At 42.2% G+C, this 69568-nt stretch overlaps 6 protein-coding genes across 10 annotated transcripts in view; 5 read left to right on the top strand and 1 right to left on the bottom strand.

The window, feature by feature from the left end:
* The window catches only part of gne (glucosamine (UDP-N-acetyl)-2-epimerase/N-acetylmannosamine kinase), an 18770-nt gene extending 9833 nt beyond the window's left edge, over positions 1 to 8937 (top strand). For 2 of the 4 annotated variants that reach the window (XM_086211056.1, XM_086211057.1), the window contains exons 2-14: positions 273 to 344; positions 567 to 715; positions 837 to 1083; positions 1915 to 2122; positions 2226 to 2378; positions 2626 to 2838; positions 3122 to 3209; positions 3822 to 4032; positions 4366 to 4495; positions 4594 to 4815; positions 4949 to 5131; positions 6686 to 6802; positions 6922 to 8936. In XM_086211056.1, coding sequence (XP_086067182.1) covers positions 291 to 344; positions 567 to 715; positions 837 to 1083; positions 1915 to 2122; positions 2226 to 2378; positions 2626 to 2838; positions 3122 to 3209; positions 3822 to 4032; positions 4366 to 4495; positions 4594 to 4815; positions 4949 to 5131; positions 6686 to 6802; positions 6922 to 7157 — 2211 coding nt within the window. In that variant the 5' untranslated portion in view covers positions 273 to 290 and the 3' untranslated portion in view covers positions 7158 to 8936. Of the gene's footprint in view, positions 1 to 146; positions 167 to 272; positions 345 to 566; positions 716 to 836; positions 1084 to 1914; positions 2123 to 2225; positions 2379 to 2625; positions 2839 to 3121; positions 3210 to 3821; positions 4033 to 4365; positions 4496 to 4593; positions 4816 to 4948; positions 5132 to 6685; positions 6803 to 6921 lie in introns of those variants that run through there. The other 2 variants (XM_086211055.1, XM_086211054.1) reach the window with 2 other exon arrangements.
* Positions 8938 to 9632: 695 nt separating this feature from the next.
* Positions 9633 to 19946, top strand: clta (clathrin, light chain A). Of its 2 annotated transcripts, XM_086211058.1 has the most exons (7): positions 9633 to 9919; positions 10535 to 10563; positions 12005 to 12122; positions 12334 to 12445; positions 14199 to 14252; positions 17296 to 17331; positions 18682 to 19946. In XM_086211058.1, the coding sequence occupies exons 1-7, from the start codon at positions 9742 to 9744 to the stop codon at positions 18851 to 18853; spliced, it is 699 nt and encodes a 232-aa protein (XP_086067184.1). In that variant the 5' UTR covers positions 9633 to 9741; the 3' UTR covers positions 18854 to 19946. The 2 variants fall into 2 exon arrangements, with proteins under 2 accessions (XP_086067184.1, XP_086067185.1); XM_086211059.1 differs by lacking the exons at positions 14199 to 14252; positions 17296 to 17331 and having other exon boundaries at positions 9637 to 9919; positions 18682 to 19931.
* A 2202-nt stretch (positions 19947 to 22148) lies between these two features.
* On the top strand, positions 22149 to 25939 carry nansa (N-acetylneuraminic acid synthase a). The gene is made up of 6 exons (XM_086210145.1): positions 22149 to 22400; positions 23772 to 23987; positions 24069 to 24168; positions 24418 to 24572; positions 24839 to 25105; positions 25195 to 25939. The coding sequence occupies exons 1-6, from the start codon at positions 22269 to 22271 to the stop codon at positions 25402 to 25404; spliced, it is 1080 nt and encodes a 359-aa protein (XP_086066271.1). The 5' UTR covers positions 22149 to 22268; the 3' UTR covers positions 25405 to 25939.
* Positions 25940 to 31265: 5326 nt separating this feature from the next.
* On the top strand, positions 31266 to 49449 carry slc24a2b (solute carrier family 24 member 2b). Its single transcript, XM_086211052.1, has 11 exons — positions 31266 to 31501; positions 33229 to 34364; positions 42197 to 42232; positions 42396 to 42507; positions 42902 to 42985; positions 43559 to 43597; positions 43711 to 43790; positions 43897 to 44034; positions 44204 to 44293; positions 45875 to 46041; positions 46120 to 49449. The coding sequence occupies exons 2-11, from the start codon at positions 33441 to 33443 to the stop codon at positions 46367 to 46369; spliced, it is 1920 nt and encodes a 639-aa protein (XP_086067178.1). The 5' UTR covers positions 31266 to 31501; positions 33229 to 33440; the 3' UTR covers positions 46370 to 49449.
* Positions 49450 to 51769: 2320 nt separating this feature from the next.
* Positions 51770 to 54362, top strand: xpa (xeroderma pigmentosum, complementation group A). The gene is made up of 5 exons (XM_086211053.1): positions 51770 to 52171; positions 52267 to 52372; positions 52758 to 52923; positions 53112 to 53229; positions 53316 to 54362. Exons 1-5 carry the CDS (start codon positions 51889 to 51891, stop codon positions 53468 to 53470), a joined length of 828 nt encoding a protein of 275 aa, XP_086067179.1. The 5' UTR covers positions 51770 to 51888; the 3' UTR covers positions 53471 to 54362.
* Positions 54363 to 55114: 752 nt separating this feature from the next.
* On the bottom strand, positions 55115 to 58103 carry kpna7 (karyopherin alpha 7 (importin alpha 8)). The gene is made up of 12 exons (XM_086210144.1): positions 57941 to 58103; positions 57687 to 57830; positions 57530 to 57615; positions 57146 to 57314; positions 56966 to 57065; positions 56649 to 56731; positions 56418 to 56504; positions 56131 to 56307; positions 55823 to 56056; positions 55564 to 55746; positions 55346 to 55492; positions 55115 to 55250 (listed from the first exon to the last, which is right to left on the bottom strand). Exons 1-12 carry the CDS (start codon positions 58004 to 58006, stop codon positions 55164 to 55166), a joined length of 1563 nt encoding a protein of 520 aa, XP_086066270.1. The 5' UTR covers positions 58007 to 58103; the 3' UTR covers positions 55115 to 55163.
* Positions 58104 to 69568: the final 11465 nt, after the last annotated feature.

The raw sequence follows: 69568 nt of genomic DNA, 5'->3' as shown, positions 1-69568 counted from the left end.
GCACGTGTGTGTGTGTGACCTTTGCCTTCTCCAAGCAAAGCATGCCTCCCATCTTTGAAATGAAAAAAAAGTGTCAGCATGTGTTCTTTAATTGACATACAAAGTATTTTTAGTGTAGTTTTACTTTGTTTTCATGCTTCAGTATCTGAGTATTTGGAAGGCCCAAGTGAGTATGAACTGTGAGCGGGTTTGTAAAACAATGGATAATATTATGCACGTCAAAATGTGATGTGGATTCCACCTGCTCATGCCTTTTCCTTTTTTTCTTCCAGGAGCAATACTACGTGAGAATGCAAAGGTCCAGAGAAAGACTGAAGAGGGAAAAGATGGATGAGCAGAATCAGGTACGACTTGTCTTGTCTGCAAAATAAACCTGTCACAAGCATTCAGTAGTGTTCTGTAAGTACATTGTTGCCCCCTGTAGTGCAGTAGCCTCTTTTATTTAGCAGTTGGGTTTGGTGTGTTTTCTACTCTAAAGTGTGTGTGTGTGTGTGTGTGTGTGTGTGTGTGTGTGTGTGTGTGTGTGTGTGTGTGTATATATGTTGGGTGCATCTCTATTTGTGCAGTGCAAGAGGAGATTGAGGGTGTGTGTGGCGACGTGCAACAGAGCGGACTACTCCAAGCTGGCCCCCATCATGTTTGGGATCAAATCCCACCCTGATGACTTTGACCTGGACGTTGTGGTGCTTGGTTCACATCTGATTGACGACTACGGGTAAGACCAACAGCAACCTTTCCTCAAAGCTGGGTCATCATTTTCACACCCATCAAACCTTTCAGTGGAAGCCTCTGAATTTATTACAAATTGTCTTTTTTTTTTTTTTGCCACACCACAGGAACACATTTCGTATGATCGAGCAGGACGACTTTGACATCAGCTCCAAACTCCACACCATCGTGAGAGGAGAGGATGAGGCAGCCATGGTGGAGAGTGTGGGGCTGGCTCTGGTGAAACTCCCCGACGTCCTACAGAGACTAAGTCCTGACATCCTTGTTGTCCACGGTGATCGCTTTGACGCTCTGGCTCTAGCAACTGCTGCGGCACTGATGAACATTAGAATACTTCATCTGGAGGGAGGCGAGGTGAGGAGACACAGCTGCAGAATTATTGAGTCAACTGGTCTGTTGAGCAGAGTTTGTTCGATGACAGGAAAGTTTTGTTGGGATTATTTGATAATTCTTGTGTGCTTTTTTACTATATTCAGTGTGTATTTTTGACAGATTTCTTCTCATAGAATTAAGGACCTCTATTACTTAGCTAAGGAGACTGATTCAGTTTTTGTCTTACTGTCTTCTGCACTGTGCAAAAACTGCGGACAGCTTTTCACATAAAAGTTCTCTTGGGATGCGTCTGAGCACAAGAAAGAACATTTTTGGGGGATTCAGACTCCAACCAACCCTCTTTAACATTTGGAAATGTGTAGCACCTTCGTTAATGGGTGATTAATGTCATAGGAATGGAAAAATTGGATTGGAATGAATAATTTCCAGAAAAAACAGACATATTTCTTACGTTTCATGACCTATACTGTGGTTTATAATACTCAGAGTGGGTGTTAGAATCCTCTACACTTTACAGCACATTTCTAGATTTCAGCTAAGATTTCAGTTAAGAGGAATAACGTATTCATTACTTTTGAAATTGTTAAATTAAAATTGCTATAATTAGCAATCCTGGCTTTTATTTGAGGAAATGCAGTGGTGTGAAAAATAGAAGTATATCCTTAATTCACCATTAAAAAAACAAGAAACAAATAACAAATTCATTTAAACCACATGAAAGGTTGTGGAGCAATATTAAGTGAGTCTCAATAAGATTTTTTTTTTGATCCCGTGCACCTGAACTTTGCAGTAACTATTATTTACCACATTAAAAAAGACAACTTTCCTCTCCACCCTCATTTTTTCCCCCAGGTGAGTGGTACAATCGATGACTCAATCCGCCACGCCATCAGCAAACTGGCCCATTACCACGCCTGCTGCACACGCAGGGCTGAGCAGCACCTCATTGCCATGTGTGAGGACCACACGCGCATCCTGCTGGCCGGCTGCCCCTCCTATGACAAGCTGCTGTCAACTCATCACAAAGAAGACTACAGGGACATTATTAAGAGCTGGCTGGGTATGGTGGACTGAAGCCTTAGAGTGAAAAGGGATGTGTGCTGTATAAATAGATATAGATTAAGCTCTGTCCGTGTGCGGGGGTGGGGTTTCTACAATTGTAGGTGATAATGTGCAGGATCATGACTACATAGTGGCTCTGCAGCACCCGGTCACCACCGACATCCAGCACTCCATTAAGATCTACGGACTGATGTTGGATGCCCTGCTGTCCTTCAACAAGAGGACCCTCATCCTCTTCCCTAACATTGATGCAGGTCAGTCATAAGAGCTGCTCTGAGCTTTATTTTAATTCCACATTCATCTGCTGATTAATATCCAGTTTGGTCAGTTGTTGTGTTTTCCTGATCAAATGTTTTGCTTATAGGGTGATTCACTACACGTTGCTCTCCCATGAATTCCTTCTCATTTTCCCAGTCTTTGTTTTATTTAGTACATGTGAAGTAGACCCAGGATTGATAAATCCATGTGCGTCCCTTTACCTGGTCCTTCCCATGTAAACAGGAAGTAAGGAGATGGTGCGTGTAATGAGAAAGAAGGGCATTGAGCAGCACCCCAACTTCAGGGCGGTGAAGCACATTCCCTTTGAGCAGTTCATTCAGCTGGTCTGCCACGCCGGCTGCATGATCGGAAACAGCAGCTGTGGAGTACGCGAGGCCGGAGCCTTTGGAACGCCGGTCATTAACCTGGGAACAAGGCAGACGGGCAGAGAGACAGGTGAGGATGACGCAACATTGTCACTGTTACCTGCTTCCCCTGAGAAAATTATGCTATTTCCAAAAAAAAGAAAAAAAAAACATCCTATGTGTTCGAGTAAAAATCAGCTGTGTAAAAGTAGATTTTACCATCGGTTACAAAGTTTTATGTGAAAAACTTGCCCTTGATTTCTATTCAATTACAGGTTTACTTGCAAACATAAGTAAGCAAACTTGACCAGTGCCCTTTCTTCCACTCAGGTTGTTGGTTAACTGCTGTGTTGTGGCTTCTTCCTCTCTGCCAGGTGAAAATGTTCTTCATGTGAGAGATGCAGACTCTCAGAATAAGATCTACCATGCTCTGCAGCTGCAGTTTGGAAAGAGATACCCTTGGTGAGCCCAGTGTCCTGCTCATCTCACAGAAACTCTCCATTTCAGTGTCACCCAGAGCATTCGATTCTAGACCTTTTTGGGCAGATGCTAATGGTCCCCAAAGGAATTGAATTATCTGCTGGTATTCTTACAAATGATGTAATGACCTGACTGAGTTAATGTTTGATAAAAATGAATATAGTGTTTCAATATACAGATCACTTTAAAAGGTACATTTCTTTGTCTCCTAAAAAGTATTCAAGTGTTTGGTTCAGTTATTTTAGATGTAAGAAGAAGTGATGCTGACATTTCTAAAGAGATGGTACAATGGAGCTTTTCCATTAATGAAACAATGCCACCTACTATGAAAAAAAGAAAATATAAAAGATTATAAAGATATGAAAAATGTCTACCCTTCAAAAGCAGCCACTGCCATAATAAACAAATGTTTGGGGCTTTTGCAAAGCGCTTTAGTAGGAGGAAGAAATATCATGTCCCACCATAAATGATATAGGCATCTCTGGGATCGTATCACTCCAAGAGGATGATTCAGAGCATCATTCAAAATACAGAATTGAAAATCGAAACTGTTGCAGCGATGCAAGAGTTGAATAATATTCTGTCTCTCATCAGTTCTAAGATTTACGGTGACGGCAACGCAGTACCTCGTATTCTAAAGTTTCTACATACCATCGACCTGGATGAGCCCCTCCAGAAATCGTTCTGTTTTCCCCCGGTGAAAGACTGCATCTCTCAGGACATCGACCACATCCTGGAGACCCAGAGTGCTCTGGCCGTTGACCTGGGAGGGACCAACCTCAGAGTGGCTATAGTCTGCTTGAGGGTAGGCTGACACACACACACACACACACACACACACACACACACACACACACACACACACACACACACACACACACACACACACACACAATAGAACAGTATCACTATGTAGTACTATGCAGTACTTATGGATTAACCATTAAAGAACCAGTCTGTAGAATTTAGGGGATCTTGTGGCAGAGGTGGAGAACACTGTTCTGTATCTGAAACTATCATATTGTTACTTTTTTCTCTGTGTTTACTATTTGGTATGTGACAATGAAATTCACTACATGCTCCTCTTCTCCTGCTCCTCCACGACTCCTCCCTTCCTCACCTCTCTCGCTCTTTCCAGGGTAATATAGTGAAGAAGTACACTCAGCCTAACCCAAAGACCTTTGAGGCCAGAATGCAGCTCATATTGAAGATGTGTGAAGATGCCATGCAGGATGCAGTCCGTCTCAACTGTAGAATACTGGGCGTTGGTAAGAAAATACACACACACAGAGCCCTATAGAACCTTTCAATTGGGATGTTTCACCAAAAACGATGCTTGAAAAATATCTTGTAATCTACATCAAAGGAGTGTCCACGGGCGGGCGGGTCAACGCACAAGAAGGCGTGGTACTTCACTCCACGAAGCTAATCCAGGAGTGGTCTTCTGTGGACCTGAGAACCCCGATCTCTGATGCCTTGCACCTCCCCGTCTGGGTGGACAATGATGGCAACTGTGCTGCGTTGGCTGAGAGGAAGTTTGGTCACGGCAAGGGAGTGGAGAATTTTGTCACCGTCATCACAGGAACAGGTGTCTCCTTCATTCCAGCGTTCATTGCTCATCAAATGTAACCGTGAATGTTCTGAAGCTGAAAAACAGAGATGACATGGCTGTGCTGTAAACTTTGAATGGAACCGACAAACAGGTCTATGTTCCTGCGTAGGTATCGGAGGAGGGATCGTCCATCACAATGAGCTGGTCCACGGCAGTACCTTCTGTGCTGCAGAGCTGGGTCACATCATGGTTTCATTAGAAGGCCCTGAGTGTTCGTGTGGCAGCAGAGGATGCATCGAGGCCTACGCTTCTGGCATGGCCCTGCAGAAAGAGGCCAAAAGACTCAACGATGGTCAGTGGTCTGCTCGTGTGTGTGTGTGTGTGTGTGTGTGTGTGTGTGCGTGCGTGTGCGTGCGTGCATGTGCCCGCATGTATGAATTGAAAGTATGCTGTGTCCTCTTAACTTCTTTTTATATTCACTGTCTGGCATTTCTAGGTTCATAGAAGAATAGTTCACCCCAAAATGTTATATCTCCAGGGTTCATACGGCTTTGAAAAACAATCTGTAAAAGTCATGAGATTTGAAAATGGCCATTTCCAGGTCTGGGAATGTTTTGAAAGTTTAATGACACCTTAAAATTGTAGAAAAGTAAAGGAAATTTGCTTAAAAGTCTTTGACATTAATGTAATTCATATTTATCCTCTTTCAAATTACATCGCTTGTTATAACATTTCGTGAGATATTTACTGGCAAATTGTGATGTGTCTTGGATGTGTAGTCAAGTATGTCAGAAGATAATTTAAATGGAAAAGATATGGAAATGTATTGGTTAAAATGTCTCTGAACAGAAAGAAGGCCGCATCAGCTGAAACACTGTGTCTTATGAGAGCAACTTAACAGTGTGCAGTCTCCTTCTCTCTTGTCATCCATGCATTTTTGGTCAGTTGTGTGTGTGTGTGTGTGTTCGTGAATGTATTTGCTGCCAGAAATGTTCAGGAGCCCCGTATCTCGCCTACTAGTGCCTGTTCAGAAAAGACGGGTGCTGATGAAACAGTCTGATAAAACGATGTAATCACTGCCACAGACAGCTGTTTTTACTGGATAGACTATAGCATCCAAAGCATATTCAGGTAATAATTTAGTGTACAATGTGATTTAAGTGAACTAAGATTTTATCCTTTGTAATGACAATGCAGGTGTTATTGTTGTTTTTCCACTTCTTAAAAAAAAAAAAAAACAACCTACTGCCACTGTATGAGGGCGGTTCATCCAAACAACTTCACACTCAAACTGCACCTCCTTGGGTCTCTATCAACACACTCGCCTAGTGTGGAGAAGATAATTGAAAAAAGCAAAGAGTTTATAATTGTGGTGCACTTGGAACGAGGCGACTGCTGCTTGTAGGTGACACAAGAGAAACTCACCTGCTGCTAGCTAGTGGTAGTGGGATGAAGATGATTGCTTGCATCTCTGATTGGTGGAGAAACCAACCCTCGATTTACCAGTTCAACACTTTTGATGTGATGCTGCAGCTGTAGGAAAGGTATGGTTTGTATGATCAGGATTGTCATAGAACTTTGCCACAGCTAAGGGAGAGCTTATCTTAACAAAATAACAGGAACACTGGTCAGATGCCATTTATCAGATCATTTTTCCTGTTAAATCCTCGTCCATCTCAAAGTCCTGTACGGAATGGTGGACTCTCAAATACTCTCAAATCCAAGGTGTCATTTGATGACACTGTTAAAGACATATCTCCAACTGAATTAATTTCGTTGGTTTGATTTTCTTGAATTCCGGCAGAATAAAAGGAACCAAGCCGCGGTATTGAATTGATACATGTCTTTATTTACCACATGAAATCCCAAAGAAGCACGCCTCTGATTGTGCTGATGCGTATTTCAGAGGACCTGCTGAACGTGGAGGGGATGGATATGAAGCTGACGGAGCCCATCACTGCTGCTCACCTCATCAATGCAGCCCGACTGGGCAACTTCAAAGCTGAAGCTGTTCTCAACAAGGGTCAGAGCACACACGTTATTCTTTTCTGAATACAATTCCCTGCTTTGTTAGTTTATCACAATAATAGAGTGGAGATGCTTTATATGTTTGTAAAATCTCAACTCTTGTTTCCTCACCAGCTTCAACAGCGCTAGGTGTGGGCATCATCAACATCCTCCATATAGTCAACCCGTCACTGGTGGTCCTGTCTGGTGTGCTGGCCTCATACTATCAGGTCCCGGTGCAGCGCATCATCTCTGAGAGAGCCCTCTACTCGGCCCAGAACATCAAGGTCCTCACATCAGACTTGGAAGAACCCGCTTTACTGGGAGCTGCTAGCATGGTGTTAGACTATGCAACTAGAAGGATTTATTAAAGGATGCGGTCTTTGCTGTTTGATTTGCGAAGGACTCCTACCAGTAAGATGACTTCAGAGCTTGACTGAGTACCTGCTCTGCCCAGATGGATCAGTAAATACTTCTACGTTTTGAGGGGTGGAGTGGAAAAACGGCGTGTTCAAATGGTCACCTTTGTTTAAAAGATGCCTTTTATGTTGACATAAATTCTCCAGCCTGAACTACATCTTCACCAGATTCCATCGTGGATGCGTCACCCGTGAAATGGGTTCCTTACACAGGCCACACCCCACCACCCATCTTTTCTTTTAAAATTATCAAGGTTTAACACCGTCTCCAAACTGGAATTGCCCATAATGGGTGGCAGTTACAATTTCTGTTAGCAATATATGGCAGCATTTAAACAAATCATGAGTGAGAAGAAAGCTTGTTTCACATGTGACCAATACGATGCCCTTCATTCTTCTTCTCAGTTTGGTTTGTGGAGGGTTTCCCCTGTCTATGACTCTTCAATGTAATTATCATTTTTTTAATCGTTTTATTATGTTAAATTTACATGTTGCTTATAAATTATCAGTATATTATTATTTAAGTTGTTGCGGAAAAATCTGAGTGCTGTAGGATTGTATAGTTGCTGATCACGAAGGCCTTGGCGGTAATGAATAGTCAAATTAAGCTACTATGACCAACGGTTAAATCCTTTAACTGTTTGAGCCTTCTGGCTGCCATGATGAAGGTCCGAGGGTGAAGCTTTAACCTGCATGAAGTTGTTTCCGCAAAGAATTATTGATTTAACTGGTTTTGATTGAAGTATTCTTTATGCCTTCTGATGATATATTTTATCAGAAAAATAATTTCCTGACTGTAATGATCATTGCTTTATTGTAATGTTTTTGCTTTTATTTCATTTCATTGGTTGGTTGGTCCAAATTGTTCCCATTGCTAGGAGACAGAGCTTGTTTGGATTATATCGTTATGTTTTGTTTTTTTTTCACTCTCATGCATCACATTAATTTAAACAAGGACATACGAGTGATGTGTTCCGTTGAGTATAAAGCTGGCATCGGTCTTTCCCTGTTAAGTATGTGATATGGGAATGTGACGCCCATCAGCCTCACCAGCTGGAAGCTCGCCAGCACATTTGTCTTCCAGTCTTCACAGGCAAAAAGAGAGATTTATATGGCAAATCTCCTGAGAATGAATGAATGTATCTCTAGGTCATTTCATTGGTTTGTGGGGGCCAAAATAAATACACTGTCATGTGAAAGATAGACACTAATGATAAACTTGATTTGCAGTTGCGATGAGGTCCACTCTCTGGAACTGTCATGGCTAGCTTGAAAGACGAGAAGTCAAAGAAGGCTGAAGTGGGCTAGTTTCAAATGAAATTAGCTGGTAATGTGAAATAGACAAAACAATTTCAACATGTTCACTTTATTAAGTATGAATGACAATTGGAAGTATGAACAAAACATTCATTGAACAAAATTGCATTCATAATTTCAAAGACATGGTAACACATTATAAATCTATTCAATTCTTTTATTCATTTGTCTTGTATCAGCAACAGATTGTTGCTTTATCTGATGGGCATCTTTTTACTTCAGTGTCTTAAATTAAGTTGTCAGTCCAGTACATTCAAACCTTCGCTGTATTCACCTTTGTATCCTGAGTTGATCTCTGCATCTGTGTGTTTGTTACATGTTCTTATCTCTGGTGCAGTTGTGCAGTTGTGCAGTTGTTTTGATGATCTGAATGAATGACGCCTTAATTACAATCATCATAAAACTGTACTGTTTTGTCTCCTTTTTTAATATCCAGAATAACAAGGAAATTAATATCCGTTGTAGCCAACCCTGTAAACATTACATTAACAGGGAGGCGGGGTGTAAGTTGAATTGAAAATGTTCAAAGGGTTTGAATATTTTCAGTTTACTACCTTGAGTCAGGTGTTTTCCTGCTGCCACCTGAAACTTTTGAGACTGCTTGAGCTGTTAATATTTAACCACCATGTCTTTATGCTGGGGCTGGACAACGATATAGAAGTGTTGCAGGGTGCTTCAATAACTAAATGGCTTAGTTGCAAAAGACCAAATCAAAACAGGGAAGATGGTTTTCTAGTGAGAGACCAAAATGAATATTTAGCATCGTCATAATAGAGGGGGCATCATTTTTCAGAATAATCTACAACAGTGTAAAAGAGTTGAGTAGTTAGTATAGTGACAGACGACAAAATATCTTTGTATTGTAAATAATACAAATGTCACATTGAATGTGCTGCAGTTTAATCTCGCCTACCTAGACTGCAGGGTTTTTTTTTTTGTCTCAAAGCTCTAGCAGCACGTAGCAGATCATGGGACCCGTATGCAGGAGGGTTTAGCGATTTGATTGGTCATTGTTTGAGCCAAATTTTGTCTGATTGGTTACTTATGCTATCGATCACCAACAATGGATTCTCATTGGCTGATCATTGGTTTCCTCTTCTGATTTTTTCCTTTCTTTTTTTTTTAATTCGTCCTTCTTTCCGTTGAGCTAATCGGTCTCGGTCAGTCGATACACCTGCTCAGAATTTCCTTTATTTATCTTCCGACAAATATACACAACATGGATGATTTTGACATGCTTAACGCGCCCGCTGCTGGAAACGGTGTAGGCTCAGACGAGGACCCCGCCGCGGCGTTTTTGGCCCAACAGGAGAGCGAAATAGCGGGGATTGAAAACGATGAAGGCTTCAGCATCCTGGACAGCGGAGATGTTCCTTCGTCGCTGGGGGACTCTAATGGTGGGTGAATTAGTTTCTTCCCTTCGCCTTTGCTTCGTTATCTGCTGTAAAGGCAGGGCCATCATAAACACCTAATTCTGGTCTTGAATGGAAGCTAAATTATGCTCTTCCTCCCAGCCTGCTAACCTCAGCTAGCAAATTAGCCAAGGGGGCTCGGTTAGCCACAACATTTGACATCATCTAAAATGAATTAATAAAGCGTGACAAGCACACGCAAAGTGTAAACTCTGAATGGTTAATTCATGCTTTTTAAGTGTGGCTCATACTTTCACAGGGGTCTCTGGAATGAATGAGCTCTGACGTTACGGTTGGGCGCCGTTGGTCCCAGCCGCCTGTCATGTCTGACTCGTTATCAGTTAGCATAGCTGATAGCGCTACAAAGCTGTACTTCTGTTTGTCAGCCAACCTTTAACTCAAATGTAAAAGAGGGAGGTGAAGGAGATAAACGACCTTTGGCAACCATGACTGTGTCATTTCCTTGAAGCGTCGCCTGGGTTTAGGAATGGTGGCTGAGCGGAGGTGCTGACATATCATACTGTGACAGTGTTGAACGTTAGCCAAAGTCGTTATTGTTTCAGCGTCTCTCTTAACACTCATTGTTCTTATTCCTTGTAGATGGTGCTATCAACGGGGAGTTCCATGGGGTAATTCTTTTTTTTCCCCATTATTTCGTTGTAAATGTTTGCCTTCATACTGTCTTCTTGTTTTTTTGCCCTTTCCTCTGAATTTTATGAATGAATTGGTGACTATTAGCTGCCGTTTTGTGCTCCCAACATTGTCCAACTACTCAGCTATGATGGTCTGATTCTCACAGAAAAGAACATAAATTCTCAGTGTCTTTAGCTGTAGTTAACCAGAGGTCTCACTGAAATTAATTGTCATGCATTCTGTATCATAGTAACCATTCTTGTGTTCTCTCATTCTCTGCTTATTGGGTGACTGCTATCAAGGCCATGTTAATATTCAGGAAAGGCTCGAAACAAATGGCGAAAGTATCATGGTGTTCTGTGGAAGAAGAGCCTTCCTCTAGGACTGTCAACCTTAAAATACTTATTCATGTTCTGTTGTATTTAAATCTGTATTCATAGTTGAGCCAACATTTCTGCCTTAAGTTGCTGAAATCCCTGGAGCATAACCATTGAGTTTCTGCTTCATTGTGACAAGAAACATGTGGCGTCAGACATGTAGTGAATCAATTGTTCAACTAAGTTAAAGTATGTTATTCGGAGGTAAAACTGAAAATGATACTCGGTGAAAAATCAGTTGTAATCCCTCGTTACACGAAAGAACTGTAACTCTTACAGTGAGTACAGCAGGTCAAGTTGCACCCCGAAGTCTGTAAATTGTCTCGGACGGCAGTTGGAGTTACAAATCTAATGTTTACTTCAGCTGTCTCCTTCCTAAAGCTCAGGAAACTTGGTGTGAATAGTGTTGTTCTGGTGGTCAGCATTTTAGATGTCCTGTACCTACATCTCATCAAGGGACAATATCATAACAGCAAAGAGGCGTGATAGCTGAAATTACAAAAACAAAACCCAGAAACCAAAGCTATGTTAACTTGATGTTTATTCAATAGATTTACTGATGGCCTTTATCCATTTGTTTCCAATCATGTAGTATTCTCCTAGTATAAAATATACCTCCATAATATATCTAATATTCAAGGGGAAGTGCTGAATCTTCACTTTACTATTGATCTCAGTGGTTTTAACTATCTGGCTGCTAGAACTGCACCAACTTCCCTTTTCCTGTGCTGTCATTGCAACATTGCTGCCTTATGCATCGTCAGGACTTCCTTGTGAGATTAGAAGGTCCTTAGCTGTTAGAACCCAAGGTATCACACTTTTGTTTTTGAAGAGCTTCTCAAAGAGCAAACAGCCAGATTTAATAAGCAGTGTCATCAGTGGAGAAGAGTGTATAAGATGATTCTCAAGGTTCTTGATATGTTAGGGTGATAATTTAAAGATGGATAATTCAGGAAGAATGACTGACTGAATGTTTCATCATCATCTGTCAGTAAATGTCATTCATAAAATGACCTGACAGCAGTAATTTTTTTTTAAAAAATAATCACTTGTTTCTTAGGAAAGCAACGGTCCATCAGATGCCTATGCAGCTATTTCCAATGCAGACCGTCTGCAGGCAGAACCAGAAAGCCTACGCAAGTGGAGGGAGGAGCAAAAGGAGAGACTAGAGCTGCTAGGTAAGCCCCGAAACCAGAGGGTCTTTCATAAAAGAACGGGAAAGACCTTGTTGCTCCCTGAGTCACGATCAGTAAAGCTTTATCTGACTTACATCTATGACAAGACGCCCTTTGCTTTAACATTGTGTGTAAAATGTCAAATTCACTGCCAAGCCAGTCATCTAAAACTCCCCAATTCTTTATTTTCCTCCTGTCTCATCTCCTTCCCCAGATGATAACTCTCGTAAGCAGGAGTCTGAGTGGAAGGAGAAGGCTAAGGTGGAGCTGGAGGAGTGGCACGCCAGGCAGAACGAGCAGCTGGAGAAGACCAAAGCCAATAACAGGTACTGCCTTCATATACAAGTAGAAACAGGACGCAAGAATCAGTGAAAATCATGGTATTAACAGAGCATACACACACTTCTGACAGCACACACCCCAGCTGCTCTTGAGCGTAGACTTATTCCCTAAAGGCTCAGTGTGAAGGTTTTCAACATTAAGGCTTAGGTTAATGGCCACCCTTTGGCTTTAGGTTCCAGAAAGAATGACGTTAATGCCATGCTGTGACACACTTAAACACCCACGCCAGCAAAATCCATGACCTTCCCATACAATTGTCCTGTATCACACATGAAGGGAGTTTGCCTCCTCACACACACACACACACACACACACACACAGCTTCATCGATTAACCAGCTGTTCATTTTAAATACTCACTGTCTCAATTTAAGATAAATGATACTGTTGGTAAGTTTGCGGTGGAAGAGGATGAACATGTGTTTCCCTGAGTGGATGTTGTCAGATGTGGAAAATACCCATTTGCATAAGTGACATACATTCTGCTATCTGCAGAATGTGGGGGACGATCCACAAAAGTCCTTGGCTCTGCTTTTTTTGGCTTCCTGTTAGTTCCAGTATTGCGGAGTGGCAAGAGAGATATGAAAGAATCGCTTTGGCCCAAACCAGTAAGTGGAAGGGCACAAAAGAACTCAAAACAAAGGAAAAATATATTTACTGCCCTTTTTAAAAAAGTCCTGAAAACAATATAGTACATGCACTTTGACACCTTTCGAATCCTTTGTCATGCTCCTCTGGGTGTTTTGAAGTGTGATTTCGGATAATTAACACTCAGCCACAAGGTATCATTGGATACTGGATGATTGGATTGGATTGCCTGAGTTTCTCCACCACTGTAATGTGTCCCTGCCGCCTAATGAATAATAAAACACCAGCAGCCATGATCCTACTCCTTCGCTCACAAGCTACTCTTCTACAATTATTTTGTCACTAATGAAATCACACTTCTCTATAACAGTTTAAGCTGATTTGAAGCATTTGATGATAACATTTCATCACGTATTTACATAGACAAGTTGTCTATACCGCACAATGTGAACATAACGCTAAAAAATTGAGAGCTGTCGCGAGTCTGTGAGGAGCAACTCGTCCAAGCTAAGGCTTCTCCAAAACCTGGAGGAAAACTAAGATTTGGGATCAGGACAAAGTCCGTCTATGACTGTGGAGGTTTTCTGTTTTCCTGAAATAAACGTGCCAGTCAAATCTTGCCCAGCTCTTTTCATCATCTGATGTTCAGTTGGTTATTCAGCCACAGCCTTATTTCTGGTAATATAAGTGGTCTGTGTCTATCAACAACTAATGCATTATTTCATATCGACTGACTGATCATCTCAAAAGGAGGAAATAATAGTTGGTCGCTGTTTGAATTACTTCTCTGACTTGGACTGACTTGATTTGGTGCTACACGGTGACATCTGCAGATGTTGATTGCTGGTCATTACATTGGCCCAGCCTTGCTAAGTTCTCCTCCCTCAAATCGTCTGATATCCTGCGTCCTAGCTCGAAATCTGAACATTCGACGGATTTTTCTTCAGATCATGTCTGCTGAAAATCGGGCGAGAGCCTCCACGATCCTCTCACATTTAACATCCCCGAATCGATGATGATATGCCTGAGCGTATTACTGTATGGTTAACCTGTAACGCTTGTGTTTCCATCCTCTTCTCCTCTCTTTTACCGCTCTCTCTCTTCTCTCCTGCCCTCTCGCTGCTCTGTCGTTGGGCGGATGTTTGTCCAGGGTGCTGGATGAAGACTTCTACAAGCAGCCCTTCTCTGAGCTCATTGGTTATGTGTATGTTGCTCCAACTAACATCCTCCTTCATTTTTTCCCCTCCGTTTTTGTTTTCTTCATTGTCATCAAACCCCAGAATCTAACTTGACGCCATATTCATCTCCTGAGTTAGGCTGTTAGATTCCTGTCTCCATGCTTTAGTTCCATTAGGTTTTCCATATTAACTATGTGCATTTTTGCCGCCACCATCTAGATTCTAGTGTTGAATCATTTTTATTCTAGGTTATCACTTTCACCCCATATGTCCGCATGTCATTTGTGAGTGGATGCCTGTCAGTAACATGAATGACTGCATGCCACCTTACACGCACTGCCAGTCGCATCCATGGAAATCAGTTTATTTCGAATTGTCTTGTGTTAATGTCTCACCGTCATGCTGTGTTCCTTCAATTCACCTCAGCAAAACATTTTGCAAATACATTTTATTCATTTCCAGTAGTTAACATTTGTATGAACTCTGACATAATGTGTTTTCTTTTTACAACGAACCTTTTTACACGTGATTTCGCCCCAAACTAATGTACTAATAAGGTTGAAGGTGCAGGATGCTAATAGATTAATTTGAAGCAATTGTGTTTTCCGTTGATTACCTGAGTTGCGTATTAGCTAGCATGTGCAGCTTCTTTAAACACATCAGCGCACAGGCAGATGGAACTTAGTAAATAAACAAAAAAGAATACTGTTAAAGTAAGATTTTTTTATTTTTAGTTATAGAATGTGTTATATTAATGATGTTAGATGTCAAATGGAGTGTGGAAAGTTGTTTTTTTTAAGTTTTAGAAGATAAGTCCCCCCTTTAAGAATATTTTTCTTTTTTTTTGTGATTGGGGGGGGGGGGGTCCTAAATTGTTTCTTTTAATGTATAAGTAGCATTAAAGATAGTTTTTTTTGTTAGTTTTCTTAGATGACCTATCACTCTCCATCATTCTGCTGTTTCTAACAGTGCGAAAATGAAATGTTTGGCCAAGATTTTCCATAAGGTCGCGGATACACAACTGCTTCAAAGTGAAATGTGTTCATGCTTTGAGAATGTTAGCTGCTACGTAGCGACTGCCGTCTTACAGGATGACGTGCTAATTTGCTGAGCTAGCTATCTAGTAGCCTGAGCTGTGCAGCCTTTGGATTTGTTGTCAGCTGACTTGCGAACGCCCCCCAGCCTGCATTGTGGTGTGCACCAGTTTTATTGCTTTAGTTAACTCATTGTCACGAGGAAAAGTTTAACACAATACAACCAAAGACTTTTGCCTGAAGTATGTTTAGCATGTTAGGATACAGTCCTTTTTTTTTTTTTTTTGCTTTTTCGCTGGTTTGGTCAACTGACTGTTCTCATTTTGAGAATTTTTGTCGCATTTTTTGTATTTGTACTAATCAAAACATTTTCTTGTTGCTGTTCCCATGGGTATATGTTTTTATATACATGGACTACCAGTCAAAAGTTTGGACACACCTTCTCATTTAATGGTTTTTCTTTATTCTCATGACTATTTACAATGTTTCTCACCGAAGGCATCAAAACTATAAATGTACACAAATAGAATTATGAAGTAAACATAGTGTGAAATAACTCAAAACATGTTTTATATTTTAGATCCTTCAAAATAACCACCCTTTGCTTTGATTACTGCTTTGCTCACTCTTGGCGTTCTCTCGATGAGCTTCATGAGGTCGTCACCTGAAATGGTTTTCCAACAGTCTTGAAGGAATTCCCAGAGATGCTGAGCTCTTGTTGGCCTTTTTGTCTTCACTCTGCGGTCCATCTCATCCCAAACCATCTGGATGGCTTTAGGTCAGGTGACTGTGGAGGCCAGGTCATCTGGTGCAGCACTCCATCACTCTCCTTCTTGGTCAAAGAGCCCTCACACAGCCTGTTGGTGTGTTTGGAGTCGTCGTCCTGTTGAAAAATAAATGATGGTCCAACTAAATGTAAACCAGATGGTATGGCGTGTCGCTGCAGGATGCTGTGGTAGCCATGTTGGTTCAGTGTGCCTTCAGTTTGTAGTAAATCCCCAACAGTGTCACAGCAAAGCCCCCCCACACCATCACTCCTTCTCCTCCTTCAGTTCTCAAAGTATTGATGGACTCTTGTTTCTCTTTACTTTGCTGATTGGTTCTTTCTTAATATGAATTCTAAAAGTTGTCAAATAGAGCTGTCAGCTGTGTACCAACCTGACTGCTGCACAACACAACTGATGGTCCCAACCCCGTTAAGAGGGCAAGAATTTCCACAAATGAACCCTGAAAAGGCGAACCTGTGACGTGAAAACCATTTCAGGCGATGACATCATGAAGCTCACTGAGAGAGGGCCAAGGGTTTGCAGTGCTGTCAACAAAGCAAAGGGTGGCAACTTTGAGGAATGTCAAGAAAGTAGAAAAGTAAAGAAATCATTGAATAAGAAGGTGTGCCCAAACTTTTGACTGGTAATAGATATAGATGTATATATAATATCCAGTACTGGGGTAAAGAGGTATTTCATTGTGTTAGTAATAAATGAGGTTTTCTTTTCCATGTGTGCCCCTCAATGCAGCCTCCGCAGGCTATTGTTAGATAAAATGTGGACTTTCCCGTCCATAAACAAATGGCTCTTCAGTCTCGACTGTGTTGGTGTTGACAACTAAGTCACACAACCTCCTCTTCCTCCTTCGCACTTCCCACACAATCTAGAAGTACTTCTCAGTACGCAGTGTCTCTGGAAGCTTTTTTTTTTTTTTAGGCAGCTGGCTTGTGTTTGTAATAAACCTAATAAGAGAATCATGGGTTTGATGAATGTGACCCCAGGCCATCGCGCTCGCCTCGTGAGCGTAGCTGACTAATATGTCAGTTACTACGAGGAACCCAGTCCACGAAGCAAACTAAAGGCTGCACATGTATCCTTTTCTAGAGGGCAAAGAAGACATTAAACTGTGTTGCTTGTGCATGCTGGCTTTCAACATCTGCATTGAGCTCATTTTGGTTGTCTTTCATTTCACCCCCCCCCCTTCTCTTTTCTAAATTCTGACTTGTGAAACTGTTTCTCCCTGTTTTCTTTTCCTATGCACCTTAAAGCACACACATTAACCATCCTTGCTACCGCCTAGACCAGTTAAGTAAAACAATAAAACCCCTGACCCCCCCCCCCCCCAAAAAAAAAAATTGGACCTCTTCCCCAGGGGCTAGATGCAGTTCTTTGTGTGTTAGCTAGCAGCTTCCCTGTTTACTAGCAGTCAGCTATTTTGCTGTAATGTCCTTTCTGTGATGCTGTGGTCGTTCTAGTGTTTTTGTAGTCAGTTGTGACTGTGAATGTTCATTGGCTTCTCATCCCCATTTTGCTTTGTGTACTTTGTTGTAGTTCCTAGCTTAGTCGTGGGGGGTCTCTGTGGGTGGAACAACATGGTGGGTTTTTATCTTTGTCTGAGGGTGGGTTGGATTGTAGTGTTTGTATTTGTTTCTCCATAATCTGCGTCTCAATATGTCCTGTGATAGCAGCTCTTATCCTTTCTTTTTTTTGTGTTTAATTTGTTTTGGGTTGTTTGTTTTGAACTTTGTGTTTTAAGTTGAAATCTTCGGTGGTAAGCAATGATAGATGGTTCCAAATCACTTCAACCCCCACTAAGAAGACACAAATCGATCTGTTCCACTAGTATGACACTTGTTTCCCGCCAGCCTGCTTCTCAGCTGCTGCCAAATGCATGGCTAAGGCCCAGTAGTGCTGCCACTTATTTTGGGCTTGGTTAAAATGAAAGCTTACCGCTGGGGTTGTTTTTAATCACGTATACAGATGTCTTTACCGTCCCTATACTTGGGTATAGGAAAGGGAACATTGTAAATACGCAACCACAGGGTAAGTATGGGAGGGCACCAACTCCCCTCCCTCCCCCAGTTCTGTCCAGAACTGTATTTTTAACCAACCAAAATGCTTACCAGACCTTTGAAATTGATTTAATTATTTGCTTCATTTTGTTTCTTTTCTTTTCATCTTTGGGATTTCTGATCAGTATTTTATATGTACTCCGTTTTTGTTTTGTTTTGTTTTGTTTTTTTACCGTTGCGGAGAGTTAAAACCTCAGGTGACTCGTGTTAGCAGAGTTGGGGGCATGCCACCAGTGATCAGACTGTTGTAGCTTGTTTCTCTTTGTGGACGCAAGTTGTGTCTGTGTGCTGTTTGGACTGTTCTGCGCTGAGATAGACTCTGCTGAACCAAATGCCTTCTAGCCTAAAGAAAGAGAGATTGCAGATGTTAAATACTGATTTAGAAAAGAAAATGTTGCTTAATCTTAAAGGAATCCAATTCGTAGACTCAGCCTCCAGTTGAGTTGACCACCAGAACTTGTGTGTGTTGGTCATCAGCAGAGGACTTTCTCAGAGTTCTACTATACATGTTTTTAGCAGCCTCGTTGCTTCTTCCTCCACTGACAACGCTCGATGTTTTATCCTCTGTCCTGTTGCGTGTAGGGCGGCTGAGGAGGCCATGATTTCTGATATGGATGAGAACAACCCCGGCACGGAGTGGGAGCGAGTGGCTCGGCTGTGCGACTTCAACCCCAAGTCTAGCAAGCAGGCCAAAGACGTGTCCCGCATGCGCTCCGTCCTCATCTCCCTGAAGCAGTCCCCGCTGGTGCGCTAAGCTGTGAAGAGCATCATTCCATATCATCCATCACCACACACCAAGAAACCAAACAACTGATGTCCCACATCATCTGTATTCTGAAGAAAAGGGGCTCACCTACGCCTCCTCTGTCCACATCTGTTTGCTGTGCACAGCCCTGTTTTTGCCTGGTGGAAGGAAATAGCCAGCGGCCCCACCCCTAACTGTTTACCCCCGCAGGGACGTACAGATTAGCCTTGAAGCACCAGCTTTCCGTTATCTGCCCCCATAGGGCTTGTACTCATGTGGACCTGATCCATAGACCAATCAAGACCTTGTAGAACCTCCTCCTCTTCCTCAGTTCACATACTGAGATCAGTTAGATCCACACAGGATCCACACAGGATCTAAAAGGGAAAGGTTGACGTTTTGTTTGTTTGGGCCAACAGCTACACTACAGTCTTTTTCATGCCCCCCCCCCCCCCCCCCATATCATTCCCCTCTTGCTGGGCTCACTCTCTCACTCTTGGCCTGTCAGCCTCATGAATCTTCGTCTGACCTGTAAGGCTCTTCAACACAACTCTTGGTTTCCATCTTTACAAACATGTATCTTCAGAATTGTTCAGTTTTTTTTGTTTGTTTGTTTTTTTAAGGACCAAACTCTAAAAGACAAACTCAGTATGTGTTTTTTGATCTGTGTGTGTGCGAGTGTGAGTGTGTGTGTGTGAGTAGTGCCAGCTTGTGGCATATTGTGTTCAGTTTTTTCAATCTATGCATTTCCTTTTGAAAAGCACCTCCCCTCTCCAGTCAGGAACTGAACAAAGTCCAGTCATTACAATAAATATTTGTATGTGTGTTCTAAACCTCATTGGTGTGTGTATGTACTCAATGTGTGTACCTATGTACATATACAGAATATATACAGGCAATATATATACAGAGTATTAAAAGATGTCATTGAAATGAGACACTTGTGGTTTTAAAGAGAACTAGACATTAGCCAGCTGTTGCTCAACCGTGCATGTTCATTGTCCATTTGATTTCAATATCAGTAAAAAGTGACGTAAAGTTGTTGTCCTGTTGTTCTTGAACCAAAATATTAAAAATGATATTCTGATGTTCAACTAACTTCTCATTTAAATATACAATTTTAACAGTCAATTCATAAGAAGGCAGAGTAGTTCATCCAGCTGACAAGCAACTTGGTGGTGGTTTGGATGGAGTCTTGCTGGTGAGACACATAAAGCCATGGAGAGAGAACAAGTTATTTTGAGACGACAGGATTCCCACAATTTACTTGTTTTGTATTTGTAATAAATCTGTGGCCACAAAATAAGAGGACTAAGACACATCTTAATGGCTCGAATTTTATTTTCTTTCTACGGCCATTTTGTTCAGAAAGATGTGGAAAAGGTGAATCAAGTTTTTGATGGCAACATAGCAGAAATGTTCCTGCGGTCTATTGTGACGTTTGACCAACCAGTTCCCAAAAACCTGAATGTAAAACCTTTATGAAGTTAAAACAAGAGGAGGTAACAACACCAAAATGACGGCGGAGAGGAAAAGGACAAGGACAAACACAACTTCCATCTGTAGGAACTCATGGCAAACTGGCAGCTAGTCCTCCATTAACAGCAACAAACCTGAATGCAGCAGTGCAGCAGAGGTATCCACTGGCGTGCACCTCGGGAAACACGACAACTACTTCACGTGCAAAGATCAACTACTTCACGTGCAAAGATCAACTACTTCACGTGCAAAGATCAACTACTTCACGTGCAAAGATCAACTACTTCAGGTGCAAAGATCAACTACTTCACGTGCAAAGATCAACTACTTCACGTGCAAAGATCAACTACTTCACGTGCAAAGATCGACTCCTCAACAGGCCACGTGTGTTTGATGTGACTTGGTGGAGAAAATAAAGCAAGACAGCTCCTGTTTTCACTAATTTCACTGAACCAACTGGAACTACTTTTGATATTTCAAGCATTCGATTTCGCTTCAAAGAATGTTGACATGATTTCTGTAGTTCCCCGGGTGACGCTTAACATTAAAATATCAAGTTCATGTGCTTAAGTCTCGGAGGGATCGTTTACCTGATGCTCCAGATGTGTACGGGGTTGATGGTTTGGCTTGGCTGGCTGGAGGGGTATTTAAGTAAGTAAGCAAGAAATATCAAATTCCTTTGATGACCAACATGTTCTCCTGGTCTCCTATGATTAAAAGAGAATTTAAAATAAGATAGGAATATCCTCCGAATGGCTAACCTTAATGTATTCAAGTGGCTTTGTTCAGCTATACGTCTGCTATACAAATAAAGCTAACTGGCCTTGCTAATATCGTGGCACATCTGCTTGTTTTATTCCACTTCAGCGCAGAGTTCATAAAGGCCAAACCAACCGGAACCTTGGTCCTGCCTCTACTCTTTAATAGACAAAGCTTTACAAACTATGAAAGACGCCATGAGACTTGAAATAATATTTGCTCCTCAGGGAGTGTATCCCTCTGCATGTTTGGCTTAGATTCCTCTACAAGCCTGGCAAAATGAAGTTTACTTGACGGGCATTTATGACTGAGGGAGGTTGTCACTAAAGACACGACCATCAGTTGCATCATGGGAAATGTTGGCTTGAAAGTACTAGATTATTCAATTACTTTTGACCAATATTTTTGAACATGGATCCTAAATTTATAGAGATGCAGATTCTATGTATGTTTTGACTTCACTATGACACAAATAAAATCTTAGCGGAATTTCCCATCCATCCATTTTCTGCCTCTTATTTTATTGAGGGTCGCGGGGGGGCTGGAGCCTATCGCAAGAGGATGTAAGGAACGAGGCCAAGTGAAGCCTGAACAGACAGACAACCATTCACACTCACAGTCACACCTACAGTCAATTTAGAGTATCAATCAGCCTCGTCCTCTCTTGATGTCTTTGGACTGTGGGAGGAAGCTGGAGTTCCAGAGAGAACCCGCAAACAGGGAGAACATGGAGACTCCACACAGACTGCCCCGGCCCCCGGGCCCGAACGATAGATCTAGGAACCTTCGTGCTGTGGACGATGTGTCAATCACTGCATTTCACGGAAGTAACTGCGTAGAAATAAGTAGCATTATTTTTGGTGTAATTCTCTTGTTCATATTTTTAAAATTAGGTAGCTGTTTAATCTGAAAGTGGAAAATAATGTCCACTACGGTACTGCAGTCAAATACTTAAGACAAATGTACTCACGTCGTTCTAATTATTCTGTTTATAGTGTGGCTGTAAGTCCGGGTTTTACTTTGAAATACAAACGCGGAACTCATACTACATCCTAGATGTGCAGCAAATTAAATCTTCCGGGTTTGTTACACCAGACAAGACTAACTCAGCACTGTCCATTTGTCTCGGCTCTCTGGCAGACGCCTGTCTTCACTGGTAGTTTGTAGTTTGTGTTCTGTGCTCAAGATGCCGCTAAAGTTTGAGCTGTGTCCCGGTAGAGTGATCGGAGGGAACCATCCGTGTTTCATTATCGCCGAAATAGGACAAAACCACCAGGGAGACATCGAGATAGCAAAGAAAATGATCAAAATGGCAAAGGTAACAAACAACGAGGAAATGTACTTCAGTTTTCATGCTTTTTTTTCTCCTCCCGCTGTTTGTACTCGAAACGAACCGGAGAGAATAACGGGCGTTACTTTGAATGGGCGTGACGTCACACATTCGGAAATCCATTTTAAACTTGGTCCATTTAATATCTTAGTCACTCTCCTGCTGCGCGAGTGGTTGCTGGAGAACAGACTTAACTCGTGTGTGTGTGTGTGTGTGTGTGTGTGTGTGTGTGTGTGTGTGTGTGTGTGTGTGTGTGTGTTGTTCCGCACTTAATATTAAACTTAATTGCTATTGTAATTTTTTTTTTACGTGAGTGGACTCCGTGTGCAGGTGGCTTCGGAGGATGATTGTTGTAATTAGTTAAATTATAAGATTTGTGAATTGGGTTTGGTCTGTTCATTCATGCCCTGGCGTGCATTCGCTTTTGTATTAAATTCGAATTGATTAGTAAGAATACGTGTATTAAGGACATACGTATCATCTGCTATTCTGAAATGTTAATTTGAAGTGACATCACGTCGACCCTCTGACTGATTGTCATGCCGCCTCTGCTGCAGTTAAACTTGATCTGCTTTTCAAATATTTTGAATGTCAGAGAATCGTTGAATAGTTGTCTGGAAACTGAGTGGAGATAATAAATCAAAGTAAGTCATGGCGGTTTATCGTGGAGGTTAAACATGTCTGGCTCTCTAATTTACATGAGATTGTTGATCAAATTTGTCAGCAGTTACAGGGAAGCCGAGACTGGAACTTACTTGAGAGAGATCTTCCATATAATTTATGAAATTAAAAAGTCACATTTGGTTGGTAATAAGGGGAGGTCATGCTGCACGATTGTGAAAATCTACTTGATTATTTCGATTGATATTGCCATTCGTAAATATTTTGTCATTAAAAAATAACTTTTTTTTACATCATTTTTTTTCATTTACTTTGGAAAAAAAGAGTTAAAACGATAACAGCGAAATTTGTGGAGATCTGTACCAAGCATGTTTTCTGAAGTCTGCGCTGTCACAATATTGAATTCAATACAACGTTTAAATTAGCTTTTTGTTCCCAAATATCTGTGATTAGAAAATCGCATTTTGCGGTTTTTGTTAGATTTCAATGAATTGCGCCACCTTGGTTGGAGGTTTAGCAGTGAGGAGGACGCATCCACATCAGCTGCTCTCTAAGACGAACATTATTGGTAAGAAACTGTCTAACAAAGCGGTGACACGCACGCAGAGGCGGAAGAGGCCGGGAGACAAAGGCAGGGGGAGAAGCGCCGCACTGTAAAATGACAGAACGGATTAAAAAAAGAGAGAAATTCCTGTCGTTCACTTTTCAAGCTTTCCTTCTTCTCGTGTCCCTTCACAGGACTGCGGAGCGGATTGCGCCAAATTCCAGAAGAGTGAGTTGGAGTATAAATTTAACAAGCGTGCCTTGGCTCGTCCCTACACCTCCAAACACTCCTGGGGGAAAACTTACGGTGAACACAAGCGCCACCTAGAGTTCACCCATGAGCAGTACAGGGAACTGCAGAAATACGCAGGGGAAGTAGGAATCTTCTTCACCGCTTCGGGGATGGACGAGGTCAGAAAAACGCTGAGTGAAAAGTTTTATGACACTTTTAAACATCAGAGTAGTTTCACCTGAACTTGCTCCCACCTGTAGATGGCGGTGGAGTTTCTCCATGAGCTTAATGTGCCTTTTTTCAAAGTGGGTTCTGGAGACACTAACAACTTCCCCTATCTGGAGAAGACTGCCAAGAAAGGTGAGGAGGGGATGTGAGACGTGAGAGCTTTTAATTTGACTGGTCTGGTGTGTTGAGCCATGTGTAGATTAGGGTTAACCCTTTACTGGGGGTTTTATTAAGTGCATTAAAATGGCTGACAATATGTACACGAGACAACTCCCACAGTCTGTGAGCGCTCACGGTAACATTTAAGCAAAGCCATATTCCGTCATTTTATCCTGGGCCCGGATGGTGTTCATCGGGCTGTCGCCGTCTTGTCTGTGCCAGGACGTCCCATGGTGGTGTCCAGTGGGATGCAGTCCATGGAGACCATGCGCCGCGTCTACAAGACCGTGAAGGAACACAACCAAAACTTTGCCATCCTGCAGTGCACCAGCGCCTACCCTCTTGAGCCAGAAGACGTCAACCTCCGTGTGATCACGGTATACACAAGAGCTCCGTTTATATGAAAAGATTTGAGCAAAAAATATGAACTTGCTTCTTTTGAACTGGTCTTGTACACATTTTTGTATTACAAGCAGTAGAAGAATTAGTTTCCAGAACCTTTTAAAATGTTGTATTTCAGGGCTGTTCCTCATCATCTTATTTGATCTTTTTCAGTTTTATGACCTCAAATATTCTAGTTACGGTTCTTTTCGTTCTGAAGGACTCCCCAAACTTAACTGTCCATTGATCTTGTCATCAACAGGAATACCAGAAGGAATTTCCAGATATCCCTATTGGTTATTCCGGCCATGAGTCTGGAATCAGTATTTCAGTGGCGGCTGTCGCTCTGGGAGCAAAAGTCTTGGAACGTCACATAACACTGGACAAGACGTGGAAAGGAAGCGACCACGCAGCATCGCTGGAACCGTCCGAACTGGCTGAGCTGGTTCGCTCCATCCGACTGGTGGAGAGTTCGATGGGCAGCAGCCTCAAGCAGATGTTGCCCTGTGAGAAGCCGTGCCACGATAAGGTGAAGGTGCAAACCTGCTGTATCAAACCCCCCAAAATTGTTTCTTCAGGTTGTTCCTTCATTTCTTCTGTCGCTCTCTCCTTCTCCAGCTGGGTAAGTCCGTAGTGGCCAAGGTGAGGATCCCTAAAGGAACCACCCTGACTCTGGACATGCTGACGGTGAAGGTGGCTGAGCCCATGGGCGTAGCTGCCGAAGACATCTTCCAGCTGGTTGGCAAGGCTACGACGGAGGACGTGGAGGAGGACGAGAGCGTCACGCCGGATGTGGTGGACAGTTACGGCAAGAAGGCCAAGTGTTAAGAATGGAAAGATCTGAAACTGGTACAAAGGGCACTTGATTTTAGAGGAGATTTAATTTATTCCTCTGGGGAAAGTGGGAGGGAGGTAAATCTGTTCGGTGCAGCTGAGATTCCCAACATTGGTACACAGTAATTTGTTACATAATCGGATAATAGAGTCAGATAGTTTGAGTCTTTTCACAGCTGGAGTTCAGACCAATGACTCGTGTGTCCATCGACTGATCGTTTTAGTTTTTATTTTGTAGTTTGGGTTTTTTTTTCATTTTATAATCATTGCCTTAAAGTAATCCATGAACTTTTCGGTAACCAAGCCGTCTGTCAAACCTGTCGTCCTCATGTACGAATAGTTCCTCTTCTGTGTCCCAGTTCACTGCTCACTTAGGCTAATTTGCACAGATGAACTTCAATGTTTGCACCTGCTGGTGCTGCCAGCCTCTTGATAGCTGATAGATGCGTTCATCTGCCTCATGGCGCATCTGGACTGTAACAATCTTCATCTGTAATGTGCCTGTTGAATAAAGCGAGACATGGCTGAGGCTCTGTCCCAGTTATGAGTATTATTCTTTAACCAGGTCAGAGAACCTTCAACACATTGTCTCTGGTCTTTCTAGTTCAGAGTATCAAGCAGAATTCACATTTATACAACTTCTTTAGGCGGTGGTGCAGTGGTCAGCACTGTCGCCTCACAGCAAGAAGGTTCCAGGTTCGAGTCCTGGCTCCAGCACAGGATCTTTCTGTGTGGAGTCTCCATGTTCTCCCTGTTCCTGTGTGGGTTCTCTCTGGTACTCCAGCTTCCTCCCACAGTCCAAAGACATCAAGAGGGGACGAGGCTGATTGATACTCTAAATTGACCGTAGGTGTGTCTGTGAGTGTGAATGGTTGTCTGTCTCTATGTGTTGGTCCTGTGATGGACTGGTGACCTGTCCAGGGTGAACCCTCCAGGCTCCAGCTCCTTGTGACCCTTAACAGGAATGAGCAGTAGAAAATGGATGGACAACTTCTTTAATAGAAACAATGTCCTCTTGACTTCTGGAGGTATGAAACTTTGTTGAACTGGTAACAAGTGATATGATTTGTCTTTCAAGTATTCACAAATGGATTCCTTGAGCTGACAGAAGTGTGTTTTTTCACTCCTCCACTCATTGGTGACTCTTGAATGCAGCCATGAATTTAATACTCAACTCTAAGCTAAGTGGGCCTCGGTTTGCATTTATTTATTTGCTGGAGCTTCAAAATGCACCTCGCTGGCTCTTTCTGCCTTCTGGAGTCACAGAAGTGATGTGGGTGGGGGGGGGGGGGGGTCTTCATGAACTCAAGACATCTATTTGTGAATGTGCATGATCTATACAGAGTTGTTATTCTTGCTGTAGATAGGTCCACTGGGCTCAAAACATCATATTCACCATACATTTAAGAAAAAAATAGCATCCTCCTGTCATAAAAAGCTCCAATATCAGCTCTCGTGTTCAGCACTGATGAGTTCGCTTCATTTTTACACAGCAGGAAAAACAAATCTCTTCTGCTACGAATCTATAAAACTGCTCCGTCGTGTGGACCAGAGCTTCTCTGTAGACGCCAGCTGCAGACAAAAGAATGTGTCCATTATCGTTTATTGAGGTTACAGGATTAGGTTTAGATTTCCTTTCCAGTGTACACACACACACACAGCCAAGTGAGAGGATGTCTGTTTCATGACATCTTCCTCTTTTCATCTGGGGTCAGTTTGTTTCACACTGGGGTTTCAGTTTGTGATATTTGGTGAATGCCGGGTGCTAACGTGTGTTCTGGCATCCTGCCAGAATGTTTACACACAGTTTTACTGTGGGCGTAGAAACACGGTATTGAGTTTAAAGGACTGATGCATTTGAACCACTAGGTGGAACTGTTCACCCTGGCTTCTCTCTGAATGACACATTGAAAAATTATTCCCGAGCCATGATCTGACCTCTTGTCTGCTGGTCACAATCCTGCGTGCAGCATCGAAGGATCAGAGGATTATGGGAAGTTGTCTGTCTGAAAGGAATCTCTTTTTAGGTCTGCTAGTTGGGTGGCAGCAAGCCTGCAGGCTGACAGAAAGATCAGTGGTGGAGCTGATGAGGCTGCACGGCCGTCTCTGACACCGACATCATGACTCCCTCCACTGTTTGAATCAACTTTATCGAAAACAAACAGCAAATTGGGAAATACACATCTGATAGGTGTTATTGTGTATTCAACATAATCGGACCATCCACATTTGTGTGAAAATTAAGCGTCCTTACATTTATTTAGTTTAAGGTCAAACTGTGTAATTTAACATCAAACCCTTTTTTTAAAAAATTTTCATCCAGAATTTGAAACTAAACTAGAAACCGATTGTGTGTGTGTGTACACACACACACACACACACACGATCATCTTTCAAGTGTCACTCTGAACTCTTCCTCAGAAGTGTCATTGTGACTTAGCTGTTATCTTCATAAATTCATTGACTGGAGTGAATTGCAGTCCATCTATTATTTAAATCGTTCGGTGTGATTCAAACATCAAAAAATGATTCATGTCCTTTTACCGCGTGTTTTTATTCATTCTTTTGATAAGTCAGTTTGTCCAAATTTGCACTGTTTAGTGTTTGGTGTGTTTAGGATTTCAGTATCCAGGTAGATAGCGTGAGTGTGAGCCCATCCATGAAAAAGACGAGAGGCATTTTCTTCACCTGTGTCCTGACGGTGGCGTCAGCTGGTCAGGTGAGTCCTGGTGGGACTGATAACTGCAGGTAGTCAGCTGGGGTGGGGGGGAAGGTGAGGTGCAGCCTGCTGGATGGGCGTCTTTAGGGAGAGCGTCACAGAGAAAACTGGCAGCAGATGAGTGGGTCTGAGAAACAACGCGACGGTGGGAGAGTTTCCGTCAGAAGCATTAGGAAACAAGAAGTCCTTGTGGGTCATGTAACAAAGGCCACAGAGAGAAGAGGAGACCCACCACCACGCACCTTATTACATGGAGGACAACACCATTCATGTGCGTCCATGTCATGTGACCTAGAGCCTCCCAATACGTATCAGACATCAGTACTAGACGGCAAATATCAACACACCTCTTTTTTTTGTTGCATTTTTACCAGCTGTTACTTCCTACTTTAGATGAATATTTCATTGAATTTTATTGGATTAACTTTTTTTTTTATTCGCTTCCATGAAATAACCTGGCCCTGTTAACGTGCAGTTATCAAACAGGAGCAGTACTGTTAACAAGTGACTCCTCCTCATTGCATTTTTTTTTAAACTTTATCTTTAAGTTGCTATTGCAAGTAGAAAAAAAAAATAGAATAGAACTGGTCTAGAACTCTTAAAAAACACATAATTATAATGATGATGACAGTAATAATGACGGTCATTTGGCAAGAAAACATAACTTTTTCATAACAACCAGCAGAGCCCAATAAGTGACAGCACATAATTACCAGCCGGTGTGTTTGGAGGCCGGTGGCTTGAGGCCACGTTCACTTCTTCTACTGTCTGTAACATGGCAGCTATTTCAGGCGGTAGCTTTAGCCAGTAAGCTGCTGCTGATCCCAGCTTCACTGAGGAACATGGCTCTCTCACCTTTCTCCACCTGGCCCACCAGTTAACGTGTGTCTTTTCTCACCTCATAAAAGGTAAAACATCAACAAAAACAAGAGTAACAAAAAGAAATACACGTAATTAATATAAAAACATAATTCATTTTGTGGTGTAGATTACTGTCAGGTAAAATCACGTTTTTTTGGATGAGGAGTTTGCATATTTTTGTTTATTTTTGTTAGAATGCCTTTGCGTTTGTATTCCATCCTCTTCTTTGTCAGCCACCTGAGGACGGCTGAGGACTGCGCTGCATGTCAAGAGACTTATTCGTATTTAAAGTCCTGCAGTCCTGCGATGTTCCTCAGGCTTCCTTGAAGGAGGGTTAGTTTGGCTCGCTCGATTATGTAACAAGTTTAACCTTTTCAAGACATTACATAGCGGCTACACAGGCCCAAAAATAGAATCCTTCGTGAGTTTAAAGATCAATAGAGTATCAGTGCAAGGACAACTGCAAATCACTTTCTACAAAATCAATCTTGGTCTCCACTTTATTTCTTCTTCCACATGTCCAGAGTAGCGTAGAAGCCAGAGAAAATCCTACAGCTCCACTATCCTATAAGTAACTAAAAAAATACCCTTGGAAGGTGACGGTCTTTTCAAGTGGTGAGTTCAAGACACAGACCCAGGGTCAGCCATCAAAAACAACATCTTGCTGAGAGGAGAAAGTTAGCTCCATTAAGTATGCTCCTGTTTAATTGGATAAGAACAGTGGGAGTTGAGAAACGATAGCAGGGTAGGGGGTGAAGTCCTCACAGGACTACAGAACATAGTTTACACCAAACTCAAATTTAGTAGAACCTTGTTTGTACACACAGTATATATATATATATATATGTTTCACAAACCTGTGAAATACTGAACACTTATATATTTAAATCACTGTGGAAAATGTAGATATTTACACATTTGTATACATCTAGATTTTTATCTTTTAAAACTCTTTTTACCTTTTATTACTTTTTTTTCTAATTTATTAATATTTATTGATGATTTGAGTATCTATTTTCCCCGTCTAAATAAGAGAATGATAAATAATGGATAAGGGATTGTCTTATCACTGGCGACCCGTCCAGGGTGAACCCCGCCTCTTGCCCGAAAGCTGCTGGGATAGGCTCCAGCCCCCCATGACCCTTAACAGGACAAGTGGTAGAAAATGGATGAATGGATTGATTGACTTTTATCTTATCTTATCTTATCTTAGATTTTTTAAATCTCCAATTTTTTCTTGCATTCAGCCTTTTTTTCCCTAAAAAAACTATAATATAGACCTTGCCATAGGGGTGAAATTGTTTCTTCCTTCTCTCTGTCGCTCTCTCTCTTTCTCTCTTTCTCTCTCTCTCTCTCTCACACACACACACACACACACACTCACACACACACACACACACACACAAATTGATCGGACATGCTACATAACAGAGTACAGGTCACACCAGGCTTACAGTTCCTCCTGCTGCCTGAACTGCCACGCATGTGTCAGTCACACACGTCAAATTCATTTCCACTTCAGTTCAAATCTATGAAAACTTTGTAAGTTCTCTTCCGTTAGGAGTGAATTAATATCTGCAGGTCCGGGAGCAGCACGTGTCAACAGCTTTTATTGTTCTGCTACAAATGGACGTGAGATTGTCTGTTAAGAGCAGGTGCCAAAGCCTATTAGAGCCAGAGAAGTTGCAAAACAGAAGGTTCAGTGACGTTGTACCTCCAACAACCAGGTCTTTATGAATAAAACATGAAGGGAAATGTTCACATTCACCAGTGCAAGTTTGCTCCTTTTTATTGGAAAGTTCAGGCAAAATACGTTGGCCAACAACTTGTAATTTGATTAAAATTTTTCAAAACTGATGTGCAATTGTAAACTAAAAGACTTGAAAGACCAGAGTCTAAATTCATGCTAACATCAGACAGCATCTCTGCCAAATGTGGAGCGTTTCATCGAGGAATCAGGGTGGTTTTCAAGGGCTTTATGTACAGCTCAATGATCTGATGGGGCAACGGCCATCTTAAGCTTGTTGAGGCTGACAAGACCCATTTACTTGGGTGTGAGGTTGAGGAGAAATAATACATGACACTGGGTGACTTGGGAACTGGTGGAGGTGGGGGTGTGGGGAGGTTGAGGGAGAGGAGGGATGATGGTCACTTATAGCACTGATCACTGGATGTTGGCATGGAGAGGGACAAAAAAAGGAACAGTTAAAGACGCAGACACAGTGGAGCGGGGGGAGGAACAACGAGAGAGAGGGAGGGAGAGAGAGAGCGAGAGAGAGAGGGTGAGACAGAGGGAGGAGGCTTCTGGCTTGGTGTCTTGGAGCTCCACCTCTGCTCAGGGAGGAAGATCTCACTTAGGATTTATCATTGGGACCTTCGGACTAACTCCGAGCCATTGGGACCCCTCTACTTTGGGATACAAATTACTGGAATATTCATCCAGGATCGGTCCACCTGCTGGCTGGCTGGCTGGAGTCGGTCCTGCTGCTGAACAGGAGATTTCCAAGCGTGGTGCGATTTCATTTACATATGTGTTTCTATTTGCATGTTTATTTATGTGCATTTACAGTTTACTTTGTGGTCCTACAGGAGTTCTACTTGATCCCACGAAGAGCTACTTTCACTGCACTTTTGAAAGATCTTTATAAACTTTTGAATATATTCTTGACATCATCTGATATTTATGTTGAAATAAGTCTTAAGTGTTCAAGACTGGTGAGGTTATTGCAGTGTGTTCCAGCATGGTTGAATTAGCATTGGTCATTTGTTCCTTAAATTCCCAGCTGATTTTGTTGGCGTCTACTTTTTGACTTTGCAGGAGCATCAGTGAGCAGGGCCTCTGGCTAATCTAAGTATATCTTCTCAGGGATTAAATTGCCTCCTAATGAGCTTTCGCTAATGTCAGAGCTTCAGTTGAAGGAGAGCTCTCGCCACAGCCTCTCAAGGCCTCAGCAAAAACCAAATATCACTAACTTCACATTGTGCCACACCCACATGAACACTATGAACTTGTAGATTTAGATTTTATTTTTCTATCCAAACAAACAATTACAGAGAAAAAAAAATCCTTCAATAAGAATAACTCGTCTTTGGAGTGTGTTCTTACATTCCTGTGAAACCTTCCTCAAGCAGTTGAAACCATTTTTATTTCAGCAGGCATTTTAGCAAACATTTTCTCACGGTTGCAGCATATTTCTAGTCATTTCTTTTCAAGTGTATTTCTTCCTCTCTGGTTTCTGGACTTGACCAGCTTCCTTTATCTGCAGCTGCACACATGCTCACAGCCCTACACTGGCTGTATTTTGTAATTTTTTAAATTGTTTTCTGGTGTTTTACTGATTTTTTTTTATTATTGTGAAACACTGTCATTTTATCCATGAAACGTACTACATGAATAGAATGTACTTACTTATTTACTTAGCCTGAGTTTAAAACCATCAGAAGGTCAGTTGCCGTTATCTGCTGGGTTCATATAAACATATGTATATTTTGTTTGCTATCTGATGCTGCACATTAGTCAAATTTTCAGAGAACTACATCCAAGAATGTATATGCAGCAGTCACAAACTTGAAAAAATATGGCGACAGATGGCCAGAATAAATTTGTCAGAATGGAAGCTCTGGCCCGTCTGTCTTCAAGGTGGTGAGTGCTACATGTACGGTGTTGGATGCAGTTTTCAGGAGTGTATTTTTAGGGTTCAGCACCACAGAATTGTTTTATTATTGCTTTTTTTTTTCATTTACATTTCACTTAAAAAGAACAGCTTGCAGAAAAAAACCAACCTTGTTAATTCCTTCTATTAAAATCAATATGAATAAGAACACACGTGCATCAGCAAAATGCACTTAAAATAATCAAATGTAAAAGTTTAGAATATGTCCTTTTTAGGATGATAGTAATTAATACTTATCGGCATATTATTGAACAATGTAACATGGAAGCAGTGTCTTATTGTCGTTAGCGGTCAAAGGGCAGCTGACCTTATTGGACTGTCTTCACTTCCACTTTATATACCTTTCATTCATTTTGTAAGTACAAGACAGCAGAAAATATAAATAACCAACTAAACTATTTCAATAAAGGCATTTAAAGCTGATAACTGCAATCATTTTTCTTTTACAATTTCTTCACAAAAAGTAAAAGTTTTCTGATTCTATTCATTTTAACGAAGTATATATAGATGCGTCTTTAATCTGTTTCTGTGCATTCAAACATTGCCTCTGTCTCTCTCTTGTAGGAAGTAATATGAGGAACTCTTCAAATGGGCTAGATCCTGGCATCAGACTGCAGGGCCTCCTTTGTGTTTGAACTGGGAAGCAGCATGCAAACAAATCGGTGAACCGCTGTGGCCTGTTGAACCCCCGCCCTTGTAGCCAACAGCTCCACCAACCCAGCTTCGGGGGGGATTCTAGACACTTCTTTTCTGCCTGAGAACCCGCGCCAAACACCATGGAGTTTCTGCTACCCAGAAGAGGTCTAGCCACCATGGCATCATCCCCCTCTGCTGCTCTTCCAGGTCCTTACAGCAGCTGTAGTAGGCACCACTACCAGGTCGTCAAGAGAAAACTGCGGCCTGGACGAATTCTTGGTTTCATCATCAGCCTGGCGGCGGTCTGCACAGTCTGTTCATGGAGTGCCTTGTCTCTTGTCACCACATCAGCGACTGAGGAGCTGGAGTCAGCCATGGAAGGCTCAGCAGAGGCAGCAGTGCCCCAAAGAACTCTTCTGCAGCACCACAACCTCTCCACCGCCGCGGAGCACATCATGGCGGCCATGCAATCATCCGACATACATTTGAATCACGGGGACTACCCAACAGACTACTTTACTGTGGAGGAGAGACGCCAGGGCTTTGTAGTGTTTCATATGTTTGGCATGTTGTACATGTTCATAGCCTTAGCCATCGTTTGCGATGAGTTCTTCGTCCCTGCGCTCACCGTCATCACAGAGAAGCTTGAGATCTCTGATGATGTAGCAGGAGCCACCTTCATGGCAGCAGGTGGCTCCGCCCCAGAGCTCTTCACCTCAGTCATAGGAGTCTTCATCTCCCACAGTAACGTGGGTATCGGTACCATTGTGGGTTCCGCCGTCTTCAACATCCTGTTTGTGATTGGAATGTGTGCCCTGTTCTCCAAAGAGGTGCTGAACCTCACCTGGTGGCCTCTCTTCAGAGACGTCAGCTTCTACATTATGGGCTTGCTCATGCTCATTTATTTCTTTTTGGATAACCAAATCACAGTGGGGGAGAGTATCAGCCTGCTGATGTGCTACACCTGCTATGTTACATTCATGAAATTCAATGCCAAAGTAGAGCTGGTCATCAAGACCAAGCTGGGCAGCAACCAAGTGGACGAGCTGGAGCCTGCACCCAAGGTAAGCTGACACCATCCACTCATCCACCCATCCATCATGCATCCATCAATCTATCCTTCCACCCATCCATCCATCATGCATCCATAAATCTATCCTTCCACCCATCCATCCATCCATCCACCCATCCATCATGCATCCATTAATCTATGCATCCACCCATCCATCTGTCCATCTACCATCCATCCATCCATACATCTATCATGCATCCACCCATCCATCATGCATCCATCAATCTATGCATCCGCCCATCCATATGTCTATCAACCCATCCACCCATCCATCTGTCCATCCATCCATCCATCCATCCATCATGCATCCATCAATCTATGCATCCGCCCATCCATATGTCTATCAACCCATCCACCCATCCATCTGTCCATCCATCCATCCATCCATCCATCATGCATCCATCAATCTATCCAGCCACCCATCCATCTGTCCATCCATCCATCCATCCATCCATCCATCATGCATCCATCAATATATCCATCCACCCATCCATCTGTCCATCCATCCATCATGCATCCATCAATCTATTCATCCACCCATCCATCTGTCCATCCAGAAGTGAGTTGTCTTGTTGGCTGTAATCTGGTTGCCTGTTGATAGCAGATCTAAGAGGCATTAGTGGCACACGGGGGAGAGGTGCTCGCTGACCTTACCTCAGATAACAGCATCATATTGATCTGGCAATCAGGCAGGGTCTTAAACTAGAAGCAGATTAGGTGTTCAAACAGAGCAGAGGGCTGGACAGAGAGTCAGACACTCCTCAATTCCCCTCTGAACGGATACAAAGATTTGTCTCGCCCTGCCACCTGTGAAGACGGGACAGACGGCGAGTCGGACCTCTTCATGCTGACTAAGTCTAGAAAAAGTTTCATCTCCAGTCGCAGCTTCAAGAAACCCAGTGAGGATTGGAGCAGTGCACAGTTCTCAGAATAGTGATACAAAACTACAAACTTCTGCTCCAGCTGGACTTCAGACAAGGACATTTTGCATTAAAGTATTATATGCATGGGTGTCAGTGAATAAAAATACAACAATTCATGGAGGAGTTAATATTGGTAAATGCTTGAAGTAAGCGTGTCAAATATGAAATCTTCTTTTGGAGCAATACCTTTTTGTGCTATTTTTCAAGTACATTGGGATATTGGGTTGATTATTAGAAACATCTATATCTGCTATTGTAGTGATTTATATTATTACAGTTTGCGCCTCGCCTTTGTGCTGACATTGAGAAATGACTAATGCCTCGGTAGTGGAGGTCAGCGTTCTTCAATCCACACAACATTTAAAAGCATCCTAACGTGGACCCATCAGCATCTATGGATGAGGCCACATTATTAGCGCTTAAAAAAAAAAAAAAGAGTTTGATGTTGAAATGCATTGAGACATCAGACACTTAGTTTAGAGTGTTTTAGCTTCATATTTCAGGATGGTGACCACATAACCTGATTACAATCACTTCAGTCGCTGCACCAATCACTTCAAGTCTACTGGGAGGACATGAGTCTAATTTAGGGATTCACTCGTCGTGCTCATTGTGCTGCGTAATGCTTTGCTCTCAGTAGCACTTAGAGTGGACAGGCACGGAAATAAGATTCAAAACAGAGAAATGGAAAGGAAAGGTTGAATACAAATGATAAAGCTATTTCATGTTTTATTGTCTGTGTCTGTGTGCAGCTTGATGCTGCCTGATCTCAGAAAAAAACAGCAATCACAGATCTCAGAGCAGTTTTGCAACGCTACCCTCATTCTCCAACATACCTCGCAGGTCTACACAGTTCAGCACATGACCTGTACTTTACTGCGTTTTTTACTGTTTCGATACAATAGTGTCTGAAAAAAATCTCTTTCTGGAAACTTTATTCATGGTCAGGTTTCGCACCAGTAAACGTGTTCTAGGCAACAGCTGAGCTCCTGATCTGTAGCGTCATAAATACTTTAAAGCTCCGCCCCTTAAATGCTTAGGTAATTGTGACCAATAAAGAAACTGCTTCTCAAGAAGCATGACTGGCAGTTTGGGGGATTTCAAAGTGTTATAATGTCTTTCTTTTCTGCATGACAACCACTTTATGTAATGAAATCCTCATGATTTTGCCTTTAATATCCATTTTCCCCAGTTTTTCATCAACAATGCATTGTCAGCATTTTATTTTGAATATTTTTCTTTCGTGATATTCAGGGAAATCTGTCTTTTTTAACAATTGAACATTGAATTTTTCACAATAGAATTTCTTTGCTGGCCTTCGTTTGAAGGATCCAACTTGATTTAATTTAATCCATCGTTCAGTGTTCGGTGTTGCCTGCAGGCTGATCAGCTTCAGTTCCATGATTTTTGCAGGAACTGACATCTGTGTCCTTCTGGGAATCAGGATGCCTTACCTCAACCCAAGAACAGCTTTTCTCTTTTTGTTGTGTGGCACTTGATGTCCAACCGTCTTGGCCTCATGTGTCGGTTGCTGCCAAATAATCCCCAAGGTTAATTCTCTCCAATCCCATTAGAGCCACTAATAATAGTCAGATGCTCTCTGGGGAAGCAGGAATCAGCAGATCACCAGAAGACAAACCTGCATCTTCCTTCCTCGGACCATTATTCTCATAACGCCACGCAATTTTTACTATAAAGAGCTGAAAGATGTTTCAGACTCAAGAAAAAGAGAGCTCTTACTGTGTAGGAGAAGGAGAGGGTCTGGTGGTTTGCTTGCTGATGGCACGAAGACACCAATCCTCTCTGATCCCCTTATCAACTGCTTACCTGCTATGACGACAGCAAACATTCAGCCCAGCACAGTGTCACCAACTTCAAGCTTCTCCTGAGGATAGCTCTTATAAAATAACATAAATCTCAGGGCTGGATCAAAGCGCACCATCTCCAGCCTGGTGCGTCCAAGACCACCTGACATTAGTGTGTGCAGAGGAGGAAGATTAGCTTGTCAGTTCATGAAAACTGATGAAATGAAAGAAATTTATTTCTGATTAAAGTTCTACTGCTATTGCTGATTTCTGAGGTCACACGTTGAGTCTTATTCATAAATCAAATTGGAGCTGGAGTTATTTGGTATTTTACTTTTTACAACAGTAAAACTTCATGCACGGGTTGTTGTTGTTTTTTTCTGACAAAAAACTGGTCAGCTCTACTGAGAGAAACTGAGCTGCAGATTATTGCACTGTTCATGACGATGGAAGTTCTTCAGCATATTGGGGCTGCGCAGCTCATGATTTGCTGACAAACGAGAGGGAAAGTTGTTTGACAGCAGCACGGTGACCTGCAGGTTGTTGCTGCACAACTTCACATGCAGGCTTGCAAATTCCTGGTCTAAAAGTAGCGATCTGTGACGATTAATCCTGGCTAAGACCCACAGCTCGGACAGTCAGGTGGACAGAGAGAGAGAGAGAGAGAGAGAGAGAGAGAGAGAGAGAGAGAGAGAGAGAGAGAGAGAGAGAGCTTGTGCTGTAGTGATGACAGCGATAGTCATAATTGGGATGAACTGGTCTCGCCTGGATTGGGAATGAAACCAATGACTCTGAAATTCTAAAAATAAAGCCTTCATAGTTGCTTTTTTTCTGTTTTTATCAATCAAGGATTGATTTGGTTTCAAAACCCTTTAAAATACTTCACTCCCTCTGACATTGTGACATGAGTTTGTGATTGATTTCTCAGTAGCTGGTCTTAGCAACACCTGCCAAAGGTGACGTCTTTATCAGGTTTCCTAAATTAAATGTCAGGACTGCCATGACTGATACTTCATAAATGCACCAACTTTAGATAAATAAATACAAGTCAGCCATGCAATATCACTCCAAGTCATACCTGAATATTAGTGTTTGAAAAAAATAGTGAATGTAAAATCAGCACTGATTACAACCCTAACGTTTGAGAGTTGAAATTCTGCTATCATGTCATTACCATCAGTATGTGGTTCATATTTCAACACAGTATTGTTCCTGCATGCTGGCTTCAGACTCTCCACCTCCACTCCTGTGTTTTGAATGTAATTCATTTGCTAGACACAAGATGAAAGAGAAATCAAAGGTGAATTGATTACAAAGCCATATTTATGCGTTGTTGAACTGTTTTTCACTTCATGGTTGTGTTATAGGTGTTATAAACACTTACGTCTGCTCACAACCACATGATGAGTCCATATAAGACTGATCACATGCAGTTGGGGTGTATTTGATCAGTTTTTGGATGATCCACTCTGTAAACGGGGATTTATTTCTATCAACAAGGTGTTCGATTACACGTCATACAAATGCACGTGGAGAAAAAAGGTGAATGTATTTTTCTCTAAATCTTCTTCTTATGCAACACTGATTCAACCAACACATGTAGAGTTGGAACTGTGTCTACTATCTGATGGTGTGATAAACAAAAAAAAAGGGCGGGGGATTGAGGCTGTGCTGATTTTTCCATGAATGCGTCGGCTTGAGGGAGTTGAGCTGTGGTGACTCGTCGTCTGTGACTCACAACAGCAGAAAAAAAACCACAATGTTAGATCAGAGCCTTGAATCATGTTTCTCATCAAGAAAAAAGGTTGATTCTGTATTCACACACATAAACAAATTCTCAAGAAAATATATGATTTCCAAAAAGTCCTCGGTAGAACTGGCAAAAGCATGCATTATTATTAGTATAACCACTATTACGGTTTCAAAAATCCAGGAAGTTGATTTTGTTTCTCTGGCAGTAAAGCACTGTATTTTACCTCACAGATGAAAGTCATAGATTGAGGTCATTTCAAACGCGAGTGTGAGTCTTCGGGTTTGGAGGGTCTGTGTCATGAGGCGGCTCTCAGGAGCCATGTGAGAACGACTCAGCTGGAACTAATACCAAGCTGGCCCGGAGTATCACATGGATTAAACTGACGCTTGTTCACAGCCTCCTCTCCCTCTTCCAGTCGTCTTTACATCACCGTGTTGTGTTGTTTTCTTCAGGAAAATAATGTTGGATTTATTAAAGAATTGCACGGATATAAACGAGGGAAGGAACTGCTTCAGATTATCGGACATATACGTGTGCGTGGTGAAGTCTGAGTCAAAACAGCACTTGTTAATACACAAAAGCAAGGAGGACAAACAAAAGACTAGACTGATGTACCCAGACCTTTCTGAATTAGACAATCTATCCAGGAAAAAAGGGTAAAAGAGGAAACCCGTGACCTTGCTTGGGCTGCCATGACAGCAGCAGGTGTCTTGTTCGATACAGCTAAAGAGATTATCTGCTCAAACTCTTGCAGCCTCTATCATGAGGTCATGTCAACAACAAAACCCTCGGCCCCTCTGGTAGGGTTTGACATGGCGTGTGTCCACACACTTCTGAGAGTCTAACTATGTAATAAAATGTGAACAATAAAGGGAAAATTTACCTGCCATGACCGAGTGGCTGCATGATTGCATGTGTACGCTATTTACACTGTAGGGAAAGTTTAGCAAAGCGGTTTCATAAAATGAATCACCAGATTCATCCCTCAAAAAAGTTACACCGATGTTGAATCTCCAAACATTTGGTGTTTTCCTTTCCAGTTTGGTGCAAACATCCTTAATGTGGCCTTTATAGTCATTATACTGGATATAATAGCTGGTTTGAGTCAGGGTGAGTGGTGGGAGTGGTACCAGAACACAGCCAAGATGAAAACATGCAAATTCAGAGTCATTTTTTTCCATTAGTATTTTATCAGTCCTTCATTGTTACCCTTCAATTGCACTTTCCTTTGTTTGTTTCAGAAAAGGGGGATGTTTTACATCTGGTGAAGGACAATGCTGGTGCTGTGTTCCTTTGAGATTCGTTTTCACTCGAGTCTGTCGGTTTGCTTGTGTGTCGATCCATCGAGCAGAGAAAAAAACGATTAACTGTGCCATGAGGCTGAATCTGCTTTGTTTGTTTGGGGGTGTGGGCGGAGGGTGGGGGTTGATCGGCATCAAAAGGCCATCCTGATTTTTGTTTTGAAATTTCCCTTGTTCTTTAAAATTGAGCGGAAATTTCATTCATTTGCCATACTCATTTCCAATGGAGATTTATCCAGCCGTATATGATGATTTCAGCTGAAACTTTCTGGGTGATAAAAGGCTCAAGCTGGTGCCCTCTTAGGTCTGTACGCAGGTGCCCCTCTTTTGGTTCATGGGATTTTTATTTTTGCCCTCTTTCATTGAGCATATTCAACATAAAACATAAACATATTCGTAGTCCCCAGAAACATGGGTGTGACGTCCATTTCGTTCATTAAAAAATGTCAATTTTTGCTCCGCAAGATTTACCTGACCTTTTCTGAGTCTTAAAGGTTGTTGGTGTGATTTGACTTGCAGTGCATTGTTCTACATCAGATAACAACAAGTCCCTGCACTGTTAAATTATTGCTATAATGATGACTAGTTTGTGCAAACCTTCCAAACAAAGGTGTTAAAGGTGATTCTGGTCCAGTGTGTTTGTGTCCTGCAGATGAAGAAGGACCTGAGATGTTGCTTCCCACTGTGATGAGGCGTAACCACAGAGGCCATGTTAGATGCGTCACTGGAGTTTCGTTTCCTCTGTTATGACAAAAGTAAAATATCTGAGAAAATTAAAGACTGAGAATATTTTTGCGAGCGATCCAACTCTTTAATGATTTACTTTACCCTTCTAGTTTGTGTCAAAAACACATTATTCATTATGTCTGATTGATGAAGTGATAAATGAAAACATCTGCCTCACTCTTGTCTGTGTGACCAGGGGATGGTCAATTAAACATACTGACACTATATGAGAGAAAAGAAAGAAAAAAATACATCTCAAAGCAACTGAAATAATGTCAGGGGCTTCAAAAAAGGGATAAATGCAGGCCAAAATAAAAGAAGGGTCAGAGATCTTTGACAATTACTGCAGAAACCCAGTAACTAATTAAAAAATAAACAACCCAAATATATGTGTGTGTGAGTGTGTGTGTGTGTGTATAAATATATATATATATATACACACACATACATGTAGATAGATAGATAGATAGATAGATAGATAGATAGATAGATAGATAGATAGATAGATAGATAGAGAGAGAGAGAGATAGATATAGAGAGAGAGCGATACCAGGCTATCAGGGAGGAAGAGCGAGTGGCCAATTAATTAGCTACAGTCACCAAACTCTAAGAAATCTAGGCGAAGCTGAGTATTGCTCCTCTATTAATATATTTGTCTTAAATTAGTGGACTGAAACACAACTTCTTTCTTTGTCCCAGTCAGCGGCATGTAGCTGAATGGAATCTATATTTACCACAAAAACGGAATTATTTGTATGTCAAAGGATAAAAAAAAAGGTATTTCAAATTTACTGGTCTAGGGAGGCCAAGGTGAGCTTCCCCACCCCTGTTCATAGACTCCGCCCCCCTTGTTGGCATCACTTCCTGTCAACCACCTCTCTACACCTACATCTCTCTCCTGAAGTTTCTATCGTGTCTGTCAGCAGGCATGTGTACTGTGAGTGAGTGAGTGAGTGAGTGAGTGAGTTGGTAAGACTGATGTATTAAAAGCTCCCAAGAGATTTTCAAGAGTTGAGAGAACACAGGATTATACAGGTGAGGTATGAATTTAGAACATCTGGAGTATCATCCAATCACCCCTGGATCTATGTGATTTCATAGATAATCAACTGATCTGTCGTCACATCTGCAACCCTCCAGACAGCACAAACACACACTCCCAGACCCCAGGGATGAATCCATGTGTCCCCGACATGCCAAACATCAAGGAGAAGCAGCTGTGACGCCTCATGTGTCGCACTGCATTCAGTCCACGTTAGTGTTATGGCGTCCACATCTCAAAGGCTCTTTTCTCTCTCCCTGTTTCTCTCTAACAGGTCATTGCACCTGGAGATGATGAGAACAAGCTGATGGTGAGTTTGCTTCTCTGTGCAGATGCAGCGGTGTTTTTCTGTACTGATGAATTTTACTCTTCTACACTTGTTTTTTAACCAATCTGGCAGTTTGACAGCGTGAGTTTACATCACCTACCTTCATGGCTGACGCATCTATTCAAGCGTGTTTGCATGTTTACAGGCCAAACCAAGGCTGCAGAGAGAAGGCAGCTGTGCTTCTCTACACAACTCACTGATGAGAAACAGCATCTTCCAGCTCATGATCCATACACTCGACCCCCTGAGCAACGAAGGTATGTGTGAGCAACACACACACACACACACACACACACACACACACACACACACACACACACACACACACACACACAGGCACAGATAACATTACTGGACCTCTAACATATCTGGATGTAATCTGTTAGCACAGAGACGTTTTGCAAACAGGAAAAATAATAAGGTTTTGGGTGAAGTTGTAAACTTGTTTCATTGAATGGATCCAAGAGCAATCATTCTGACTACTCTGTCTCATCGACTCACTTCTTCTTATAGTCGGTGCTTCCTGTAAGCCGTCCTACCTGGGAAAATATTTCCCATCTTGCAAAGAGCATGAAGACACAATAAGTAATAAAAGAGTAAAATTACAGCAGACTGCAATCATTTGACTCGGCTCTTTTCTCTCTGCCGCAGGCCGGTTCAAGGAGAAGGCATCAATCCTTCACAAAATGGCCAAGCAGAAGTGTAAAGAGGATGCAGTCAGTGCCAACGGTGTCGGTGAGTCATAACGACGTCTGTTACAATGGTCTGTTTATCCTGATCAGATGATTGGAGAGCAAATATTCATTCACTGGTATGAAATAGAAGGAGGAAGTTTTGTTTGCATTGTACGCGCTTCAACAAAATCCATCAAAATTAACTTTAAATTCTTCCTTCTTTTTGCCCATGTGCGCATCATTTTCAGTCAATGCTTTGCAGTGAACACATCAGAAACTTTTCCATCTCTCAATCTTAAGGTGACAATCAAAGGTTAGTGAAGGTAAACTGGCCTCATTAGTGACCGAGAGCTCAGCACGGCCCATTTTGACCCCTAAGGGCTTCTGTAACATCTGAGATGAAGACTTAGGTGATGTTTTAGCACGTGTTCATGAACACACGCAAATATAGAATAGAATTACTCATCAGTCGAGTAATCAGGAATTAGAGGATGCGTTGAACAAATGTTTCCTCATGTCTGCTCTGTCCATTCATCTGTCATGTGATCACAAAAGTTCCTCAATGTGATGTTGTGTTGCCCGTCTGAGGACGAGCTCAGAATAATTAACCCGTTTATTTTGTTTCTCAACATAGGAAACACCTCCCAGATACAACCTTCAAGAAATGCAAATTGTACTAAGTTTCTTCTCTTAAAGTTATTACACCACCATTTTCATTTCACATTTACACTGTTTGTCTTTGCTGGTCCCTCACTCTCTTGTGTCTGTCTCTGTTCTTTCCTCAAGCTGATAAAATCATTCCCAACAACACAAAGGTGGCAGTGGAGGTCACACCACCCATGAACGGCGTCGCGGGAGGAGATGAGGTTCGGCTTTCATCCGCTTTCTCATATCAATGATTCTTCCTCATATCGTTTTTCTTATACGGCATTTCCATGAATAAACGTCTGTGATATGTGAACGCTTCCTCAGGGTGGTGAGGAGGAGGAGGATGAAGATCAGCCTCTGAGCCTGGCATGGCCCGACACCCTCAGGAAACGGATCACCTACCTCATTATCCTGCCCATCGTCCTGCCGCTCTGGATCACGCTGCCGGACGTCAGGAGAGAGGTGAAGAAGACACACACTCAGTTACACTGTCACACAAAAAACACACACTTGCAGGACTATGAGTACCCTCGTGTAAAATAGTACTATTATTTGTACTTCAGTAAAGGTTCTTGGCTGTAATGTAAATGGTTGATGTATTAAATGCTGTTGTCACCGGCTGTGTGTTCAGACAGCAGAGAAGTTCTTCCCCATCACCTTCCTTGGCTCCATCTGCTGGATTGCTTTCTTCTCATACCTGATGGTGTGGTGGGCTCACCAGGTATACACACACACACACACACACACACACACACACACACACACACACACACACACACACGGACAAACACACGCACTCACAGGAGAGCCACAGCACCAGTGCTGCCTATCACTTACGGTCTTCCTAACTTTAAATTTCTCTGGTTGTTGTTCATCTCTTTTATCAAGTCACTTTCTTTGGCGTTTTCATATCGGAGCACAGCAGTCAAGGTGTTAAATGTGTGACCACACCAACTAATCCCAACTAATCTGCCTTGATCCGCAGCCAGATCAACCTGTAACATTCTATTTTAACTGTGTATTTGCAAAGAGACCTGAAGCATGAGGTTATGTGTGCAAGGTCGCTGAAGAAGCACACCTGCTCCTTTAATTCTTGCCTTTGTTACGTCCATGCATGGCGTGATCAGGAGTTGGTGGGAACAGGAATGAGAGAGTGCGATGAGTGATTTTCTCTCAGCTGTAGAAAACACTCCTCACCTGCAGGAGGTTCAGAGTGAGGGTGTGTTAACAGTATGAACCAGGAGCTGAAGCCAGGTTTATGATCTTGATTGCACAGTTAGCCAGGCTTCCTTCCGGCTGTGATGGTAACTGCTTCTTATCCCCTTGTCTCTTTTTGGTTTGTGTCATTATGACTACAATCAACAAAATTTAAGACAATCCACGAAATGTTGTTTACGATCTGTGAGGTTTCAGTGCTGGCAGGGGATTTGATACTACGGCTGTCAAAATTCTGTGGGCTTTATTTCAGAAAGGAAGTTAGGTTGTTAGATAACAATTTGCTGTTTTGTTTTGTTGTATTTTTTTACCTTCTGTAAGCAATTATGATGTGATTTATTTCTGCATCAGACAAGTTAATCACCTGTCATTGCCATCTTGTTGCTTCTTTTTCTTCCATCACGGCCCCCCCAAAACAAATATTACTAACTGATCCGCTGCGAAAAAAAATGCCAATAATGGCTGCTGTCTTTTTTTTATGTGATAGATGCATTTTTAGGAGCAACATTTCTGGGTGAAAAGCTGACAAACTTACGCCGGTTTAATGCTTTGAATGTGCGGCTGCAGCAGGAGGAAACATTCAGTTTGTAGGACAATCTTTTTTTTTTTTTCTTTATTCTCGTTTCCATTTGAAAAAGAGAAGTGAAAAGATAGTTGTGTGATTTTTGTTTAGATCTGTTCATAGAGTACGATGTGTAGGCAGGACATCTCTACAGCACCAAAATAATTCATTTAAAATGACATTATTACACATTATTTACAAATATTGTGACTTGAATTTAAAAATTGTAGTAGGACTATATTGCTATATCAGAAAAATCTTATTTGTGCAGACTATATGTATTGCAATTCTGTCATCAGTGGGTATAGAAATAGACATTTATTCTGCATGACAAGCTTTAACATTTTTATTTTAAATGCAAATAATAATAATAATCATTTCAGCAATCAATGTTTTTCACTGACGTGTCTCTCCTCACCTTTTTGCATCTGTCAACCATTTTTTTCAACTGTCAGATCAACTCTGCCTCAATGCTTCGATCCAGTTTGTTTGTGGGACTCATTACTGGCTTGTTCCTCTCTTCAGGTTGGTGAAACGTTCTGGATCACGGAAGAGATCATGGGTCTGACTATATTAGCAGCCGGCACCTCCATCCCTGACCTGATCACCAGTGTGATTGTTGCACGGAAAGGCCTGGGCGACATGGCTGTGTCCAGCTCCGTGGGCTCCAACATCTTTGACATCACTGTGGGGTAAGTTTGACAACACACAGCATGCATGTTTCCATTCCAGGTGAGAGACAACCTGACTCGTGCCCTTCCTCCCTCCAGTCTGCCCTTCCCATGGCTCATCTACAACATCATCAACGACTTCAAGCCGGTGGAGGTGAGCAGCAACGGCCTGTTCTGCGCCATCGTCCTCCTCTTCCTCATGCTGCTCTTTGTTATCATATCCATCGCGGCTTGTAAGTGGAAAATGAGCAAGCTGCTGGGCGCCTGCATGTTCCTGCTCTATTTTGTTTTCCTCATCGTCAGCGTCATGCTGGAGGACAAGGTTATTGTATGTCCCGTCACCATCTGAGAGCCAATGATTCCCTCTGACTCAAAAACAGCGTCCGTGTGCTCGTGTGCACGACAAGAGTGCAAAAGCAGCACACTAACAGACTGTCTCGTATCTATCACAGTAGAAGAAGACACTCAGTATCATGTAAAAGAGAAGATAACACACACGCTCAGGTTGTGGCTGCCATTTACCATAGGCAGAGCAGCAGCCTTCTGCGGTGACCTCCTCCAACTCTCTCTCTCTCTCTCTCTCTCTCTCTCGCTCTCTCTCTCTCTCTCTCTCTCTCTCTCTCTCCCCCTGCATTCCTTCGCTGCTACTGGGTGAAACATGCTTGGAGGGACAAGATATGCGGATGCAAATTAAAGCTCACCAGACATTGTGTTTTCAACCAAGAGACTGTGTGGAAAGATAGAAACATCACCACCGCAACTCATGCAAGCAGCCAAGTTAAGCATATGAACTGAATATGGAGACTCAAAGAGACATCATATTTGTGTGTTAAAGTGCAGCAGACCTCTGGAAGGAGCCCGAATGTTATGAGGGGTAAAAAAAAAAAAAAGCAAGGCCAAGGGAAAGTGTGATAGCTAGATGTGTAGATTCTATCTGCGTTCATTTGAGTACCTGCCCAACTTTACGTTGTCATCCAAACAGAGGGAATTTTGAATCATGTGTCCCTTTCATGAATATGTACAGTAGGATATAGGAATATTTAGGGCACATACACATTTATTATGTTTCTGCTTATATTAGAATGCCACAGTTATCAGATTTGGATTTTTCTTACGCTCACAAACATCTCCTTTATGCCTTGAAATGCTTTCTGGAGAGTACGTCCCCAGTGTGATTAATATCAGCTGATGTGTGAAAAGAAGAAGTCAGGGTCACATTTACAGCTTGGCTGATGACAAGAATGGTGGGGTTTTAGCACTGGTTTTAACCTCGTTTCTTCAGTGGTGTTTTGATGTAAAACATTTCATGTAAAATATGCAACGTACTGTACATATATATTTCTATATGTGTGTGTATGAAAGCACATGCTAGCAATGTGTTTGTCTTGGACTTTCTTCCTCTCGCTCTACTGCTGGAGGCCTTTGTACATTACATGGCTAATGGATCATGTTAGGAGCATTAAGACATCACGTAGGCCCACATTTAATTCTAAAACAAGTCTTGAATGTTGAAGAGATTAAAATTGTTACGCTGATTTTGATTGTTCTGTAACACCTCTTTTCCTTAGGCTGACAACGCTGAGCCAAGTGGTCAGCTAGCGAGGTAACGAGTAAAACACATGGAAGCTCTCAGCAGTAGAGTCCTCAGAGACGCGTACGCTCCCTTCAGTACGCTATAAACCTGCAACGTGGTTTCACTTTCAGCATACTGAGTCCTTAAAACACAGCAAAACTGCTGGAAATTGCTTACAATTGAACAAATAAATGAGAAGCTTTCTGCAACATGGTGTGTTTCCACCTCGAGATTTTGCGGTCGCCGGGATGTGTCTGTTAGCTCGGTTGAGTTGGTAGCAGGCTATCTCAAAATGCAATGAATGAATTTTCAAGAAATTTTGTGGAAAGATAGATAAAATTACGTGGGACAGATTATACATTTTTGGAGTCAATCTGGAGATCTGGGTCACTGGCAGGGTACTATAGCATTATTTTTCTGGACATAGAAAAAAATCTCCATCAGAGTCCTCAAGTCCAAAAAGTTCAAAGAAAATTTTGATATCCAGTGATAATCTTGATCTGTGATCCAGAGACTTATTTTTTTTTTGGACATACGGGGAATAAATCCGTGAATGGATTTTGATCATAAATGTTGACATACTGCATCCATGTAGCCTTGTTGGCGGAGGTATGCGTTCTCTGAGTTAGTTCTGTCATCAAACTATTTAAGTGATCTTTGGAAATTGGATGTATTATTATGTTTTATCATTTTACAAATTTTAAATGCCCATTAAAACGGGGAAGGAAACATATTTATTGATGTGAAGCAGGCGTATCTTCAATATCCCGTTGAGCATCTTGTTTGCACCTGGCGCCCCACTTGATGCATGTGGAGCCTCATAAAGGCCACAACACACCCGCTGTCTTCCTCCAAAATACTTAGTAGACACGTACAGGAACACAGGGGTATAACCAAGAAACAAGACCTATACAACTATGCTTTGGGCTGGAATGTTTTTGGGTTTTATCCAAATGACAGCTAGATAATTAATGAGTCATTTTACGGATGTTGCCTCTTTCTATGTGGGATATACAGTGACTGACTCAGCTATGAAATTGGGTGGTTATCAAATGTCATCGTGGGGAAATAATCAGAGAGTCAAGCTTTTTCAGGTGCAACCTTGTAACAATACAGAATATAAATGAAAAAGATGACGTACTGCTTGAACTTTTTTAGACTTTTTATATTCTGTATTTCTTCCCTGCAAACCATCTGTTTTACTCAAGTATGAATTTGCATTTTTGCTTCTTCTGTCTTTCTTTTTAATAGAGGTTTTTTTTTTCCTTTTTAGAAAAATGAATCTGATGTTCCTGTTTAGATAGCCATGCAAATATCAGTTATCAAAATCTTTCAAACATTAAATTTGAACACAGTTTATTTTTTATTCTTGTTTTCATGAACTGCAACATTTTTTTCCCCCATAAGAAATTAAATTCTGCGAATACCAATCTTCCTAAATGTGTGTTCATTGTGTGTTAATGTGTAAAAACAAAAAAAAAATGTAAAGCCTGATGCAAGATTATGTTTAAACTGCTGTATGTAATCCTAGTCTACACAACCAAAACCCAATTTGTGTTCACGGACGTCAGATTCAGTTGTAGTCTGTCTATGCAATATAATCTCGACATCTTTCATGATCTGATGGATTACCTGAAAGAGCAGGAAGAGTGAGTGCAATGCAGAAATAGGACGACATACCTAGGAGACTTCATCTTTGACCAGTTTGGATGATAACACACTTTTGTATTTCCCTCGTACGTTATACAAGTATGGAATCCCTTTCATTTACTACTTGAATCCTGTGTTATACTGTAAACATGATATATCATTCAGCTCTGTATAAAGTGTTTCGGTCAAATAAATGAAAAGTCAAATTTTCACCTTGTGTTTGGTTTTGATTGTCAGATGCAGAATCTGATCTAGGGTCAGTTATTCCAACATGTGGTCAAGAACTTTTTATGAGGGTCCTTTTTCATTAAAAAATACTTTAAATAGCATGGTATTTCTACAGCAGTACAGGTTCTGTAGTTTGGTTTTACAGTAAATTGGTCAAAGAATAAATAGTAATGATGTTAATGATGAGTTGGATATTGTAAAATGTTTCATTATCTGGTGTCAAATCACCAGGACATACTGTAGCTTTAACTCTGAACTCACTACGTTTGGGTGGACTGCAGATGCGTAGTGCGCTCTAGCTTTCTGAAGACTGTTAAGTCTCTTAAGCGTATTGAGATCCGCCTGTCTTGATGAGTCTTGATGTGTTCGGTATTTAACAACTTAAAAGCTAACACTTTCATTCAGACCTCACATAGAAATTCATATTTTTCGATAAAAACAAAACAAAACAAAACAAACTGGAATCTTTGCAAGTCAGGAGAGGAGGGGTTGCAGCAGGGGATCGAAACATCTGCATTAAACACTTCCTGGTGTCCGAGTCTGGACCACCAGACTGCACGCCACCTCCCTCAGGTTTTTTTTTGTTTGGAAAAACTATTTATTTTTATGGCCTATTTTTTGTCCATCCACCTGTATAATATCTGTTTTATGGGTAAAATACATGGACTGAAAAATCAAGTTGGTTAAAATCTGAAATTTGGTGACTCTTGAATATTACAAACGCTAAGAATCCAAGAAATAACAAACTGTTCAAATTGAATGAGATTTCAGATTCAAGTAGATTTTCCTCTTTGACCCAGAAGGGGCAAAAACAAAGAGGCTGTAAAAACAACTGGATAAGGGCCTGCATGTGTGTGATTTAAAGGTGGTAGCATATATCTGATTTTTACAAAAGCGGAAGACATCCCACCCCCTCCCCTTTTCTCTATCTTGTACTTCCATGACTTCCTTTTAAGGGGAAAAACATCAGCAAAAGCACGCTGAAAAACGACTTTAAAACTCGGTTCGCTTCACCTCGTCGGCTCTCTCACAACAGTTGTCAGATTTGCAGCGTCATCTATCAGAGGTGAACTGCTTTAACTTCACACAAGCCTCTTACAGTAGCATGTGGCATTGGACATCTGAGGACAACCAATAAAAGATTCAGTCCACTGTCTGTTCCCAAGCTGCTTCTCTTCTACACTCACTGTCTGGTTGCCACTTTAGTGACACTGGGACAGGAAGAGCGGCCCAGTGGGTGTGTGTGTGGATATATCTGGTGGTTATTAGAGTCTGAGTGGCATCAGTTGTACTTCCTCTGGAAGCGCTGAAGCAAGAACTTTTGTCTTTTATTAAACATCTGCTGAGGGTAAAAAACAAGAATTTGTCTTCTCTGAGTTTGGTGCTTTCATCAGTCATAGTTAGTGTCTGCTGTGGAATAATTAAAGTCATATAACAAAAGAGTAGGTCATAAAAGAAGGTTTTAACGTCAGATGTTAATAAAACAGGCAGCACGGTGATGCAGTGGTTAGCACAACAAGAAGTTTCAGGGTTCGAGTCCCGGCTCCAGCACAGGATCTTTCTGTGTGGAGTCTCCATGTTCTCTCTGTTCCTGTGTGGGTTCTCTCTGGTACTCCAGCTTCCTCCCACAGTCCAAAGACATCAAGAGAGGACGAGGCTGATTGATACTCTAAATTGACCGTAGGTGTGACTGTGAGAGTGAATGGTTGTCTGTCTCTATGTGTTGACACTGTGATGGACTGGTGACCTTTTGTGCATTTATTTATTTATCCCCTTGGGGAAATTTGATTTGCAGGAGAGAAATTCTCATGACATCGCATAAAACAACAATTGAACACATCCACAGTCATACAAACACGCCAGCTATACATAAGGAAAAGGAAATATAGATAGATAGATAAAGTTTGTAAACACAAGTATCCTCAAATATCCTCAAATAGAAACACTTGGGCCAGACCAGCTGGACACCCTGTTACTTAGTCCAGGATGAACCCCACCTCTCGCCCGAAGGCTGCTGGGATAGGCTCCAGGCCCCCCCCCCCCAACCCTTAACAGGATAAGAGGTAGAAAATGGATGGATGGATGGATGGATGTCAGTTTAAATGAAGAGATCATTTTAAGACAAAGTGCAATAATTGTCATTATCTTCGCTCACATATTCTTTGCCCTTAAAATGTGAAACGAGTTTGTTGCTAAAACAGTAAATTTTGATTTTAAAGCTCAAGTCTCTACAGTCTTTACACCACATGGCGGCGGTAATGCTGCTAGAAGTTCACCCAAAAACGACGAGGGAGAAGCTTCCGGAAGCCAGCCTGTCAGTTTGGTAACAGAGCAACGGTGTTGTTATCCTGAAGGTCTGAAGTCGTCTGCAGACCCTCCTCGTCGTCGATGAGGTGGTGTGTGTTTCAGGGGGCAACATGGACCCGTCACAGTCAGAGGGACCGGATGTTGTGGGTCCCGGTCCACAAGAAACCTCCAAACCAGAGCTGTCTGCAGCGATGCGGGCTAAGATCGAGAGGAACCGGCAGAGGGCGTTGATGCTCCGACAGGCACGACTAGCGAGCCGCCCTTTGTCCGCCGTGGAGGGCGCTACTACTGCCAAAGTCTCCAAGACCATCGACTCCGGGGCCGGGTTCTTCATCGACGAAGAGGAGGATGGAGAGGAAGAGCAGAGGGCTGTTCAGGTGGTACAGCAGCCAGGTAAGTTAAAGTAAGACCGTGTGTGTGTGTGTGTGTGTGTGTGTGTGTGTGTGTGTGATAGTTTATTTACACGTATTTCTGTGTGTTATCTCCAGCTCCAGTCATAGAACCAGACTACCTGGTGTGTGACGATTGTCAGAAACCGTTCATGGACTCCTACCTCAGTAACAGCTTCGACTTGCCTGTCTGTGATAAGTGCAGGTGTGTACACACACACACATACATACACACACACACACACACACACACACACACAGTTCAAATGATCATAAAACAAACCTTGAAATATCATGGAAGTTGAAGATAACATTTTCCAGGCTCACATAAATAAATTTGCTTTACAAAATGTGTGTGAACCCTGTGTGTATTGTCTTTCACTAATACAAAGATATGTTGACTATATTATGACAAATATTCTTCGTTGCCATTGCATTTAAACTTCAGGTCAAACATGTACGTTTCTCCTCATTTGTTGTATTACAGACTTAAAGAATCAAAACCATGTTTTTGTTTCATCTCTGATGCTAAATTCTACCGTTTCTGATGACTGAAAATGGATCAAAACGTAAATGTCCGACCACTTCAGGGACAACGAGGAGAAACACAAGCTGATCTCTAGAACCGAAGCCAAGCAGCACTACCTACTGAAGGACTGTGACCTGGACAAGCGAGAGCCTCCGCTCAGATTCATACTAAAGAAAAACCCCCACAACCCACGCTGGGGGGACATGAAGCTCTACCTGAAACTGCAGGTAACCAAGAAGGAAATGGCAATTAAGATGTCTCACAGTTTGATCCTAATCTTTGCCTCTAAATGTTAGAATTCCGTTTTGTAAAACTTGATCTTTGAATAGTATATTAGCAGGATAAATATTAAAAGGAATGTAGCTTTCGATCTTCTTTCTCGTCGAGTCTTTTTATGTTTCTGCGTATGCTCCAGGTGGAGAGGAGATGCATGGAGGTGTGGGGTTCGGAGGAGGCGCTGGAGGAAGCTCGGGAGACAAGGGAGGAGAACAGAGAGGTGCAGAAACAAAAACGCTTCAACAAGAAGGTCAAAGGTCAGTTTACTGTTAGAGCCTAAAAGAGAGGGTGGTTGGGTAGTAAAAACTATGCATATAACATTCCCCTGGTGTGTGTGTCTCAGAGCTGCGCAGGGCAGTGAGGAGCAGTATGTGGACCAAAGACACAAGTGTTCACCAGCATCAGTACGGACCAGAGGAAGTGGTGGATCCAGAGGAGGACCTCTATAAGAAAACCTGCACCACCTGTGGACATGAACTCACCTATGAGAAGATGTAGACACACACATACACACTCACTGTTCTGTTACAGAGGAGTCCGATGCTGAGAATTGCACCGTTCACCGATCCACTCCTTCAACTGGTCGGGTTTTTTTTCCTGGTATTTTTTTCAATTTTCTAGCAGTAATAAAACACTTTGTTCCAGCAGAAATTTGTCTCTCTGGTAAAAAACAAAAATCCCTCTCCTTTATTAGTGCTGCACGTCCCTTTGACTTAAAGCTACTGAATTAATGCAGTGCAGTTTTGTAGTTCCCCAGCTGCCCGTTTCACTCCACTACCTTCACTTCCTTTATTTTAAACAGGCTCTCAAAGACACCATGTTGAAACCTATTGAATTGAATGAAGTGTATGTTAGAACCTCATTCTTCCTGCTTTTGTCCTGATCCAAATGTCCATCACACCACTGCGATGCATCTTCTGTCCTGGATGGTGAGGTTAGATGGGATGTGGAACTTCACGTACTCCCATGAATTCAAGTGACCGATCCCGTCACTCAACTTTTCCTTGGAGCTTTAGAAGGTTTTTTTGCAGGTTTTACATTGTAGGCTTCAGTGATAGTTACTGGAATTTGGCTGATAAAGAAACCCTTCTACTCCACGAAAGAACTGCTGACTTAGAGCCAGAGCTCAATACTCAACTGTAGTTTAAGGACATACTACCAGCTCTTGTTCTGATTGCGAAGAGTTAAATATCAACAAGAGATTAAAATAGTCAGTTTTGCTCCATTGGTGGATCCTGATGTGTGACGGATCGTATGTGCTGTTGCCATCAGCTGTAGGTTTTTGCTCAGGAAGTAAATAATTTGAAAATGTTTATATGAAGATGTATTTAACTGAAATGTAACATTAAAACTGTCTTTTTAAATGGAGGTGGTAAAATCTTTTTCCAGTGAAGAGTGCAAGGCTCCAGCTCCAAGCAGCATCCCGAGAAGAGCCATGTTACACAGCTTCAGCATCCCTCACTTTGCTGATCTGAGAACCATCTTTGAACGAAACAGTTTGCATTGTACCCAAGTATTTAGTCATGTTTTCAGATTATAGTATTTTCACAGTTGGGGTGATCAGCAGAAACCTGGGCATCTCAGTGTGGGTTGAAGTTCCTATGGCTAACTTACAGTTCTACACAACTCATTTCTGGTGCATTAACACTGCTGATTGTGTAATCAAGGGCTGGTGGGGAACATTTAAAATACAAAGAATGCATTTTACTTCTTTTGCAAACAAGACTGACAAACCGTTCTGAAATAAACCTTCCCTTAATGGAGGAAAAGCCTGAAGTTGAACCGGCACTCATTCCAAGCCTGCAGTTTTAGTAGCTGCATGAGCGCCACCTTGACGCCAAATGCAAGTCAACTCATGGGAGTTGACCAAAACCACTGAGGTCGTGACCCAGTTTTGAGTGCTCAGACTGCTTGGTTCCCACACCTCAGAAGAAGAGAGTTCAGGAAGATGAGTGAGAAACGGGGCAGTGTAACAGCCTTCAGTTGCAGTGTAACATGAGCGCCGTTACTTTGAAATGCCTCTGGCGTGACGATGAGGAGGCGCCCTTCATCTAAATGTCCTGCCACGGTGTTCATGCACCTTCATGAGCACATCTGCAGTGTTTGGTCAAGTTCATTTAACAGTTAAATTACTCCAAAGTCTCTGGCAACAGCACGGTACAATATTTATTTAAACATACAATGTAACAGTTTAAAATTCAAACATTTTTGGAGCGTCGGTGCTCTGAAACACAAAGGAATCTTCTTTTGCGTCAACCTTTAGGGCCTCCATCTCCCCCTGGAGGGACGACAGGAGAGTCAGTGCTGAAGGTGCCCTGCCATCAAAGTGATGTTTCATACCTCACACTCTGAAATTCAAGTGCATGTACTTACGTCGCCAAAGTACTTCTCAACTAGATTGTGTGCTGCCTGGTACACAGCCTCATTGTCGTGGGTCTGGAGCATCTCAATGCGGTCCAGTCCTCCCAGTTCTTCCACCAGCAGGCTCAGTTTCTCTGTCTCACCCAGCTTCTCTGCTGCCTGAATTGCAGGGTGGTAGCTGAGGTCACATCTGAGTCGCTGCCAGCATCATAACCTTTGTTTCCACTCACCAAGAAAATGTTACTGATGGCGTCCAGTATGACCAGGATGACTTTGGCATCTTTGACCCGCAGCAGGTTGAGGATAGCTTCCAGTGCTCCACTCTGCACTAGCTGGACCACCTGCTCTACAGTGCCCCCACTGGTGAAGTTTGTCACTGCCCACACAGCCTCCCTCTGAGTCTTGAAGTCTCCCTGTAAGGACAAGAATCATTTGTTGCATTTCTATAACTGCACTTCAGATCAAGGCTTCCTGCTGATACAAACTCACGCAGCGGAGTAGTTCTACTAAGGGAGGCAGGAGGCCACAGGTGATGAGCTGCTGGATTTGCTTGCATGGTCCGGCAGCGATGTTAGACAATGCCCACGCTGCCTCCTTCTGCACATTAGCCTTTGGATGTCTCATCAACTGAGGTAGGACGCCGAGAACACCAGCATCAATAACCATCTGGGTCTGCAGGTCCGAGCCGCTCACGATGTTCCCAATGGAGCGAAGAGCCGGGGTCTGGAGGTATAGACAGATTAAGTTAGCCTTCAACAGGATGGTGGATCAAATTGTGTACACTAAAGATGCATTACCATGACACTTAGCTCCTTGTTGCTAATGAGCTCCACCAAACGAGGGACAATGCCAGTCTTCACCACGATCTCAATGCGGTCGTTGTCGCCATCTGTGAGGTAGGAAATGGCCCAGCATGCATCTGACAAGATGTCCTTGTCACTGAGATGGAGAAACTGGATGAGAGAAGGAAGCAACTGCAGAAAAAACAGCAGGTTAGCCTTTCCTGTCCTGGATGGGATGAGTTACATCTGGTGCAGGATGCCTTTTTAAAAGCGTCTAGGTTGTCTAGTTGTGATTTCATTACCTGCTGGACGGCAGACAAAGGTGGGAAGGGGTTCTTATTTCTGCACAAGTTGGACAGTGTCCATGTAAGGTTCCGCAAATATCCAACCTGGAAAGAGAGCCATTATATGCAGCAATAGGGCAGTAAAACTCAGCAGGCTGATGGAGTTGACCAACAGTGTACTGCTGCAGCAGGTTAGCTTTCCATTAACTGCTAGAGTATTTATTAGGGCTCATCTTGAAAATGACTCACTGGAGTTTCTGGGGAGATGCGGGCAAGTAGGGCTGGGATGACATTGCATTCAATCAGGACGTCTCTATAGGCCGGACCATCACCTGTCAACGTTTGGGGAGAGAATACAGGCAGATGGAGGCACTGTGATAGCCTTCATTAAAGAGAATCGGCAAATTCGATGAGTTACGGACGAACAGTGCATCATCATGTCCTTTACACAAGACTACTGGAAATACCGTACCAAAAAAGGGAACACAAGTAGACAGTCAGTGCTCCCTCAAGTGGAGACCCACACTTTTGGTAGTGTTGAAATTCTGATTAACTTCACATCTAACCTGCAATGTTCCCGAGGGCCCAGACAGCCTGTTCACTGATGTGCAGCAACGGTGAGGCCAGCAAGGCAATGAAACTGGGTACAGCCCCGTGTTCCACCACCTGATGGCAGACACACAGGTGACGACCACTCGTCAGAAGACCTCATGCTGTTCATTTCTTTCTCGGAGCAGCGATCCCACCTGTTGCGTATGCCAGGATGTTCCAGAGGCGATGTTGGTAAGAGCCCAGGCTGCTTCAAACTGAAGCGTGGGCTCATCATCCATACCCAGGAAGAACACGAAGCGGGAGAGAAGCCCGGCATCTATGATGTCCTTCAGAGGGGGGTTACGCTCCTGAGACAGCAGCTTCCTGGGGAGGTGGAGGTCAACGTCAGTCCAAAAGAGATGCAGTTGAGTGTGGGAAAGTTTAACCTGCAGGCAACACCGCAAGCTAACCTGCTTGATATCACAGGCATCACTCTGTTGTGTCAGGACAGTGACAGGTACGTCTAAAGACATGTTGATCCAACAGGACCTTCATTTGAGGTTTTTTTTTTCCCCCCCATCTTGGACAGTGCAGCTCACCTGGCAGCCTGACAACCTCGAGTCTGAGCCTCCCTGCTGTCGCTGTTCACGTCTTTAATGATGTCCTCGAGGGTGAGAGAGGGAACCTGAAAGCCACACGACTTGTTAAGCTCATACTTGGGAGTTAAACGACACAAAACACAGTCAGCGAACTAACCTTATCATCAGAGACGTAGTCGGGGGACAGGGCCTCCTCATCCGGGACAGACGACCGCGTGATGTTTCTCCTCTTCAAGAAGTTTTCGTTCTTGTGAGCTTTACGCAGCTCTACGCACTCGGATATCCTCTTCTCTCTTAGTTTCTGAAAATATGGAATCATAACGTAAGATTAGAGTGAGTGTGTGTGTGTGTGTGTGTGGGGGGGGGGGTCCCCCTAAATAACGCTGTTCCCCGTCAAGTAACTCAACTCACGGCTGGATCTTTCCCCTTGTTCTTAAACTTGGACAGTCGCTCGTCGGTAACGTTCTTGGTGGGCATGGTGGCTCTCACGCACGGTGGTGGGCAGGTGACGTCCCTCCTCGTGACCTGTCCCTACCAGTTGAATTTAATGGCGGCAAAGTAGCCGAGCTGTGTCAGGTGAAACTAATCACCTGTGATTGACGTGCCAATCACGCGCAGCTGTGGGAACCCGGAAACGAACGTCTCCCCGGAGCCCGCAGGCGACATTGCCGTCGTTGAGAGAAATTTACTGTTTTACTGTCACACGCATGGCCGGGAACTAAATAGAGGGGTCCCTTAATGCGATTAGAAAAGAGAACAGAATCTGCAAAAGTAATGAGAAATGAAAAAAAGAAATTAAAGCCAACAGAAATAAAGTCAAGGAATAACGAAGGACAAGCTGAGAGTTAAGATATAGTAGTGCACAATATAATAGTAAGAATATAGTCGAAATAAAGTAAGGTTCGTCAAGTAAGAGCGTACTTGTGCGGGCACAAAATAGCTACAAGTATGCGACCCATAAACGGACATGGAGGGACGCATGTGGAAAAAAACATTACTTAAACATTTTAAATTAGTTTTAGGTCAAGACTAACCTGAATCATTATTGTGATTCGTGTCTTCTTTATAATATCAAACGTTCATGTCACATTTGGAGCTTAAATTATTAGACTTAGACTATTAAATTTTTGGTAGCTGAATTATTCCCATATAATTATTTGTTTTTCATCGCATTTGAGGGAAAATATGTATTAATAATAATAATAATAATAATAATAATATGTGGCTTACTGGGTAAGGGCATTTCCTCAGTAAAACTGAAGTCACGATCATGTATAACACGACCAGAGAGGATATTTTCTGTCCATAAACTGCAGGTGTTGATTGTGTGCCTCAGTCAATAGATGGCAGCATAGCATCAATACTAATGTGTTTGTAGGGATTCTGAGGTGGAATGTTGATAATTGACATGTATGTTTACATGAACTAAACCAGAGGTTATTTTATTAGGTCACATCAATGGAGAAAAATGATACATTTTCAAGTGAAGAAAAACGGGAAAGTGTTTGAGAGGAAAAGATGACAGGCAGTGATGGAGTCACTTCTTCCTTCAGAGCAATCAGGAAGGGCTGAACAATGGCAGCTGAAAAGGTTTCCCTTTGACCAAGTTACAATTACCACCTCTTGATAACACACCCGCGCGCGTGCACACACACACACACACACACACACACACACACACTCCTGATGGATAAAAATGGGGTCATGCCTCGGGTGCATCTGACTTTTTTCCCATCCCCTTAAACAGTTCTTTTTTTTTATAAAATAAAAGGAATAATGGCTTGGGCGGGGGGCTTTTTGATGACCTCACTTGTCATGGGAAGAAGTAGCAAAAGAGAGAGAAAGATGATTTATGAAGTTTGGCTTTAAAGATAAACAGACATTTTATTTTTCTCCAGTTTTGGTAGAAAACGATTCAGAGTGAAAAAAGAATACTGGATGATCAGGTGATCGTGATTAAACAAATTGCTGCTCATGTTTCCGCAACACATTTGTATAACACATTCAAGAGATGGTGATCAGGGTGTTTGTGAGCTCATGCTGAAGGCCACTTGTCTTCATGGTTTTTTCTCTTGTGGTTAGTTGTTAGTGGTCAGCACTGTCCCCTCACAGCAAGAAGGTTCCAGGTTCAAGTCCCGGCTCCATCACAGGATCTTTTCTGTGTGGAGTCTCCATGTTCTCCCTGTTCCTGTGTGGGTTCTCTCTGGTACTCCAGCTTCCTCCCACAGTCCAAAGACATCAAGAGAGGACGAGGCTGATTGATACTCTAAATTGACTGTAGGTGTGACTGTGAGTGTGAATGGTTGTCTGTCTCTATGTGTTGGCCCTGTGATGGACTGGTGACCTGTCCAGGGTGAACCCCACCTCTTGCCCGTAGCGGCTGGGTTAGACTCCAGCTCCCCCCCCCCCCCATGACCCTTAACAGGATCAGTGGTTGAAAATGGATGGATGGTCATAGCGCCTCCTGGTGGCATTACTAAATATCATATTGATGTACTCCTACATCCATTACAGTCTCTGTCAGAAACATCGCAATTTCTCCAAATGCTTTCTAGTTTTCATTGATTTGAGAGAACTAATGTTTATTTGTCAGATTTTGGCAACATACTTAGGATGAATTTAAAGTGATGAGCGTCTCAAAGGGTGAAAATTAAACCACTGGAAAAGGAAGGATACATGGTCTCAACACTCCACCAAGAACTGTCTTCCTTGGCTCGATTTCCTTGTCCCTGTTAGTGACTTCCCTTTGTCAGGCGTGGGAAACTGGCAGAGATGTATGATTTCATCGGTTCGCAAGCTCTCTAGACGATTTTTTAATGACAGTATTGTAGAGGTCAGAATGTCCTTGAGAAGATGGATGGACTGCCGTGAGCACTGTTGCTGCTGCCTCATGAGATGTAGAGAGTCGAAACACACCGCTAGAACACAGGTGGACACTGCAGGTTGCTTCATGTAAACACATAGAAACAAACACACATACCGAAACTTACCTGTTGAAGAAGCTGTGTGTGTGTGTGTGTGTGTGTGTGTGTGTGTGTGTGTGAGCGCGCGTGCGTGCGTGTGTGTGGAGCCCTTAAAGTTATCTCTCGCTCTTTTTTTATGAGAGACTTCCTGATGGTGTGCAGTTCCGTGCCTGGTTGTCTGTGACGGTTGGTCTGAACAATATGAGGTGACTGGAAGAAATTCCACTGTGCAGGTTCTAACACACACACACACACACACACACACACACACACACACACACAAACACACACATGTGAGAAGAGGCGCTCCTAATTACATGATTATATTCAAGTAAATATGATGAAACCACACTTGTTGTCTTGTCATCACTTTAAAAGTGAATTTCCAGAGAAACTTGCAGCAACTCAGTAACAGGCTCATTAATCATTGAATATTTAAGTCATCTTTTATAATGAACTCCCACAATGATAATCACTTGAATGTTAATTAAGGGAAATATTCTGGATAATTATATTCTGCAAAAACTATGTGAAAGAAACTCAACAAAGATCGTTCTTTTATTTTAAGACTCTTAGGCTTTTATAAGTTAATTTAAAACAATAGTTTTTTCATGATCTGAAAACTGATCATTTGTTCTTTTTAATTATTTATCACTGGCTTATGAAGCATAAATTCTTAATTTATTAATGATTAATAAAGTTGTCAGCCATTATTTATAAATTCTTTTATAAAAGGTTCCTTACTAGGAGTCGATGCAGTATTCTCAACACATTGAACTTTAAAAGCACAACCTAAAAACATTGCTGGTATTTTTCTTCCAAATATTTACTTGTCCTCCCTCCATCCGTTGATGCGGTTTCCCTCCAATGTCCTTCTTTCTTTCCATCTCTTCATTCGTCTCTTCTGACTTCTCTCCCTCCCTCCCTTCCCCTCCCATCCTCCCTGGTTCCCAGATCAACTTGAGGTGTCTATGGGAAATCATTACTATAGATCGTGCTGCGGTGCTGCATCAATACACACAAACAAACACACACAGACACACACAAACACACACACACACAGACTCATGCATAGGATGCCCTCTTCATCTTACAGCAGAAGGATGTTCCAACCTTTAAGACAAATGCTTGCTTTGTGTGTGTGTGTGTGTGTGTGTGTGTGTATTGCCATTCATGTACCATAAATTAACATGTACATTCACATGCAGGCAAACATGCTTTGTAAAGAATGATGATTCTCGTGCAGTGTGGCAAAGACAAAAGTGCGCTCTGTAAGTCGGTGGTTCTCAGATATCAAAGCATACACAAGAGAAGAACCACAACAGGATGTGACATTAAGACAGACTGAGAGACATTTTCCGTGTGTGTGTGTGTGTGTGTGTGTACTTGTCATCATGTTGTGAGAACATACATTTCTTAAAGAAACACATTGTGTGGGGTCTCGCCCTTCCTTTTGGAGACAAAAAAACCAAGTCCCTGTAACATAAATCATTACATTGTCAAAGTTGTTGTCAGGTTAAGTGTGTGTATGTGTGTGTGTGTGTGTGTGTGTGTGTGTGTGTGTGTGTGTGTGTGTGTGTGTGTGTGTGCGCGCGTGTGTGTTAGAGAGAATGATTTAGGGATTTTCCATTGAGAATTGGAAAAAAAAGTCCTAACTGATATCAGACATATTTAGAATTCTTAGTCATGAATGTTTTTCAAATGTTACTCATCACTCCTCCATGGTGTCATGCATCAAGTATGACTGCTGGCACTGGACTTTTCACACAACTCATTTCGCACAACTTCCACTGTCTCTTTGACCTTCTCATTCTCCTCCTCAATCTTTGTCAGACTGGTATTCAGATTCAGTCTACTAATATTTCATGTTGCCCCTCCAACACCTGCCTATCAATAACCGAGACAAGACGTACCTCAGGTCCAATCCATCAGACTGACTAGCCTGTGTGCTGAATAGATTTGTTTCTGCTGACAAAGCTGGAATCACTGGATTGTATTAACGTGCTTTCAGATCGAAATGAGCCATTTATCATTTCTGATTAGAAACTCACATTCACATGGTCACATTTATGCGCGTACATGCATAGCAAAGGGTATGTTAATGCAGACTTACTTTGAAAACTGATAAAACACTCACATTTACCGGACATAGAAGCAGGGGAACATATTTGGATGGGGGTACAAACCAATAAAGTTAATCGAGTGAAGATCACAAAAACATCAAGATAAGAGACTTGGTATGAACACTTCTTTGTTAGCTTTTGAAAATGATTAATGGAAGAACATTAACTGAAATAATAATTTGATCTCCTAAACTGCACAACTAGCTTCCTTGTCTTCGTGTTGTGCTTTGGAGGAAGAATAAATGGGTTTTCGGGGCGCAAATGACCATTATAAATTGGATTATACATGACCCCAGTCTTCTGATTAAAACATGTCAAAAAGATCAAATAGAATAATCCATCATATGCTGTAAAATCTCATTTTCAATAGAAAATTCAGTTTCAGAGCGGTGGAATAATCCTTGTGGATTCTCTTCATCAACTGATCAAAAGATATATTACAGCATTTAAAGGACTGAGCAGATCGATTCCTGGTTGTGGACTTTCTCTGGTTCTTCTCCTTCACGACAAACCTACACTGTGAGATTTGTCAAAATGATGACCTCCGTGCTCAGCTGGAATTCTGCGGAGAGCTGGTCCTTAATTCACACTAAGAAGATCTAAACATTACTTGGTGTAAGATGTTTGGAGAGAACCTGCATCCAATGTAAACAGTTGATCTGGACTTTTGAAATGGAATGATATCAATCACACTGACAAGCCAGTGTGCTTGTAAACCCAGATAATGAGACACAAACTGTGTGTGGGATTTCAAAGATCTGAGCAGTGGACTAGAGCTGAAACAATTAGTTGATTATTCAGTTGGTCAAAAATGATATCTGCTTGGTAAGCTTTTTTTGATTTAGTAGACTAAATGATGCATCAGTCAATCATTAAAATAATCGCAGATGAATCACTGATGAAAATAATGATATTATTTAAAACTTACAATGGTGACATCCCGCATTCTCACGTGCAGCCATGAGATGTGAACCTTTCCAAAGCTTTTGCCTGTTTTAAGCCCTTGGATGTTTCCAGAGAAGTAAAACAGCTAAAAAGAAAGATATTGCTGTCCTTATGTTGGACAGCTGTGTGGTGCAGACGTGTTATGGTTACTACTGTTTGCGGATGCAGTAAAAAGCAATGAAACGGCTTCGCTGCATTACCCTCGAGCCTGCCCAGTCAAACTATCATCAGCATGCAAATGGGAGGCTTGCCTTAATCCATGTGTCATTTCAAAGCAACTCTACTATTTCAGCACATTGGTGATACGCAGTAAAGAGTGAGAGTGATGGACAGCTGATAGAGGAAGTGCACAGATGAGGCGGCAGCGAAGAAGTTACTGGGACAGTTTTTCGTACCACTCAAACTTCCATTTTCTGTTTTTAAAAGTGTTTGCCTCGGTCTGGTACGAGAAGTGGGACAAAATATTTATACTGTAATACATCATGATACTTCCTTGTATGATACACTATTGATCATGTTTTTACAGCAGCTGAAATTATAAACAGATACACCCCATCTCAGCTTTGTCCAGCTGTTTTTTTGTATGTGTGTGTGCGTGTGTGTGTGCGTGTGTGTGTGTGTGTGTGTGTGTGTGTGTGTGTGTGTGTGTGTGTGTGTGTGTGTGTATGGTCATGAGGCCTGAAGCTTCACATCTGTTCTGTCCAATTTTTCAAAAACTGACATCAACCTTTAATATCTAATTCTTTCTTTTTATTTCCTCCTTAGTTACTCAAATGTATCGTAGAAGAATTGTCTTGCCACATAATCAGTTTTTTTTGACAGAAATGCAGCATCGTGGTACTATTCCGAGCAAAGTATTGTGAAGTATTGTGGTACAAATGAAACCAGAACCAAACAAGATAAAAAGTTTTCCATCAGCTCACCTGAACCATGAAGGCTGAGTTTGTTCAATAACATGTTGCGTGGAAGATACTGAGTGGTATTATCCACGGATAATCCAACCCCCCACAACAAGGAAGGTGATCAAAGCCAGAGAAGAGAGATGGGACTTCAAAGGTGAACACAGAGTTCACAAAGATATGAGGCTCAGGGCCCTCATAGACTGCGATGCACCACAAAAACAACAGCAAGGGCAGAACAGAGAACATACACATAACATGCACTCGCTGTCAACAATAACATCCTTCAGTCTTGTTGTGTGTCCATGAGCAAAGAAGCCAGCTGGCAGGCAGACCACAGGACCAGTCAGGGGGCTTTGAGGGTCCGGCAGGGTGGCTGCTGTGGGGGGTAAAAGTCAGGTATCAGGTGTATTTGGGCTGAGAGGCCCCTCACATGGGCTTCCTATTCACCTGCTGCCCTGGCCTGGACAAAAGCTGGGGCTCTGTTGGGCCACAGACAGGCCAGGTAACATGAGAAGTTCCTAATGGCTCCATGATGAAGGGAAGATGGCTAAAAGAAGATTACAACATGGGAAAATGTAAAAAGAAAACAAAAAACAGCTTTTAGATGATTTGAAGCTCCACATTTTTCCCATGGGGATTTTTATAGCTGGGCTGTGATTTTAAGAACCGTTGTGATTCATGACCATAAAACAAAGTTAAATGTATGAATGAACAATGTCAATCACAACAACACAATGTGTCAGAAACATTCATTTCAGCACAAATTCTGATGGAGCGTTGGAGTGGCCTTAGCAGGAAAAAAAATCAAAGGCCGAGTTGTCGGACAAGAAAAAGTTTCTTTAACTAATTAATGTTAGTGATAATTTTGTAACTGCACAACATCCCAGATGTTCTCCTTGAAGCATGAAGTGCACTGATTTCAGTCAAATAAGAGAGATATTGACAGATTCAAACTTCCTGGATCAGTAACTCATAAGACAAATGTTTTTAAGACAAACCAACAAAAGGCTCTCTCCATCTCCAGCGAGGTGACCAGCAACCTGTGAAACCACACCAAATAAGCTTTTTTATAAAAGAACACTGCAAACGTTACAATACAGGAGTGAAATGTGAAAAACCAAAAGGCCAGGCTGCTGTAACCTTGAACGGTCTCTCTGTCTCTCTCTGTCTCTCTGTCTCTCTGTCTCTCTCTCTCTCTCTCTCTTTCTCTCTGTCTCTCAGTGTTGCACATACTTCACATACTCCTGAATTTTGAAATACTTGGCCTTGCATGAAAAAGATCTTAATGAAAGAGGTCAAATGAAAGATGATATCTGCACATGCGTTGGCTGAAGAAATGTTGTGTCTTAGCGCTCAGTTGTCCCCCTTCAGCAGGAGCAGCAACATGTGATGGAGTGTGTTGATTTCCTCGTCATTGTTCCGCACATTCAACTGCAGACACATGCCTACTGCAGAGGGCTGAATCTAAACAATAATCACCATACCTGACTGACTGACAACTGACAGGTGTGTGTGCGCGCGTGTGCGTGTGTATGTTTGCGCCATAGCTTTCGAAGAAATATAACAAACATGAGATACATTTGATGTTGGAGTGTTTAAATATGTAATGGACAAAAGTCTTTACAAAATAACATTTGACGATATGAACGTTCCTGAGAGAGAGGTAAACAAAGTACCCCTCTGTCCAAAAGAAAATTGCATGAATCAATTAATAAGGACTTTGGTTCAAATTTTCATTTAGGAAGAAGGTTTAGTACTTTTGAAAATAACACACTGAGAAAACTCTTTTTAAATTAACATTGCTGAGTTGTGCAGATATCTTGGGCCTGGAATATTTAAGTCAAGACTGTACTTGACTAAACTGTCATTTTCAGAAAATTATAGTACCGGTAATTATTTAATTTAGCTCCATTCGTCTTCATTATTCACTTCTCAAGAAAAACCACAGCATCAGTAATATTAAGATGCGCCACAAAATCGTATTTATCTTGAGGAGGCAAAACTGTCTGGTTGTCGTGGGAACTGTGGCCGGTGTTTGTTTCAAGTAAAGAGGGAAATAATTTGAAGTTGTTAAAGAGTCACAAGAAGTGCGGAGGGAGGAGGTCAGGGTGGCTGGATAGATCAACAACAGCCTCTAAAACCTCTGTTTGTCTCCCATTTCACTCAGTGTTGGTGTCTTTTAACAAAGTGGTTAACACTGTAACCAAGACAAGTTGGAATCACTCCCGTAACTTAAAAGAAGCGATTATGACCAATGAGAGATCTTCTCCTGATCCATAATCACGTACATTTTGCATGCAAGCAAAGCACAATAATAGCAGTGTCAAATGCAGAAATAAATTTATTTGTGAGGGTTTTGGGAAAATACTTGATTGTGACATTGTGGATGGGAGGTGATCCACAACCATCCGAAAAACCCTTCAGATAGTGTATACATGTGTGTGTGCGTGAGAGAGAGAGAGAGAGAGAGAGAGAGAGAGAGAGAGAGAGAGAGAGAGAGAGAGAGAGAGAGAGAGGATTGCTTGAGGTTGGTTGATGGAAAAATTACATCAAAGAGCAGTGTCAGAGAGAAACAGCTGGTCAGTGTGTGTGCGTGTGTGTGTGTGTGTGTGTGTGTGTGTGTGATATGTGCTCGTGTGCGCGCACACGCACATATCACACCTTCAAAGGGGACCCTAGATCTAGATGTGCCAGCCCACCTGACATCAAGGATCAGTATAGCAATACATACACTCTCCTGTATATACACAGACAAAGTCTCACACACACACACACACACGCACACACACACACACACACACGCACACACACACACACACACACACACACACACACACACACACACACACACACACACTGTAAATGCAAACCCCGCCTGTCACTGTGTTGCCCACACGGTTGTATGTGTGAATTAGTGTGTGTGTTTCTTGTCAGCCATTAAAGCACACACAAGTTACACTCAGATAAATCACCAGTTCTGAGGAAGTTCAGGGGCGTTCATGTCCTAACATGTGCTGGCTCGACGCACCACAGCTGGGCAGGATCGGCATGGATTCAGCCTCTCTGACGGATAGAACCAGGCTGAACGCTGGAGAGAGAAACTGACCGTAAAATGAGGCCACTGATGATTCGTCTGCATTCTGCCTTTTACTTTTCATGGTTCAAAGGGATTTTGTGGGAAACTGTTGAGTCTCACATGTCAAGTCCTAGTTTTAGATATTCAGTCTTGAGGTGCTGGATTCAGCAAGACTTCAAATAATTTTATTCTAGCATCATTGATTCTGGCCATTAAGGTCGATGGAACCCCTGAAAGTTAGTATCATTGAGCACCTGGTCCCTCATTTCAGTGGTACCTTTGATTATGGTTCTCAGTTAAATGCCTGAAATACTTCAGGAGTTCACACAAACTTAAGGTATTTCAATTTTTCTGTTCTGCAGAATAAAACACATCAGTAAATACCACACTTGTAAACTGTGACACATTGATTTGTCTGAAAAACAGCCGCTGCTAACAGGACAACTGACATCATCACGAGCGACGGGCAACATCATTCACAGCCTAAAATGATAAGTATGTCTTCATCAGGAAGGTCTGTTAAAACAACAGGGAACTTTAAGGTAGAACCCTTCTAATTCCTGGCAACAATTATGAGGCACTGATGTCGCAGCTCAGCTGATTTGGCTGGACCTGTGATAAGGCCGATAAGGTAATAAGACCTGTAGGTGGTCTCTGGCTGCAGTACTGGGCTCTGATGTCCTCCAGTGGGGGGCCGGTGCGGTGCAGACTGAGCAGAGCTGTCTGATGTAAGCTGACTGGGGGGTGTGATTGCCATTGCTCCACTGTGAGTAAGAGATTTGGTTCCTTACATTGGTGCATGGCACACTGCTACAGTAAATAAATTAGCAAATGTGTTTGTAGGTGAGCCCAGTCTCAGTGTTATTCTACCTTGATGTACTGAGTGCTGATGATCCACCTGTTTGAGGTACATGTACTACATTCTTACACTGAGAGGATTTTGTGGTGTGTTTTGTATTCGTGTAATTCATTGTGTATATTTACTATTTCCAACTTTTAAAGGGTTTTGTCATCTTGGAAGACACAGCAGTTTGTTTTTGCACAACTTTTGCAGGCAGGGTGGAACTCATAGGATTTGCATAGTGTGTGTGTGTGTGAGTGTGTGTGTGTGTGTGTGTGTGTGTGTGTGCACGCGCATGCACACATGTGTTTGTGCACTCCACTCGCCAGTGCTGCTTTTGTTGAGATCTATTTAACAACCTGAAGTGACAATGCTGTTTACCTCCTGGCACGTAAAGCTGCTTAGATGTGGTAAATGAGCTCACATGTGTGTTGCGCATGCGCACACACACACACACACACACTCAGTAATACACACACACACACACACACACACACACAGCTGTATGTGAAAAGGAAACTCCCTGGCTTAGAAAGGCAGTGATCGCTCATTTCCTGATCTTCTGATAACAAAGTCTGTAAATGTGTACATGCATTAATGCATGTGTTTGTACGTGTGTGCATGTGTGTGTGTGTGTGTGTGTGCCTTCATACATGGTTGTGTGCGTGTGTGTGTGTGTTTTTCATAGGCTAGTTGTAGCCATACCATCTGTATTTGTTGATGGGGATGATTCCTGTAGTTTATAAATAGGACAAGCATTCCATAGCTATTTAGCCATAACTGTACAGTATGTTCTACACACGCACGCAAACACGCATGCACGCACACATGCACGCACGCCTGTCACTTCCACATGTCGTAACACCTCAGGTATGGATACTGTCATCGCAGGCAAACACCCCTTTCTCTCTTTGCTTCACTGCTGACGTCTTTTTCCATTTAAGCAGAAATCACCGGTGAGACAGAGGTGACACAATCGCCAAATAAGACATGATCAAATACCTTGTGTGTGTGTGTGTGTGTGTGTGTGTGTGTGTGTGTGTGTGTGTGTGAGAGAGAGAGAGAGAGAGAGAGAGAGAGAGAGAGAGAGATTGTGCTCTTCTTTTCCTTTTTACTGAGGAAAGGAATAGGAATCCTTGTGTGCACACATATTTTTACCGTGAAGTTTAAACAGGGTCTATGTTAAGGT

This window comes from Aulostomus chinensis, chromosome 8, assembly GCF_037954235.1.
Source record: "Aulostomus chinensis isolate RoL2024-O1b breed Wild chromosome 8, RoL_Achi_v1.0, whole genome shotgun sequence".
NCBI lineage: Eukaryota > Metazoa > Chordata > Actinopteri > Syngnathiformes > Aulostomidae > Aulostomus > Aulostomus chinensis.
This window is presented reverse-complemented; position numbering and strand designations above follow the sequence as displayed.

Coding starts and splice junctions, on each gene's coding strand:
- kpna7 (XM_086210144.1), bottom strand. CDS start 58,006: ATGCCCACCAAGAACGTTACCGACGAGCGACTGTCCAAGTTTAAGAAC. Junction 56,308..56,417: donor CTTTGTCTGCCGTCCAGCAG/GTAATGAAATCA, acceptor TTTTTTCTGCAG/TTGCTTCCTTCTCTCATCCA. Junction 55,747..55,822: donor TAGTAGAACTACTCCGCTGC/GTGAGTTTGTAT, acceptor TTGTCCTTACAG/GGAGACTTCAAGACTCAGAG.
- clta (XM_086211058.1), top strand. CDS start 9,742: ATGGATGATTTTGACATGCTTAACGCGCCCGCTGCTGGAAACGGTGTA. Junction 10,564..12,004: donor TCAACGGGGAGTTCCATGGG/GTAATTCTTTTT, acceptor CTTGTTTCTTAG/GAAAGCAACGGTCCATCAGA. Junction 14,253..17,295: donor TCTGAGCTCATTGGTTATGT/GTATGTTGCTCC, acceptor TGCACCTTAAAG/CACACACATTAACCATCCTT.
- nansa (XM_086210145.1), top strand. CDS start 22,269: ATGCCGCTAAAGTTTGAGCTGTGTCCCGGTAGAGTGATCGGAGGGAAC. Junction 22,401..23,771: donor AAATGATCAAAATGGCAAAG/GTAACAAACAAC, acceptor GTCCCTTCACAG/GACTGCGGAGCGGATTGCGC. Junction 23,988..24,068: donor CCGCTTCGGGGATGGACGAG/GTCAGAAAAACG, acceptor TCCCACCTGTAG/ATGGCGGTGGAGTTTCTCCA.
- xpa (XM_086211053.1), top strand. CDS start 51,889: ATGGACCCGTCACAGTCAGAGGGACCGGATGTTGTGGGTCCCGGTCCA. Junction 52,373..52,757: donor CCTGTCTGTGATAAGTGCAG/GTGTGTACACAC, acceptor CGACCACTTCAG/GGACAACGAGGAGAAACACA. Junction 53,230..53,315: donor CTTCAACAAGAAGGTCAAAG/GTCAGTTTACTG, acceptor TGTGTGTCTCAG/AGCTGCGCAGGGCAGTGAGG.
- slc24a2b (XM_086211052.1), top strand. CDS start 33,441: ATGGAGTTTCTGCTACCCAGAAGAGGTCTAGCCACCATGGCATCATCC. Junction 43,791..43,896: donor GCGTCGCGGGAGGAGATGAG/GTTCGGCTTTCA, acceptor ACGCTTCCTCAG/GGTGGTGAGGAGGAGGAGGA. Junction 44,035..44,203: donor TGCCGGACGTCAGGAGAGAG/GTGAAGAAGACA, acceptor CTGTGTGTTCAG/ACAGCAGAGAAGTTCTTCCC.